At 37.1% G+C, this 72089-nt stretch overlaps 1 long non-coding RNA gene and 1 pseudogene across 1 annotated transcript; both read left to right on the top strand.

Annotated features, from left to right (window-relative positions):
• Positions 1–22061: 22061 nt before the first annotated feature.
• Positions 22062–55470, top strand: LOC109249407 (uncharacterized). Its single transcript, XR_002072551.2, has 3 exons — positions 22062–22259; positions 23463–23596; positions 55361–55470. It is a non-coding gene; the product is annotated as an uncharacterized LOC109249407 (long non-coding RNA).
• On the top strand, positions 42732–44087 carry LOC128777830 (elongation factor 1-alpha 1-like; annotated as a pseudogene).
• Positions 55471–72089: the final 16619 nt, after the last annotated feature.

The raw sequence follows: 72089 nt of genomic DNA, 5'->3' as shown, positions 1-72089 counted from the left end.
CAGGCTCTAAAAACTTCATCTTAGGTAGGCAATGCAGCCACAGATATACAGTTAAGTTTTGGAAACTAAAAGAAAAAAATGTTCATGATTCTTCTGAAAATGTCATCAAATTTTAATTTGATTTCAACTGGACCTTGTGCAATACAACCTGACTAATCTTTATTTCTCTATAACTGGCCATTTATCCTGTTCTGGCGTTTTTGGTTTGTGACTCTGTTAATCAATGTAAACTGAATTGCATTAATGTTCTGATTTGTCAAAATGTTCTTTCAAAGGAGATTCTATTAAAATTCTATAGTTGTTGAAAGAAAATAATTTGCTTTTAAGATAACTCGTTGGTTATTTTTTTGGCAATTCATTGGTTATTAAAATCACTTTGTTGAATTCCTGTTTAACAGCATTTGAATGAAAGTATCTGTGGAATTTAGTCAAAATTGCAATACAAATGGAGATCTTTGAAATGTGTTTATTACCTTGTTTAGATCTCTATTTTAGAGATTTTGTCATTAATTCAGCCCACTCTGTGTAAGGGTGTTAAACTCTGAGACCAAATCACTACAAAATTCGAAACATTCTATGATGGAAATAATAACTAAAAATCCTAAAATTATCATATATCTTTTAACTCATGTGAACATGATAGTTGAGTTAATGCATCTCAGGGCTTACCTTACAATGATCAAAAAATCAAAAACTCAGATGAGAAAAATTATTTCCTTTCCTGATTAAAAAAAAAAGAGAGAGAGAGAAACATGTACAGTGTAATAAAAAGAGCATAGAGACTACCAGAAAACTTCCAATTATAATTTTCTCTTAGATCTCGTCCTAATAAGTTTTTAGTTTGTTTTCTAAGCAAATCGGGTGATAATTAAATGTGCCTGGAGGCCTCCTAGAAACATCCAATTACTCCCCTCGTGGAAATCTTCTCCTCAGTTACAGGATGATAGACAACCGCTGGGGCATGGAGTTATGTTGGCCACATTAAAGGGAAAAAAAAATATTTTGTAAAGAGCAATGAATGAGAAGGGACAAAAGTTTTAAACAGGTTCCTCATGTCTTGTTACTTCTCAGATACATACCTTATGTTGAATAGCCAGATCATTTTATTATTGCAAATGCCACGGTTGTAATCTTTTATTGCTTGCAGTAGAGGCCTACAGCATTAAGTTAGTATAAAATTACATATAGTTTAATATATCTGTACAACACCTTTAAACAAGCTTCTCTAGGCAAGAAGGTTATCCGTCTTATAAATCTATTATTCCATTGTACATCTTGATAGCCTAGCATTGCTTCTAGCCATGTTTAAGCATTAAATAGTGCATTATTATTTCACATAAATCAACCAGAGATGTGTGAATTCATAAATTTTGCATTTGCACAGACAGTATTTTAAACGTTTTACTGCTTCGTGGGAACGCAGAGCACAAGCCTGTACACAAATCAGGACCTGAGAAATTTCAATAAAATTTAATATCACAATTACATCTTCTCACAGTCAAGGCATGCATATTTTAGAAGTATTTTAACTAAGTCCAAAAATAAAAGTAAAATTTGAAAGGTGGCTTTTTTTGTTGGAGTTAGTCAGCTATTGTCATAATAAGCTAATGAGCACTTTGGTTTTTTATTCTTTGTAGCAGAATGGTGTAAAGAGGATAAAGCCTTATAAAAATTTGAAATGAAAGAAGAAATACAATAAAACCAGAAATCGTGGTAATTGTCTGTAATTGGCAAAATAATGCAGATAGAAGGCAGTCCAGAATTGATAAGCTTGTATTATAATTAATATACAGCTTTATAGTTTGAGGCTGAAATAAATTTTAAAAAAGTCATAGCCTAGGCTGTAAGTCATGGAAGGGTAAGAATGAAGACTTTTCTAGGTGTTTTTAGGTGATTCTTTCTGATTTGGAAGAGGGATACTTTTTCTTATTTCTAGGCACTTTTTTTTTTTTTTTTGGTGTGCTGATATTTACTGTTTTTTCAATGTTTTCATTATTTTTCCCAGATAATGTTCCTTTTAAGGTTTTGTTTAGTAGGAAATGTCTATAAGATTTCATGTGCAGGAGTTTGGGGTCCTAGGAAGATTTCTGCTTTAGCATGTGTGCGGTGAAAATTACATTCCTGTTGAAATAATTCCTAATGCATATAATTAACTGAACAAATGCCACACTAATTTGAAAATGACATATTTATCACCTAGAAACAGGTAATGTAGAAAGATAAATTGCTGTGAACATAGAACTCGCTTCCAATCATCATCAAATTCTGGGCAGAAAGCTGATAGGAAAGAAAGGAAAAGAAAAGAAACATCCTCATGAATTTTTTGGACCGCTTAACTGAGACACTTCTTTGAGTTGCCGGTAGGTGATTCCTGGGGAAGTAAGTGACAAAAGGATAGATACAAATAATATCTTACCATGGACCTTTCCTTTTGTAGTGAGTGTTTTTTTATGATGAGGATTTATTACAACAGGAAACCAGTTTCTGCTTTCCTTTATAAACTTTAGATTTTTTCTCTGCCATTCTGAATCTGCTCTTTCTTTCTTGATGGGCTAAAAGTTCAAACCTAAGGTTAACAGGACCAGAAGATCATTGTTTGGAGATTAATCTCTTTAGGGCGATAAGCAAAAGACAGACACAGGGAGTCTTTAGAACCCTACAGCTACTCAGAGTAATGACAAGCATTACCATACCCAGGCAGGCTTTGGAATGTTAAAGAAAGCAGATCTAGTTACCATCCATAAAAAAACTAATGGAAACTTCTCTCTTACTCTGATGAATGTTGAAAATGGAGTGGCTTAAATAAAAAATCACTTCCCTTATTATGATGTTTGACTATTTAGCATTCATTGGTTTGGGGTCCATTTAGTTTTTGATGGTATTACTCCTTCTCGCTTCTTTTTACTGTGTGAAAGTTTCATCTTATTGTCTGGGTCTAGACTATCAAGGATATAAGGGAAAAAAATGATTCATTATAGAAATTACATTTTCTGAGCTAAGCCAGAAGGCACTGTCTTTACTTTAGCTCTTGTATAAGCAAGACTTAGTGTTATGTATATATTTTATGTGTATATAATGTTTACTTAGCAATATATATATTTATACCACACAAGTGGCCCATGCTACCATTACGCAAATCCCTCTATTTTTCAAAGGCTATATGGAAACAATTGATGGCTGAGGAAGGAGCATGTATAAACAAACATGTTTAAAAATTCTCACTGTGTGTCAACACCATTTAAATAAATATATGTGCTTTTTTTTTTCATAACACTACCATTAACTGGTTAGAGGGGAAATTAGAAGGAAGGGATGGACAGTGAATATGTTGAATTCTAAAGCAGAATGAATTTGCTTCATCTCTCTCTCTCTCTCTCTCTCTCTTTAAAAATCTGGTTGCAAACATGGTTGTCTCTATTTGAAACACAAATGGATTCTTTTGTTTACCTGACTCATGGATTCAATTTCCGTTGGAGACACCACAATTAAATTTTGACAAATAAACTTTAGCACATCATCAACAGCACGGTCTCTGTGTTATATTGTTCTATCTTCTGTTTGTATGTTTATTAATTTGCCTCAAATAAAATGTTCAGGTTTAAGGAGAAATGAAGACAGTGGGCCACAAACAGATCAAGAATTGATCGGTCTTAATTTTCATAAATTTTTGCCTCTCCCTATCTATTTTGTTAGACATGTTCATTAAAGATGTATTGTAAGCTGTTATATTGAAAAGTGCGATGTCTTTTACACTATTCATCTCCTCAAATGAGCTCTATATTAATAATCCTTAGATTTTTATTAGAATCTGTGCAGCTAGGTAATAGGAATATGATATTGCCTTTTATTAAGAACAAAGCACCGTATTTTCTAAATAAAACTGACCACCACAGGAAGGTAGGCAACATGATTTTGTTTTGTTCTGTTTTCTCTTTGTGATCAGTTGTTATGAGCTATTTATATCTGCTGAGAGGCAATGCAGTGTAGTAGAGAGGGCACAGCTTTAGTATCGCAGTACCTTGGTTAAAGGACTGAGTCTATCATTTAATGAACATTTCCTGGTAGACGTGAATAACTGTCCACCAAGCTTTCATACTGTAGAGGGATGGCTGGCAAGGATATACCCTGCCAGAGCACATGTCATAGTGTCACCCCACCCCTTGCATATAAGTGCAAATGTACATTTGGGATTCAAACCTGGTTCAGCTTGACTACAATGACATGGAACATACCACCGTGTCTCCACCTACAAAAGTGATAAATGTAGTTTGCCCCTTGAATACAAAGGGATGGACACATCAAAGACCCTGTCTTAGCCCACGTTCTTCAGAAAACAGAGTGTGAGACAAGGGTTATGGTGCAGGTGCCTGATTTGAAAGATACAAACTCAGAGCAAAAAAAAAAAAAAAAAAAGACGAATGTGGGAGTAAGGGTTGGGGAGAGAAACAAAGCAAAGTGATGTGGCATGTCCTTGCACTGGCTTTTGCTTGGACAGAGCTCAGAGCTCAGAGCAAGCCACAAAAACGCCCTGTATGTTGCTTGGCAGGTGTGTTTGCCTAGCACAAAGGATTTCTCTACAACTTGCAGGCAATCCATATCGCTGAGTAGTTGTGGGAGTAAGGAAGAACAGGAATGTAGCTGCCTGCACACTCCCTCCCACTCTTATTGTGTATTGTTCCAAGTTCCTCACTAGAGATGAGTTAACTTCTCTGACCTTTGGGATTGCATCATTTGGCCCATTGGATGGACCCTCAGGATGCCAGATCACACGGTGTGTGCGATGCAGTGTTCCATCTAAGTCTGGAAGTGACTTCTAGGCATGGCTGTCCAGTGGAAACTAAAGGATAGGGCCCAGCATCCCCAGGGCTGATGGTTGGAAGACCCAAGCATAGAATTGCAGGGCTTGACTGGACAAAGATGATGAGGGTTTAGAAGGCAGACAACAGAAAGGAAATAAGAAAAAACACAAGAGATCTATATCTGAAACAGAGCCTTCAATTGATTCATTCAGCTACTGTTTATCAAATGCCAGCTGTGAGGGGCATCTGGCTAGCTCAGTCAGTAGAGCATGTATGTGACTCTTGATCTTAGTGTCATGAATTCAAGCCCCACATTGGGTGTAGAACTTACTTGGGTACCAGCCACTGATAAAGAAACAGCAATAGAAGGAAAAAAAGTTAAAAATTTTCTGCCTTTATGAAAATGCATTCCAGGAAAGGACAAAGAAAAAAGTGAGATAAAGGAGTATAATAAATGACATCTTGGAAGAAGACCAAGATGGAAATGTGGGTATAAAGTGTTTGTAAGCAGGCGTAGTCAAGAGACTCCTGAGAGGATGACTTTTGAATAAAGACCTAAAAGAAGTGTGGAGCAACCATGACAATATCTGAGCGTGAGTAAATACAAAGGTTCTGATCTGGGAAAGTGTTGCTATATTCATACAAGAGTGAGGAGGTCAACGGGGCTGGAGAGAAGTGAGAAATCAGAGTAATATGAGATAAAGTCTAGATCATGTTGAGTCATAGAGGTCATTGTAAGGAGTCCATCTTACTTATCATTCAAACATTTTAACCTGTTGTCTCACTTGTTCATCACAACAGCACTGACAGATAGGCAGTCTTATCCCCATTTTATGGAGGAGCAAACTGAGCCTCACAATGGTCGGGTGAATTGTACAAGGTCATAGTTAGTAAAAGCTCACACTGGGATTGCTGGGATCTTCATTAGTAGGAGAAATAAACACACCTGAGCAAACAAAAGCCATATCAGCTCTACTTAGCTTTCAGAACCAAAATACTGAAGTGTTATCAAGCATTGTGAATAATGACAGGCCGTAGTCTTTATGAGAAGCTATCCTCATTTATTCCTCAAATAACCCTCTGAGGTAGGCACTATTTTTTTTTTTTTTTCGTTTTGCAGATGAGGAAATCAGATAATCTTAGTCACTTACCCAAAGTGACACAATTGGAAAGTGATAAATCAGGAGTTGAACATATTCATTGTTTTGTTTTAGAACCTGTGCTGTTAATTAGGATGACACATTCCCTCTACAAATACTTTAGTTATTATTGTTATGTGTCATATTTTCTTTCTCAGAGTCCTTGTCTTTCTTCCTCTTCAATGTTGAAATATAACCATATTATCCTTTGTCCCTTTCAGATAATTCATTTGTGGTCTATACTTTTCTATTTTGAAGACAATGAAATAATAATAATTAACAACTTCTTTTGCTTCCTGGACTATTTTTCATTGCTATCTCTAGAGTTGTGCCAAAATATTTTCATCTCAGTGTTCTTTTTTCCTAATTTTTATCAACATTGTTGTTCTTTGCTCTTTATTTCTTACTGAATTACATCTTTTGTAAATGTTTCAGCATGTATCAGTCAGCGAATAGAAAACACTCAAAGTTTATCTTCATGTGAATTCATATTTATTTTGCTTTTGTTTTTGAGTTATAATTTAGGCAGGTGTAGACTTTTACATTTACAGCTCTTCCTCCCTTGTTTTCTGTCATCTATTTTTACTAATGAGAATATTACTCATCATTCAATTTTTCTTTTTTGTATTCATGCTCTCTGGATTTTCTTTCAGGTTTTTTTTTTTTTTGAACTCCACAGTTTCATTACAATGTTTTGATATAGATTTAAAAAAAAAACTAATCTGCTCAAATTTTTGTTTCCTTCTTCAGTATAAAGGTTTATTACTTGCTTTTTTTCTAGAAAGTTCACAGTCATTACTTCTTTGGATATTACCTTTGTCTTCCCTCTATTCCTGTGGAACTATTACTAAATATACATTATTGGATATTCTTTTACTATTTTCTAAGTCTCTTAGCTTTCTTTTTATATTGTCCATATTTTATCTTTCTGATCTTTCATCAATTCCCTCATCATTTGTGCCTAATCTGCTATTTAACTGAGCTACTGAATTTTATTTTATTTTATTTTATTTTATTTTATTTTATTTTATTTTATTTTATTTTTATTTTATTTATTTTTATTTGAGAGAGAAGGAGAGGGTGAGTGGGGGAAAGGGGCAGAGGGAGAGAGAGAGAATCCTAAGTGGGCTCCATCCTTAGCACTGAGCCCGACGTGGGGCTCAATCCCACAACCTTGAGAACATGACCTGAACTGAAATCAAAAGTTGACACTCAACTGACTGAGCCACCCAGGCGCCCCACCCATATACTGAAATTTTTTAAGTCAAATTTATTGAGGTAAAATTTACATACCACAAAATTCATAGATTTTAAGTATAAATCTTGATGAGTTTTGAGAAATGTATACACCCGTGTAGCCATCTCTCCACTAGTCAAGATGTAGAATATTTTCATCATTCCAGTAAGTCCCCTGTGTTCCTTTGCAGTGATTTCCTTCTGTGGCTTGTTCCAGGCAACAACTTATTTATATCACAAAATTGACTTTGCCTGTTGTGAAACTTCATAAAAATAATCACGTATAGGATTTATATACTTGCATATAGTTACTTTCAACTCAAAATGATGTTTTTGAGTTTCATCTGTATTGCATTTATCAAAAACTCCTTCTATTTTTGTGCTTTGTGGATATTCTATTTTATGAATATGCTACAGTTTGAATGGTGGATGCCTAATTTTATTCCTCTTCATACACCCCTCCCCCAGGAAACCCTATAACAAACTAGATTTGCAAATTCAACTATACATGACTCACATTTTCAGCATTATGGAATAGAAAAACATCAACTTTCAAATTATTTTAAGTAGAATAATAAACCAAATTCTCGAATGTTCTTGCTGTCTGAGCTGAGAATATACAGAGAGGGAGGAAGGTTCATAAGTCTCCACAAAGAAAAGTGTAGGTCAAACACATAAATCACTCCCAGAAGAAAAAAAAGTCACAGGGGAGGAGACAAAATACTGAACAGAGAGATGGAATTTGGTAGTCTGCTCTACTGTCTAGAGGAAAGGGCCTTCAAAGTGAGTGGGACCAGAAATAACATCCTTGAGGAATCATTGTTTTCAGGATAAATCAGATATATACAGAAGGAATGGTATCCTTTGGAGATGTGACAATGAGGCAAAGAAGAACTAAGAGAAAAGAAATTAAGAATTCCGAAACAAATTGTGAAAAATTGGTAATGCCTTACCCACTCACTATTATCCATCAGAGTGTCTGTATTTTATTAAAATAACAGAAGAGGGCACTCTTGAACTAGTAACCCCATCCACGAATGGAATAAAAATAGAAAAAAAAAAGCAGATTGTAATCTGCTACTTTACATAAAAGTACTGCAAAATGATAACAGAAAATCTAAATCAGACAATTTCAACTGTTGAATATTCTCCCCACCCAAAAAACCACAAGCAGAAAAGTGTAACATGATTCCTCAAACTGAAATAAATACTCTCCAAGCATTTGGAAATATTAAAAAAAAATCCTTAAATCAAAAGTTCTAAATCTAATAATATAAATGTATAAAAAATCAGTATAAAATTAAATAAGAGTCGAATTAGATAGAATTAAAAAGAAGAAAATTATATCAGAAAGGGAGACTACATTACAAGGTATCCAAGGGACAATAAATTCAAATAAATATTTAAAATTAAAAGTATTGCTTCCATCCTAACAATGACAGAAAACCAGAGACTCTATAAAAGTTTTCAGGCTTATTCTGTGAGGGCAGCTAAGACTGGAAGTGGTGACAGGAAGAGAACAAATATATACAGTAGCTGAGTTGACTGAAAGATAGGAGCAAAAAAACACTTATTCGTGGAGGGGGTGAGTGGGAGATAGGAAAATTCTTTGACCAGGGTTTTATACCATTTTTATACCTATACTGATACCATTAAAGACCTGCTATTTCTAAAGGAGGGGAAATTCCTGCCTGAGATACAAGTCAGAGTTTTGCTGTGACAAAGAGTGAGTGGAAACCCCACCTCTGAGACCCTGGCATCCAGAGAACTCTTTCCATTTCCCAAGAAGGGCATGGAGAATAAACGAAAGCAATATGCCACTAGAGGAAGCACAAGAGGGTGGAAAAAGGGCAACTATATGGTGGAGCGTACAGCGAGATGACTGAAAGCTGAGTTGGAGCAGCAGTACTAAGGAAAACTTCTGGAACCCAAGCCCAAAGTACAAGAGAATGTACCCCACCACTAGAAGAACTGAAGCATATGATATAAGAAAGGTAACTGTAGCAGTAGTGACATCAAAACCCAAATCCTGCTCAACCCATGGCTAGTTTTTCTCAAATCCTGACCCTAATGCCTATGACAAAAGAATAAATATCATAAATGATACTTATTTCATTATGTACTCTTCTACACATAATGTTCTACATACTACGTTACTATGGTTCTGTACATAGTGTTCAATAAAAAGGTAGAAGGTACACAGAAAGCAAGAAAAAACAATGATTTGTCAACAGATACAGCAATAAATAGTATCCCATTCAGAGATGATCATGATATTGGAACTATCTGAGATGTAAAAATAACGATGGTTCACATGTTAAAAGATTTAGTGGAAAAAGTGGATCACATGTATTAACATATGAAAATTTTTCATAGAGAGTCGGAAACTATAGTAATGCAATGAAAAAGAAATGCTAGAATCATATCCACATCCGCATGGCACAGACACCATCGCGCATAAAAAATGCCTTTGGACAGTTCAGAAAATAACCTGATACAGCTGAAGAAGGCATCAGTGAGAAAAATATCAGGAATGTATCATTCCTAAAATGATCAAAACTGACATATATAGAGAAAAAAAAGTGAGATAAAAGGAACAGAGCATCCAGGAGCTGTACAACAATATTAAATGGTCTAACATATCTTTAATTGGATCCTAGAAAGAAAAGACTGAAAGATAGAAAATAGGTAGAAGAACTATTTGAAAATATAATGGATGAGAATATTCCAAAAAGAATGAAAGATATCAAACCACAGATCCAAGTAACTTTAAGAAGCCTAAACAGGACACACGCATGTGCGCGCGCACACACACACACACACACACACACACACACACACATGTCAAATCATTCTAAACAGCTTTTAACCAAAGATAAAATAAAATATTAAAGGAAGCAAGAGAGAAAAAATATCAATTACATAAAAGGAACAAACTGTTTTATAAATGTCAGAAACTATGCAATAATATAGAAACTGGCAAATAAATTCTAAAATATTTATAAAAATGCAAATGATATGGAATAGTCAAAACATTTTTTTGAAAGTGTCAGTGTTGGTGTACTCTCACAACCCAATTTTAAGACTGAATGGGTAGAGAAATAGATTAATAGAATGAATAGAAAGAAAACAGACTTACATATATACGATCGATTGAATTTTGATTAGATAATTAGTGGTAAAAGGATATTATTTTTTAAATATGATACTGGAAAAATTGGATATTTGTATATAAAAAAAGAAACAAGCCTACACAAAACAGAAATCCTCGACCTATTCTTCATACCAAATACAAAAATGAATTTGAAATGGAAAATATACCTAATGTAAAACTCAGAACTATAAAACTCCATAAGACTCTAAGCCTGAAACCATAAACTAGATCCATGTGACCTTGGATTAAGGAAAGATTTCTTAGGCAGAATACAGAAAGCTGAAATCATAAAATCTACAAGGAAAGAAATTACAAAATACATAATAAAAAAGCCCAGTTTTCTCCGGAATATTTAAAGAATTTTTACAACTCAATCATTAGAAAATAAAGAACCTACTTTTAAAAGTACGCATAAGATTTAAGCAAATACGGATTGTAAGTAACTACTGTGGAAATACGGATTGCAAGTAACAATATGAAAAGATGCTCAATAATATATCACATTAGAGTAATGCAAATTAGACCTACAATAACATATCAGAACACATCTATTAAGACAGCTAAAATTAAAACAAAACAAACATCTATTAAGACAGCTAAAATTAAAACAAAACAAACTAGCTGAAAATACTAGAACCTGCAATGGATAAGACAAACTATAACTCTCAACACATTGCTGGTGTCAATGAAAATGGTATAGCCACTTTGAAAAACTGTTTGATGGTTTCATATAAACTTAAGTTATACTTAGCAACAACCCAATAGTCCTAGACCTAGGTACTTACAAAAGATGGAAGAACACACACACACACACACACACACACACACACACACACACACACCCCTATATCTGAATGCTTATGGTAGCTTATTCACAATTCCTCAAAATCGGAAACCACACAAATGTTCATAACCTGGTTAACGTGTATAAAGAATCTTCTGTTCTCTTCCTACTTCTTTTCATCAATGTATCAACTAAATAGCAAAAGTAATAGCAGCAACTGTTTTTTGACATATTTTTTCCTTTTCCCTTTTATACTCTAACAGCATAAAAAGGATAAAAAAGAAATTTTGTCACAAAGTATGGTCCTCAATTTTCCATTTCACTGTTTGTGTAGATTTAACTATACGTATGTATATATATATATATATATATATATATATATATATATATATATTTGACCCTTGAACAACACAGGTTCACAGGCATGAACTGCATGGGTTCATTCTAATGTGGAGTTTTTCAATAATTACAACACAGTATTGTAAATCTATTTTTCTCTTCCTTACATTTTTCTTAATAACATTTTTTCCAGCTTACTTTATTGTAAGAATACACTTCATAATACACATAACATACAACATATGTGTTAATCAACTTGCCCTTGCTCTTACTGACAAAGCTTCTGGTCATCAGTAAGCTATTATTAATAGTTAAATTTTTGAGGAGTCAAAACTTATACGTGGATTTTTCAACTGTGTGGGGGGTCAGTGCCCCAAATCTTGTGTTGTTCAAGTGCCAATTGTATTTGCAGAACTTGTTAAGAACCTGGAAATCTCTCATAATAAAATCCAAGAAGCTAAATCACATCAATTATAACATGAAAATGACTGAAATTTTGCTATCAGTTAAAAAAACTGATTACAGAAAGTTGAGACTTTTATGCTGAATTCTGAGTATTGCATTTCTGTGTATTTTTTAAATCATCAAAAGCATGTTACAAATCATGTCAAAAAATACAAATACTCCAGCCCTTTGCGATGGCAAATGGCACAGAGGGTGTCTCTGTATCCCCGAGAGTGGTCTAGTGCACGTGAGAAGGAGTGGCCGGTCACCCAGCCCCTTGTGCCCCACTTCCCGGAGTGGAACCAGGATGAAGTTTGCCCCTGACCCGCTGCACTCAAGTTTCTGCCCAGGGGCTGAGTTTGCCGCTGAACACCTACAGTTCCTGCTTGCATTTCTATGACTATTCCTTTCAGCTACTCCCAGTAAGCACATACTGGCTCGTGAACAGTCATGGACAATGATGTAGGTGGAAAAGTGGAGGCAGGAGAGGGTTGGCAGAATCTCCCTAGTTCATGGAAACTGACCCTTGGGCTAGACTTCGTAGCAGGACCTTTATGATAGAAATTTTTTATGTCAGATACTGTTCCCCGATCCCAATATTTTCTAACATTTCCTTTAAAATTTGCACAAATTACAGGTTACAACGAATCAGAAAAACAATTATGCTTCCAAGTTATTCCTACTTTTATTTACTTATTTTTTTAATGTCTTTTTTGAGAGAGAGACACAGAGAGACAGAGCACAAGCGGGAGAGGGGGGAGAGAGAGAGAGAGAGAGAGAGAGAGAGAGAGATGCAGAATCCAAAGACTCCAGGCTCTGAGCTGTCAGCACAGAGCCTGATGCAGGGCTCAAACCCTCAAACCCTGAGATCATGACCTGAGCCAAAGTTGGATGCTCAACAAATGAGCCACCCAGGAGCCCCCATTTCTACTTTTAAATTAGAGTACACTTCAGTATTTTAAACTTCCTTAAAATTACATCCATGTGTTAGTATGACTTCATTTCAAATACCTAGCTGGGATCAGCTGTGCTGGGTTGGATGCTTGAGGGCAGGGGTTGGTAAATTGGAGATCAGGGCAGGCCTGGATAGGTGGTTATTTTGAGAATATCTGACCAGCAGGAAGGAGATACTGAATGTCTGTTCTATAGATGAAGCTTTGGGATATTGAGAAAGTCATTTGATTTTTCCCTCCTTTCTCCTTTATTAATATTTCCGGCTTCTTACCAATGCCTCCAGAACACTGAATTCAAATCAGCCTATTAAATAACAAGAGACAGAGAAGTGAAACAAACATCAGTTGAGCCCCTAGATTCCATAAAAAAGAATGACTATATTAGACTATATACTCAAAATCTGATTATGTGCTTTTTATCATCTTACATAATCTTCACAAAAACTCCCACACACAAGAAATATGAGGTTTACTGGTATTGTGAGCTAAATAGGCTTGGCATGGTAACCTAACAATGGTAAATGTTATACTGTTTCTTTTCTGGGAATATGCTTTTTGGATTCTGAATAACAAACCTTTGGAAAAAGAACTATTTGAGACGGCCTGGAGTTGCATTTTATGTTATATGCAAAATTTAAACAAGCACCTTGTGTAATAATTTTCTTAGAAGAACCACTGTGTTCCAGGGAACAATAGTAAAAACTACCTTTGGGACCATATGTCCAACACTTGCTTTTCCATAGTCTCCTTACTCTTTAAATATCCTCAAGTTAAAGCATGCAAATAAATAGAAAACAGCCCCTCTCATTTATAATCTCCAAATATCATCCATAGATTGCATATAACTTTTTGAAATGCTAATCATCAACTATACCTGTGCATAATATCTGCTGAGGTTCACATCTATTTATTTCACCAACCAGTTAATAAGACATCTTGGATGTAAAGTCATTTAGAATTGCGATACATGGAATCATACGGAAGCTGCCTTATAAAACAAAAGTATACTTCCTAATTTCTTGACAGACTGCTCAGGGAACCTCAGAAAACTGAAAACTTCCATAAGAATAACACTTGTTTCAAGATAAAAGTCTTTTACTGGGATAAATGTTTAGTTATAAACCTTGTATAATTGCAAAAATGCGGTACCCTTACGTGTTAATAAGAGGTAAATAGATAACTCATTTTTCAATATTTTTTATGAAAAAAAAATTCAGATTAGAAGCTAGGATATAATTTCCCATACTTTCATATTGAAAATTATAGCACATGACTACATTTTGAAAACGTAAGTAGTTTGGGAGTCATATCTCTACCCATATTTAACAGGAGAGGGGAAAATGTACTTAGTGCTTTAACAGATAGTGAGATATTATCGTTTTTCATTCAAAATGTTTCAAAAACAGTTTTAATTCTCCTAATCTTAATAACATCCAGGAGTTTGAGTGTATTTCATAAGGATTTTGAAATGTAGCTAATTTGGTGTTTAGTTAATTGAATATCTTAAAGTAATGAGTTCAAAGACAGAATGGAGGCTCATCTGTTTTCAATATGTGAGGATTACAAGTGAAGATACATTCTCCACCCTCCCAAGTATGTTCACATGGACAGAACCAGCAGGGTGTATTTCTGTGGATGTGGTTGGTTAAACTCCAGAAATAAACAGGAAGCATGAACAGAATGAGGAGAACTGAGAAGATATCAGTTCAGGCTACAAAGTCTGAGGAGTCAAGGCCAGCCACTGCAGAGGCCAGAATCTTGGAAAGCTCATAGAAAACACTATTTTTCTGAAGGGCTGTAGGTAGATTATTCCCTTCACTGTCACCCTTCTGCCTACACCCTCTCTCAAACTGTATCTGTGTAACTATGGGCCCATTTAATTGGCCTTTTGCTCATTTCAGGGCTGTGATTTTTTGATCTGCTCCTTTCAGCTGGTCAGACCTTCATATCAGAACTTGGACTTTCTACCAGCCTTTGGCGATCAAATTTTCCTAACTCTCTACTCTTCAGCCAGCTTTCCTGTTAAAGGACCCAGCAACTCTGCCTTAAATACCTTTCTCTTCCTTTTCTGGTAAATTCCTATCAGGTTCAGGATCCATATCAAATGTAAGTTGTCTAAAGAGACTTGCCCTATCCCGTGGATTGGTCTTCTGATGTGACAGTTATGTTCATATCTATGCCCCACTCTACTCAGCCCTGCACCACTTTGTAGCACTTACCACAACTAATGGATTAATTACCTGTGCAATTATTTACCGTCTGCTTCCCTTGTTAGGACTTAAGCTCCCATGGTCAGTAACTGTGTTTCTCCCCTCATTCCTATGCCTGGTTAAGCTGCCACAGTGACTTGCCATTGTAGGCGCTCAATAAATGTTCATTGAATGGGTGAATAAAGGGACATTTCTCTTTCAGAAAGATCACCCTCATTTATACCAGCTGGTAGAGCTATCACTAGTTTGAAGGAGAAATTTTTCTTGGGTCCTGTGCTGTGTAGACTTACTCATTCTTAGCATCTCCATCTATTAGCTTTGTTTAACTTTTGAAATACAAACCTGAACAAAGACCAAGGCTCTAACGTGTACTTGCCGTCCTGTTTCTGTAAGTTACAATTTACATTTATTACATTAATCTGAGATCATTCTGACTGAAGTAGGATTATTCAATCTATATTTACTGTGATACAAGGTATATAGCCTATGTTTGGTAACTCCTAGGCATTTAAAGATAGTTTGCAATGTTTAATAAAATATGCTATCTAGAATTCTCACTTATAAATTCAGATTTACATGCCATATTAAATATATAATTAAGATATTCATTACTGAAATGTTTTATTTCTTATAACCTCGATATTTGAAATATGAAATATTTTCTTTAAAGTGTATTTATGTATTTATGCATTTACTTATTTATGTATGTATGTATTTATTTATTTATTTCTGAGAGAGAGAGAGAGAGAGAGAGCACAGAGGAGGGTTAGAGAGAGACAGAGAGAGAGAGAGAGAGAGAGAGAGAGAAAGAGAGAATCCCAAGCAGGCTTCCCACTGTCAGTGCAGAACTCAACGTAAGGCTTGATCTCATGAACCATGAGATCATGACCTGAATCAAAACCGAGAGTTGGACGCTTAGCTGACTGAGCCACCCAGGTGCCTCAATATGAAATATGGTCTAAAAACTTTTCTGGAAGGTGTTTCTGTTCAATGCTGTGGTTCAAACGTCTTTACAATCCTTAGTTTTCAGTTGGTATTGATTGTGTTTTGGTATTAAATAATTTACAGATCCATTTGACAATTTACATCTAACAATATTAGAAAAAGCAACTGCATTTATTTTTGGTAAAAATATGAATGTTTCGGGTGCCTTGGTGGCTCAGTTGGTTAAGCATCTGACTTCAGCTCAGGTCAAGATCTCACGGTTCATGGTTTGAGCCGCATGTCGGGCTCTGTGCTGACAGCTCAGAGCCTGGAGCCTGCTTAAGAGTCTGTGGTTCCCTCTCTCTCTGCCTCTCCACACTCACAGTCTGCCTCTCTCTGCCTCTCAAAAAATAAATAAACGTTAAAAAAATTTTTTTTTAACATGCATGTTTCCTAGTGAGAAAAAGACCACTTGACTGGGATTCAGGAGGCTGGGATTTCAGTGGGAGTTTTGCTAATAAATGACTGGGTGGCCATGGGTGAGATAGAAAGACCTCTTGAGCCTCAGTTTCCTGGTCTATAAAATGTGACATATTTTAGTGTTTCCTAAACTGCATTGCTCTGGATACCAGTTCTGCAAGATATTAGTCAGTATTCCATGCTAAAACTGTGATAAAATAAACTTGGGAAAATTTGAGATAAATGAAGTTAGTAGGATTTTTTTCCTCTGAGATTTCTTAGTATTTTTTCTATACGATCTCCAGAATTAGGAAGTTTATGTATGATCTCCAAAGTGATTTGGCCATGGAACTCTTTTTAAAGAATTATCTATTGACAAAATTATTGGTAGTCATTACACTTTTTAAAACCCTTAAAGTTCTAGTAGAAATTTAATTCATGGCTATAAAAGTACTTTTTAAGTTAAAACAACAAAAAAAGGAAAGATCAGTAATGATGAGGAGAAGATGAGATTCAGATATTAAAGAAAATTTTATTGAGTACTTTTGTTCCTATTTTTAATTTTTAGATTAATTTGAGATGGAGGTTTATATGTCTTATGGATTAAATCCATCAGATACAATATTTTTATTTTTTTATTTTATTTAAGATATTTTTATGGTTTACTTATTTTTGAGAGAGAGAGAGAAAGAGGGAGAGAGAAAGACAGAGTGCAAGTGGGGGAGGGGCAGAGAGAGAGAGGGAGACACAGAATTCGAAGCAGGCTCCAGGTTCTGAGCTGTCAGCACAGAGCCTGACACAGGGCTTGAACTCATGAACCATGAGGTTATGACCTGAGCCAAAGTCAGACACTTAACTGACTGAGCCACCCAGGTGCCCCAGATACAATATTTTTAAATTATTTCTCTCTTTATAAATTTTAGAAGCGTAGAGAATGATAAAGAAAATGTGAGAACAGACAATTATAAGGGAAAAGAACCCAGAAGAGTAGAAACGTTCTTGAGAGTAGTAGAAAAGTTCTTGTCCCTTCTTGACAACATAAGGTAGAGTTGTACTGGCAAACACTGGCATATATATCTCCTCTGGGTGCATAGGAATGTCTCTATGGTCTGCCCAAATCCTTTTAATCTGGATCCAACCTGTTTCATCCTAAGACTCCCAACACTTAGTGTTAACTCATGAGAAATCATCAGCCCGACATCAAGTAGATGACAATAACAATCACAAATCCCATGTATCATATACATGCTACTGAAGGAATTTAATTACAGAAGAAAATCTTTTCAATTGGCAAAGTGAAATAATGATATAAAAATGGAATTTGGAGGTTGATCAAAGAGATACAACCTTGTGCTTTATGATAGACTTGAGGACAAAGAATTTAGTTGCTTTCAGTGGAGGCACATTTCGTGACTACTGACTCTATTGCTTGGTCTGCTGGTGTCAGCTCTGACCATTACAAGGATCCTGCCACGAACTTGAGTGCCCTCAGTTATGGCCACCATTTGTCAGTGGTGATGCGTATAAGGCCCAAAGAATGTGTTTAGAGTGGAGAAAGATCTGACTAGTGTGTTAGGCCCCTCTACTGGAGAAAGTGAAAGGCAGGGATAAAATAAGTCTCTGAAATAAACACACACACCATGACCGTATTTTGTTTTGAAACTTTTGTCTAGACTTTTCTTTCATTTCCTTCCAGGTATAGCTTGGCTTACCTTCGTAGTCCTAAATTAGGTAATTAATTCACTTGAATTAACACCAAAATGAGGCATTCTGGATAATATCCAACTTGGCTCTTAGGTTTTACTATCTATTACTGGTTAAAATTGACACTTATATCCTATGAAAATATTGTAATGTTTTGTTAAAAATTATGTATTTCATTTTTTGGATATGGAAGGTACAAAGTAAGTCCAGGGGGCATACAAAGCTATCTTCAAATTTAGGAATATTTTTTCAGGTAATGAGTAGATGATTTTGGTTTATCCCAGCATGCAGCATTTAATTTCTAGGTGATTCCAATATAATGAAAGATTCCATTCTGGACAATTATTTAATTCTTTTTGATAAAAGTTATTAATTCACTAACCTATACTAAAGGAAGTAATTTGATCCATGGATTGTTTATTAAAGTATGATGAGTGGTTATACCAGAAAAATAAAAGTCACCCAAACCTATTTCTTAATAGAAAAAGAAAGGAGAAACAAAAACAATTCATGAGAGGCCAAGTTCCAAAAATTCCCTTTCCCTCAAATATTTTAGTAATAAGAATATATTTTGAGTATTTCCATTAAGAAGAAACACTACGTGAAACCTGACCTAATAGTCATGAGACTCATTTCATGTAATACCTATCAAAATCAGGGGTGCCTGGGTGGCTCAATAGGTTAAGCATCGAACTCTTGATCTCAGCTTAGGTCTTGACCTCAGGGTCATGAGCTCAAGCCTTGCATTGGGCTCTGCACTGAGCATGAAGCCTACTTAAAAAAAAACAAAAAGAAAAAACAAAAAGAAAAACAAAAAACCAACAAAAAAAAACCCTCCACCACACTGAACATGGAGCCTGCTTAAGATTCTCTCCCTGTCTCTCTCCCTCTGCTCCTCCCTCACTTGAGCTCACTCACTCACACTCTTTCTCTCTCCCTCTCAAAAAATAAAATAAATAAAATAAATCATAGTAATCCTCTTGGATACAGACAACATGTGCCATGTTCCTTTGACTCTTTTCACCTTGTTTTTCTAGGATAACTCTCAGGAAAAATTAATGACATCGCCTTTATGAAGACACTGTTCTGTGAATATACTGTGTCCTAAACACATCTACCTTCCTTTTTCTTTAATGATGGTGCCATTCGTAGTTCTGTTCGTGTAATCTGCAGTTCATATTTGTAATCTGGAATAAAATTTAAGCCTCTTAATAATTTTAATTTTTTTTTAACATTTATTCATTTTTGAAAGGCAGAGAGAGACAGAGTGCGAATGGGGAGGGGCAGAGACAGAGGGAGACCCAGGAACAGAAGCAGGCTCAGAGCTGTCAGCACAGAGCCCTACGCGCGGCTGGAACCTAGGACCGCGAGATCTTGACATAAACCGAAATTGGCCGCTTAACTGGCTGAGCCACACAAGCGCCCCAAGCCTCTGAATAATTTTAAACAAAGCATCTTGGGGGGAAATTTTTAAAAAGAACTTGGCACACCAGCTCATGTTGCTTTTGTTAGCAGTGGAGTAGGCAGCTATTCAACTTTCATTTTGGCATTTATTATGACTTTATAAAGTCACTTACCAGATTATCATTTAGTAGGATGAGGAAGCCAATTCTACATAGTCCAGGTTATATTATCTTTGGAATAAATTATTCAGATGATCAGTCTGATTCTTTATGTAGGCTTGGCCAAGAAGTTACTTCCTTAAATGAAATTCAAGCAACACGAAAAAAGAAAGTTAACTATACAGAGGAAGCGCCTTTTTGTTTATTTCTGTTGAAAAATAAACTTCGTGGCTCTTGTTACTTGAAATTCAGTCTAACTTTCAAAGAAAACTTCGTTTTGTGTCAGAAAAACATCTCCCTATAGGCTAATTGCATATATTGCAAAGGAACTTAATCTTTTTCCATTCTTTAAATTACAACTCATTTATTTAAAGGAATACTTGTCAAAAGAAAGCTTTAAGTAGTGAGTTAAAAAAGCAGTGTTAAATAATTGAATTGACTGTGATAAAATTGCCTTAGTTTAAATAGACTAGTCTGTTTAATGAATTGTGCTTTTATAGGGTGAGATAAATCTAATGTGAACTCAAGTGGCTACACCAGAAACACTGAATTTGGATAGATTGTAAGAAAGCCAAGATGAGGCATTTATAATATTGCAGTTACATGTGATTTTAGTAAAATTGTCGTTGACTACAGAACAGTATTTTTGTCAAGGTTAATAATAATGAACTTAAAAATATTATCAAGAATCTTACATACATATTGAACAATTCAGATCACCTGAAGAGGAGGGACTATATTTGTTATTACTTTTTCTCCTGTAAAAATAATAACTTGAGTCTTAATTAGGAACATAGCACTCAACTTTCAATTTTTAGGAAGAGATTTAGCTTACAAACTTTCAGCATTGCAAGAAATCATTTTGGCAATGAGATGGTGGCAGGAAATTAATTTTGCATTTTAAAGTAAATTTGGCAGGTTTACTTTCCTGTTTAATGTTGAAAAGGGTTTTTATAACGTACCATTAAGCTACCGTGTAGTCAGCCTGTGTAGCAATGCTTGGTTATCACTTCAAAAGAGAACCTTCGCTGGAACATTTTGTAGCCCTTGATTATACTTCTTGTGTTGTTAAGTGTTGAAATACATTTTATGTGCTTAAAAACAGAGAAGCAACTTAAGGAGAAAAAAAACTAGCCTAAAACAAGTACAAACATACGGATCTGTTCTCATCAAAAAAGAATCATGAACTAAGACTGGATCATGTACTAGGTTGGCAATTCATGTTCAAATTGGCGGAATGGTGGAGACCAAATTCTTTGTTGCATAGGTCAAGGCTAAAAGGAAAGAGTAGGGCAAGATATTATCAGTTCACACATACCATTGAACCATTCCGCAATTTAAGAGCTATCTCTTCTTTTTATCTGACCCATGAAATTCCTATTTTAGTACTTATTATCTGAGAAGTAGCTTGTTAACTTAAGGCAAAATTCCTTTCACCATCCACACAGAGACTTCCTGCTTGGTATGTAGATTCTTACTCTGAGGAGTTTCTAATGATTGCCGTGAAAAAAATTTGAGAAACTCAACAGATGAACATGGGGGAAGGGAAGGAAAAATAAGATAAAAACAGAGAGGGAGGCAAACCATACAAGACTTAAATACCGAGAACAAACTGAGGGTTGCTGGAAGGGAGGTGGCTAGGGGGATGGGCTAAACTGGTGACAGGCATTAAGAAGGGCATTTTTGGGGGGATGTGTGCTGGGGTCTTATGTAGGAGATGAATCACTGGGTTGTATTCCTGAAGCCAAGACTACATTGTATGTTAACTAACTTGAAAATAAATTAATAAAACAAAACAAAACAAAAAATAAATCCTTTCAACAAGCAACAATAAAAAATATGAAGTCAAATTCAAGGTTTAAAATGTGTGACGAGGTTTCAACATGTAAAACCCTGATTTCAAAGTCACGGTCTAGTTTATATTAGCAAGCAAATTGGGGTGTTGATATAACCTGAATAATTCGAGTACATTCCCAAACTTAATTTTCTTTAATTTTAGAATATTTCATATCAACTTTTTTTATAATTAGATTTTTTGTTTTTTTTTTACAGAAATTATGCACGCTTGCTACAAAAACTTATAATGACAAGAGAGGAAAATAAATAATACCCATAATTTTATCCATTTATCCTATGCTCTGTAACAATTTGAGTACCTAATACGTACAATACATATTTTGTGCCTTTATGGAGTTTATAGAATATCAGAGATAACAGATATTAAACAGAGAGTCACAAAAGGACTCTATGATTGCAACAGACTCCAATGCTATGAAAACAGAGTCCAAGGTTCTCTTAGGATGCATGACATGGGGACCTATTGTAGACTAGGGGAAGGGGTGAATATTGTGACAATGTGTTTCAGTCTGAAGTTTGAGCAGAGCCTGGTAAGAGGGTAGGAGTGGTGAATGGGAGAAGAACATTCTAGATGGAAGGAACTGTGAGTGGCCAGGCCCTGAGGACGGAAGGCCATTGGCAAGTTCCCAGAGGCCCAAATGCCTGGGGAGCGGTGAGCAGAAAGGAAGGTGGCAGAGACAAAGCTGGAACAGCAGGTCAGAACCAGATCATGTGGCACCTTTGAAGGAACTCAACTTTTCTAAAAACAGTGAGAGAGAAAAAATATTAATAGTTTGAGCCAACTTGTTCTTTCTCTTTCATTAATTCTTAGAGGATCAGACATTATACGCTGTTTGTAACTTGCATCTGTATTCATTAAATGTTCTTCCACAACAATTTTGTTTCTGCTAATTAGTTTCATTATACGGATTTTTCATAGTTTACTTCACCACACTCCTATTTTATACCTTTGAATTTTTGGTTGTTTTAGCTATTATTAACACTGATGCAATGAATATCATTGTGGAGACATATTTGTACACATTCGTAACTGTTTCTTTGGGAAAAATTCACAAACAGCACAACAGGATTTCTCTGTCAAAGGATAAGGACATTTGCAAGCTTTTAATATGAACTGCCAAATTGCCTTCCAGAAAGATTGGAACAATTATTTCCATGGTAGTGTAAAAGACCATCTGTGACAAATCTACTTTTTGAGCCTAAGTTATAGAGATGACTGGGGGAAATTTTCAGGTTCTATGAGATAGTCTTAAATAGCTATTTGCAAAACTGGAATTTACTTGGAGATTCTTAGTTGATAATTAAATCTGAGCCATGTGCCTGGAAATCTATAAAATTCCTGTCTTCCAATCTGATAGGTTTCAGTTAAGAATGAATCGCGTGCGCTGATTACTAAAATATGTTGTCAGCTTCAACGTCTGTAGGTGACATGTCATTTTTTTACATTTGTACAGGTAGTGAAAAACTTTAACTTATACATAGGACACATAGAAACTCTGCATTTCAAAAATTTGAATTTGGGGCAAATTATTGAAATTCATGATTAACCCATGAGGCTGGGTCCCCCCAAATACAAACACATTCAAAAACAGATTTCGAAAGTGTCAAGAAATATTAGAAAAGTATCCTTTACTCAGTATGATTAAGTCTACCTCAGATGCTCCAAGCTATTTTTAAGCAATTGCTTGAAATTTTCAACACCAGAGCTGATACGCTATCACTGGGTTTCTCACTAATTCCAGCTCTCACTCTTGGCAATACACCCCAGCTTTGATCTGCCTCCGGCTCTTTGGCTTCCACATTCAGATTTTGTTCTCTCTGGCTTTTACTCATTGCTTTCCTTAATGGATTTTGGCTTCTCCTAACGTTCTGGGTTTTCTTACTCTGTACAACCTCAGATGGGCAGACCTTCGTTACCCTCATGCCCGGCTCACCTCACTATGGCTGTCTGGAACACACGCCCCTGTAAACTGTCAATGAGACCCCCCTGGCCTTGTCATCTTTGAGTTGGGGCAGATATTTGAACAAAAAGGTATGTATTTTCTTAACTGTTCAAATAATTGTGTAAACGTCCCAATAAGCCATAAGGTATTTATGAAAAGTTTCTTTCATGTAATTTTGGCAAAAATATAAAAATAAATGACACATTTCCTATTTCCATGACAGTTACAGTTAATGCTTATAATGACATGTAACTTTGAACTAAGAAATTAATATTTTACTTGAATTAATAAGTGGGGATACAGTATTTTATAGCACCATCACCCTGAGAGTGCCACAGACTTGTGTGTTGCAGACATACATAATTAAGTGCTAACTTCAGTGGCTAATTCAGCAAAGGCTCTAGGACTTCAAGGAGGGAGAGGGGGCTCAGTCCCTGTTTGAGTAGTTAGGGAAAGTTTCTTGGATAAAGTGGGCCTTCGAGAGTAAATATTATTTAGGTAAGCAGAAAGGAGAAGACAGAGCACAGAGGAAGGGACTCATTTTGGCAAAATGAAGGAAATGCATGAAGCATGGTATGACTTGAAATGACAGAAACATTTCAATGACCTGTTCGAGTTTTGCCATACTTTGTGCTGTGATCATTGACAAAGCGGTTTTCTTCAGACATAAAATTAATGCACTTGACTGACCCACCTTTGTCGGGGTACGTACTTTTTTTGTTTTAATTTTTTTAATGTTTATTTTTGAGAGAGAAAGAGAGACAGAGCATGAGCAGGGAAGGGGCAGCGAGAGAGGGAGACACAGAATCTGAAGCAGGCTTCAGGCTCTGAGCTGTCAGCACAGAGCCCGACGCGGGGCTTGAACTCGCAAACCACGAGATCATGACCTGAGCCGAAGTCGGATGCTTAACCGACTGAGCCACCCAGGCACCCCTGTACTTTTTAACTGTATTTCCTAATAATGACATTGGCTCTATTCTGCCATTCATCCTGTTTTATTCTTACTCAAGAGCACGTGAAGCTCATAGAACAAGTACTTGGAAAATGATTTCTAAGCGAGGCAAATGGAATATAAGCAAATCGAATGGAGCAAATAGTTATTTAACGCTCCCATTTCTTCAGCCTCTCAGTTGTTCTTTTACCTTTTTTTTTTTTTTTTTGCATTCACATTCTTCAGTCTTCCCTTCAGCAACTTGTACAGGTGCCTCCGAATTCAAACATAGTATAGAATAATATTCCCTCAATTGGTGCCTCTGGTATCATTTCTCTCTACTCCACTTTCCAGACAGACTGGTAATTAGACTACTTAAAAAATACTGCTTTTATTTCAGGACATTTCCTGATCCAAACCCCTACACTGGTTTTCCATCATCACCTGAAAGGCAGAGTTCTCCACACCATCCAGCCTACTGCATCTCCTGCTAGTGCCCCAAAGGTCATTCCTCAAAAACTCGCTGGTTTTTGTTTCATTCCCCACTGTGGAATATTTCTACCTCTCCCTTCTGAATTCACCATGGCCGGTTTCAATGTTACACATGCCTTTGTTTCATTCCCCACTGTGGAATATTTCCACCTCTGCCTTCTGAATTCACCATGGCCGGTTTCAATGTTTACTTCCTTCTTCACTAAGCAAACGGGCCTGTATAGGTCCTACTGGCCCGCTGACTCCTTTTCTGATCAATCCTGTGTACAGAGCTTTCTTCCATTATGTCCAAAAATGAATTAAAACTTAGGTGGCACGTACAATTGATCAATCTTGTATTGTTATTTTATATTCTTCCATATTATATGGTTATTCCAAGTAACAGATAACCTCTTTGAAGATGGTGACAGACTTTCCATTACCCCACCCCCACAGAGTAGGCCTTACTTACGGCATTTATAAGTCCTGGATTACACTCTGTTTGTTTTTTAAGTAACCTTTAAAGGTATGTATCTCACTGGTAATAGGAAAAGAAAAACAGGAAGGAGTGAGGGAGATCTGCTTTTCATAGACAGGATGCTCAACTTTTCAGCATTTCTTTAGGAAGTTCATGCTGTTCAACTGTTGCATTCACCTTGGTCTCTTCCATAGCATTTCACAGGTTAATAAAACCTAACACTTATCCAGTAGTTCCTACATGCCAGGCATTATACCAAGTGTTTTACATGAATTCTCTCATTCAACATTCATGCTATTCCTATGAGATAGACATTATTGTACACATTTTGCTGAGAAGGAACTAGAAGCTTCCAGATCAGTATCAGAACAAGTAGATGGTAAGACCAAGATTTTCATTCAACTGGATTCAATGCTTTTTCTTTCTTCTCCACATTTCTCTTCTTAAAGAAGATTCCTCAGTGAACCAAAGTGGAAATCAAGAACTTTTGTAAAGCTGAAAGAGAAGTATAATGTGGATGATTGGGAAGAATATTTTTCTTTTTGTAGGGAAGCATGATTCCTTGATTACACAAGGTGACAGGAGGTAGATGAAAAGCTGGTCCTTAAATCAGTGTAAGCATTTGTCCTGGTCAGGTAGAATATTGAAAGGTGATTGGCTTTTATAGCTAGACATGACATTTGTTGGCACATTGATCTGTTACTTCCAAGAATAGTTGTTATTTCCCTGATCTTAGCCATAAGGTTATTGATTTCCATGGAAGATGTGGGAAGACACTGGATGTAGAATGCAGACGATTAGAAATGGATCTGAAAGGAAGAAACATTTTCGAAAACTGATGGAACAAAAAAGATTTTCATTATCCTACTTCTTCTTATTCTGTCACCATGAACTTTTCCCACTGTAAAGGAATCTATCTTCCCAAGTGGGGAAAAATGATTTTTAAAAAGATAAGCCTGAAAAAATTAATTTAAGCTTAGCCATATTAGGGTGGCATTAAGGCACTCCCGGGTATATTTTATTGGTCCATTAATATAGGCCCCGAGTGGTTGAATACACCTAAGGCATGTACTGTATTAATGAACCAATAAAACATGCCCTGGAGTGCCTTAATGATATATTACAACCATTTCTATTACATACATAAATGCACTATTTGCTGGCTGTCTTGCATAGTTTTAAAGAAAATCTTCAATTAACCAAAAATATTGCATCAAGAACTCTTACCCACAATAAAAAAAAAAGCAACAAAGAATCCTGTAATTAACTTACTGGGCTAGTTACCCATGAGGTGATTCTGGATTGATTTAATCTTTGGAGCTTTTTCACTCCACGACTTAGGAAGAACTAGTTCTTTGGATTTACAATTGGATACTTTTAGGAAAGGAAACAGATGAAAGCTGACAGAATTCATGTGTTCCTTTCTTCCTTCAAATATCCCACCCCGGCTTCTGGTTATAAAATTAAATAGATTTTAATGACTGGATCCAAATGTTAGCCTTCTGTGTTCATATTGAAAGAATATCTTTTAGGAATTTGGGGAAAATTTTTTTGCAGAGCAATAAAGAATGCTATACACTCATAGGCAAACATGACAGGATTGCAAACAGTACGTGGGATCTGGTAAAAATGTCTTCTCCTGACCAACGTGGTGTCCCACTTATTTAACTCAGTGTTAGCTCCGCTGTTTTTTCACTGGAGCCATCAACCCAGACACATTTCTATGAGTGGGAGTGGGTGAAAGAGGGAATGGAAAGAAGGAGATATAATGATGATGAGACTGGAGATGACTTCTTTAGAGATTATTAGACAAGAGACAATGTTTTAATTATTTTTAGATCTATTATCTGTGGAGCAACCTTATGAGGGGGCTACTGTTCAATTTGTTGCATCGATGGGATATCCAAAGTAAAACCAGAAACTCTTCTACAGGTAGGGCTTGGGTTTGATCCCGGCCATCTGAATCCAAAGCCCATACTCAAGTGGGTAAAGTTTGGTGTGGCCACTCTGAGAAAAACAGAGAACTATTAATTTAATGCTTTCTTTGGATTGCAAGCACCTTTAGAGTAGGAGTCATTTCTAAAGTCTATACATCAACATTACATTTTACATAACATTCTTTCTCTCTGCTCCCTCTTTCGAGGGGCACACTGGTAGTGGAGAGACAGCTGGTAGACATGAAGGAGCCTCTCAGCAGGGGCTTCAAGGATGCAAGGTGACTTGCATGGAGCAATGATCCAAGACCCGGTGGGAATGGGGAGATTGCAATACTAGATACCAATGGCGAGAAAGAAGATAAGGTGTGAATGTCTCAACATTTGACCATGGTGAGAAGGTGGTGGTTGAGAGCCAGACATCCTTCCATTCCCACTGATGCTGTGATACTAAGTAGATCCCTTGACACTGACATGCCACCCCTGGGATAATGAATGAGTACAGAAAACCTTCAGGTTAGTCATAGCTGGAGAAAACACTGCACTGACTGATGAATCCTGAATTTGACCATGAGACTGACTGGGGGTGCATGATAGTAATGAGTTGCTAAAGAAAATATAAAATGAGAAAACTTTGTATATGCATGTTTGAAGCCTGAGATTACTATCCTCAGTTGTTTTATTCATGGACATTTTAATTGCTACAGATTTGCAACCTAAGAGAACCTGACTATGAAATGTTGTAAAAAGTCACTGAAGTGACTGCAGTTATTGTTTGTGGTAGAGTCATAGGTTAGCCATCATGTAATCATAAAACTTGCCTTTTCAAGGAATTGCATTTGAGCTTAATTTCTTCTTTAAAAAGATCTGTAAAACACTAGGAATTTCATTATTTTTTTCAGCTTTTTCAGAGCCAGTTTCCCTAACTGGATTTTATAATCCTGGAAAACAGTTGCTTATGGGTCTTCTCTGACTCCTTTTGATTTTTACTCATAGTTTATATTTGCCTTGCATGTTTTGTACTCAAGTGATATAATTCTACTGGCTTCATTTACAGAAGGGCTTAATCCATGTGTTGAAAGACATACTGCAGTGTTGTTCACTCAACCATTAGGACGCAAGAAAGTTTGTAAAATAAGCCTTTACTGCATTAAAAAATTCCGAGAAATCTACCAAACAGGTTATGCAACAATATCTTTAAAAATCCCACATATATTGAGAAGTAATTGATACCTCTTTATTTAAAGATGTTACTGAAGATTACTTTTTAAAGACAATTAGGTTGGTGCTATTTATAATGAAATAGTAATTTAATACCAGACAGTAAATCTACCATACAATTTCACTAGATAAATCCCTGCATCATGCAAGGTCACTGAGTTTGTTAAGTGACTCATGTGTTGGTTTATGTTCAATTTGGGAACCAGGACACAAGCTTTTCTGCAAAGTTGGCTGGATGAGTGAGCTCAATGTAGTCAGTTTCTTATAATAAAGCAGCATCAACATGTAGAACGTAATAGTGATGGCTGGACATTTGCAGTGAGTAATTTAATGGATGAACAATCTCACTATTCTTACTTTTAAAAAATTTAACACTGGTTTTGCTGATGGAGGCATCTTTGCTTACTCTAATAACAGCAACCTAAGTGTATGCTGCTTTAAACATTTCTGAAGCGCTTTCTCAGGCAGTATATCTTGTTGGATACTTTCTATGCCCTGAGACATAGATGTGGACAATATCATCCTCATTTTCAGGTAAGGAAATTATTACTCAGAGAAAATAAGTGGTTTACTTAAGGTAATTCACCTGCTAAGTGGCAAAATGCATTAGAATCAGGTCTTCTTATGTGTACTCAAGTATCTTCGTCATTCTTTTCCCCACACCAACACTTGGATATCAGTAGGTCAAGGCAGTGGGTCCAGAGTCCAAGGTGGTAGGTTGGGCATGAATGCAAACAGAGGAGAGGAAACACTGTTGAAATAATGAGCCAAATCTATATTTGGGGCATACATATTGCCTTTTAACTTTCTATAACACCGTAAGATAAACTGAAAATGCTTTATAGACCAGAAATTCAATTGAATCTAAAATCAAAATGGAGCTATCATTTGAAGATCGGATGAGATTATTAGCTCGTAACTTATTCAGAAAACTTTAGATATCCTGGAATTCTCATTCAATAAATATTGATTCTACCTTATTGACATAAAATGCTTTATAGTGGAATATAGGTGATGACCCACACTAACCGAAGTAGGAGGGTGTCATGGGACAAAGTGGAGCACATCTGATATAGTGCTAGGTTTGAGTTTAACACCAAATTCTTCTGCCTCGCTTGGGCAAATCATTTAACTTCTTTGTGGCTTAATCTTTTCAGTTGAAAAATGGGAATAACAAAACCTATCTCATAGAAGTGTTGTGAGGATTAACTTATAAATTACAGGAGTTATTCACCATTGCATGGATTTTAGGAAATCAATGAACCTTCCATAATTGCGATGCAGTAGTATATGTATATAGGCCCATGGACAGAACTCTAGAGAGAGTGCTCATTATTGCCATTAGATGCTCAAAGGACTGTTAGATGAACCAGCATTGTATGTGAAAAGGATTTTAAATAGTGAAACACTATGTAAATAGTGGCATTCAAGGGTAAAGAAGCAATGCTCAGGAGGGAAAAACAAATGGTAATTTTCAGTAGGAGAAAAAAAAATGTCCATTTGTCTTTAACAAACTTGGACTAGAATTCTATAAGATGATTCGGTAAGTCTAATTTACATACAACATAAATTACCTGTAATGGCAAAATTACTTTCACTTATAATAATTTTAAATATAGGCTTGTTAAACAGTGTGTTTGAACATATTCCATAGATGATAATCTCTAATTTACTAGTTTCTGTTTCTTTTTGAAATTGTAATGCATATATTTGAGATCCTTTTATAATTTTCCTTAGGTGATGTTGTTGAACACTTAAGTGTGGGATAAAACAAGTCTTCCCTGGTTCCAAGTAGTTAAATAATCTGTTCAATTCTTACCTTGACTTAATGAATTGATTTATAACACTTGAAGCATGTCAGTCCTTACCTCCTACTAAGATCCAGTATTTGGAATTACTAATCAATTCTCAACAAATATGACTTTTATGAAAATTGTCCTTTCCACACGTAAAACAAAAACAGACTCAACCTGGGGTAGAGTTGAGGGAGTAACATGGGGAAGAAGAAATAATATCAAAGATCTTACATTAGAAACCTTCCCTAAAGTACTAAAGAATCAGTACTGCATTTAAAAAATAGGTTGGGGTTGGTCAATGGAGCAATAGATATGCAATTTGGATGGAACACTTGCTCTCTCAGATATAAAGACATCATTGTCTGTGGAAAGAGTTCTATTGCATAAATAATGTTGAGATGACAGTGGAATTTAGATCTCCCAGTCTCTTCCTTGATTTTGGCAAGGTTGAATGTAGTGGAAACCACAGTGGTTCAGGAAGAATGCCATCATGATGTGATGTTTTATTACAGAAAAACAAAACCAGATGGTATAGGTTAGAATAATGTATCAGTTGATGTCCCAGCAGGAAATAGATGATTCATTCCAAAGAATATTTCAAGGAGTATTTAATAAAGGGGCCATTTGTGAAAATGTAGGTGGGATATAGGAGAACCATCAAGGAGAAGTACCCCAACACTAGTCACTCAGAGCCAATTTCCACCTATAGATCTGAAGAGGTAAATTACCTGGAAGGAGAGTCTTGTGGAGGGACCACCTTGTGAAGAGCCATGATCTTTATGGGGAGGAACCAGCAACTCACAGTGACCCACAGAGAGGGAGTTAAGGGATTATGAATACTCTGTTCCCACTCTCTTCTCTCCCTCTAATCTCCTGCCAGGTCTCTAGTGGTTGAACTCACGCAGAAGCCAGAGGGCAAGACAGCTCGTTGGTATACACTTTACAGGCTGGCTTTCTGCAGCAGAGGAGGGTGGAGAATTTAACTGAAGGGGTAAATGGAAGATATCTGTTACAGTTAAGCTGCAGGGGCAAGAACTCCCCCAACTTGGTGGCTTGCAATCCCAAAGTCTTCTCACTCAGGCTGAATGTTCAATGTTTGCTCTATTCACTATGGGATTTGACAGGGAAAGAACACACAGAGTAAGTTAGAAGCAGCTAAGCTTAAAGTATCTGAAACTACTTTCCTATCAGCATTCCTGGTGGTATTCAGAAAATATTATCAGTTAGCCTTCTATCTAGGACTTATTCCCAGAAGACTTTGCCTTTCACGATTCAGATAAAATGAAGAATAGTTTCTTTCTACCAAAATATTAGCAAAGTAGCATCATGCTGTATATCCAAAATAGACTCAATATCCAGCTTCCAAAACAACTCATAACATAATAACTTTTCCTTAGTATAGATGAGATTACCATCACCTTGCCCCTCACCAGTTATGTATTAATTTGGTTTGACTTCCAGTTGCTGGCAACTGTTTCCCTTTGCCTGAGGGCGTTCTCTGGCCCATGGAGTCTGCTCTGCCTGGGCATGCAACAGCCTCAGAGTACTGGGAAGATGCTGCCATGAAGGAGCGTCCTCAGTGAGACCCAGAGGAATTCTCTCATCCATGGATGGGACGGCAGTGAGGTGCACATTCCAGAGGATCTCTTACAGTTTCCTAAGGCCATAAGACTGTAGCCATTCAAGGGCAAATTACTTCATAAAGCACCTTTTATCATCTTCCTTCCCTTCCTTTTCTCACTTCCCCTTTCTCTCATAGTATCTCCTGGGTTCACCTTCCAAATAAACTCTGAGGACTCAAATCTTTATCTCAGGGTCTGCTTGGAGGGGGTAAGGGGGTAGAGGCAGGGGCAGGGGCTGACATAAACTAACACAGTGGACTATTTCTTCAGCTACAGGCTTCCTTTTATTTATACTGAATTGTGGGACCTGGAAGGACATTAGGAAGTCTTTGGACAAATATCATTGGTAGGTAAAGAGGTTATAGGCAGAGACAAAGAAAGTAGCCTAAAGTCGTTTAATGAAGACCTTGATTATAAAGCCTTTCACTAAGGAGGATGTGAAAATATTATAGATCTTAAGACTTGGAAATTCCTGAATTAGATATCGTTTAGACATTAACTATATATATATATATATATATATATATATATATATATATATATATTTCATGTTTTGCTTGAATCATTTAATCTACAAAGATTGCGAATGATTTATTAGATGGCTAAATTAGTTGCAAGGTTCTGTCTCCTCCACTTTAGCCAATGTGCACGGTGGAATAGAGACAGGATGACTGTAATAAATAGCCCATTCAGAAAACAGAAAATTGCATTATACGTAGTAATTGCCGTCCACAGTAATGATGAAATCTTTTTGGACAGCTGTTATGAAGTCCTGGCTGTGAGTGACATTCCTTGCTTAGAACTCAATTTTGCTTTCGGAGAGGAACTTCCTTGTCCTCTGTGGTCTCTGGTGCTGCCATCTGGGGCTTCTCGCTGGTCCATGACGTGACATGGCCACATTTGTAGTGGGAGTTGAGGGCTCCAGAGTTTTTTGCTGCATACTTCCTGTCTGTATGAGTTGGGTGGCTTAAGAGTTGTTTTAATTCTCTGCCAAGGGCTTTAAAAAGAAAGTATATTTTCTGTTTTTGCTATTTCATCAGACATAATCATTCAGAGAAGGAAAGGATCCTATGTCTAGGCTTAAACTCCAAACGTCACTAAGAGAAGAAAACAAATCCAATAATAATAATAACATTCCCATCATGAATATTTTTATGTCTAGCAATGTTTCTGCTTTTCAGGTGGGGGCAAAGGAAAAAAGATTTAAAGATACAAATTCACAAATAGACATCATTTATATGGATTTACAGTAAAAAATATGTGATACATATTTACATATTTTGGCCAATAGGAAATTCAAAATCATTTACATCAAGAATTTGTCATATAGGTGATATGTCTAAATAAACATTAACTCTTAAATTTCAAAGGATTTCAGGGTATTTTTTCAAAAAACCACATCAATAAACTAATAAACAAATGAATAGAAAACTAATCAGCCAAAGACTTTTAAGTTTTAACTCACAGCTGTTTTGGCAATATAACTTCCTTTAAAGTTACTAAGACTTTCCTCTCTTTGCTTGTAGTTAGTTCAATATGCTGGTACTCACAGCTACAATTCTTTGTTAGACATAATTCTTAAATCCAATTAATTTATTTTCTTTTTCATCACAATTTTTTTTTCTCTAGTCAATGACATTTACCTTAGGGACATCAGCCTTGGGTTGAGGGCCCGGCTCAATCTAAACTTTATCACATAATTATATTATTAGATCCTTAATGATTCAATTAAAAAAAATCTTATTCTCTAATCTTTGGAATCTAATCTTTGAGATAAGCATGCCCAAATTTTCAAAGATTTAAATTTTTGGAGGCTTCCTTTCTACTCTCTCTCTCTCTATATATACATACATACACACACACTCATACTATATACATATATATATATTTATAAAATATTTCTCTATATAGTTTTATATATTTATAGATTTATATATATTTGTAAAATATTTAATGCTTTTCTTTAATCTCTTGTTTATTTTTATTTATTTTTAAGTCAACTCTATGCCCAACGTGGGACTTGAACTCTGAACCCTAAGGATGATCTACTAACTGAGTCAGCCAGGCACTCCTACTTTAATCTTTTAATATGCAAAGACTGCCAATTCTTTATTAGATGGCCAAATTAGTTGCAAGTGTTTTCTGTGGTCATTTCTTCTTCTAATAGCTTGCCACATAAAGTTACTAAATCTAATGCATGCTAATGTAATTCTGTTTTCCAATCTCTTCTGCTGGAGCCACAGGCTAGGAAGGTGTGTGGTTTGCCTCTCCAAATATCATCAGCATCATTGTAACTGAATATTTTCCCACTGCCTAACTTGATAATTCACTTGCCTAGCTTCTGATATTAGTTTCCTAGTTTTCTTCTGCCAGTAACACAGATTTTATATTTTTTGTTACTACCCACTCTGACTGAAATTTCTGTGTAAGATAACACTAATTATAGTAGCAGGTAAACCTTGAAATATAAATGACTTAATCCAACAAGATGTTTGGTTTTGGCTCATGTAAAATCCAATAGTTGGAGGGGCTGTGGGTTCTGCTTTATAAATTCATCTAGCAGTCCAAAGTAGCAATACTCTGTTGTTTTAAATATATACTTTTCAAGGCACTGACACTTAGCCAGCAGATATGGAAGGGAGAATGCAGATTTGTTTATGGGAGGTTTAATTGTTTTATTTTTTTCTCCCTCATTATCTTTATTGATACTAAGAATCAAAAACAAGCAAAGTTTGGGGTGCCTGGGTGGCTTAGTCGGTTAAGCATCTGACTTCGGCTCAGGTCATGATCTCACAGTTGGTGGGTTTGAGCCTGGAGCCTGCTTCAGATTCTGTGTCTCCCTCTCTCTCTGCCCCTCCCCAGCTTGCACTCTCTCTCACAAAAATTAATAAAACATTAAAAAAAAAAACAAGCAAAGTTTGGTCTCATCTGCTCCTAGAACGTTTTCTTCCTTCTTAGAGTGCAGCTTATGGGAGGTTTTTATAGCCCAGCTTGGAAGCAGTACAGATCATTTCTGTCACGTTGCATTGGCTCAAAATCAGGCACTTGGCCATACTTAACTATAAGGTAGCTGTGGGCCCAGAAAGCTGTGACAACATGTAGATTTTGATAAACCCATAACATTATAGTATTATTTACTACACTGACTATTATTATTTTTAAAATTATCTTTTGATTCAGAGGGCTCTATTATTTATACATAATGGTTGTGAAGATCATATTCCAAAAAGAATTATGATTTTTTAATTTCCCACACTATGATATTTACTTTTAAATAAAACGAATAACTAATTTTATGCATGATCCTAGTAGCACAAAACATGACCTGAAAATTAAAAGACTAAACTTTTTATTTGAAGCCTGGTACGGTCTGGCTGTTTTATCTTGGGCAAATTACTTATCTTTAAATTTCATTTCCTTGTTTATGCACTGAAAGAAAAGCACAAGATGAGTGGCTTTCAACATTTTCTATGACAAAACTTTGGTTATCTTCCCTCCCACCCCCATCATTAATTACCATCACTTACAATGTTAAGTGATTATTTATTGGATAGCAATTTTAATTAATCAAAGATACAGGTAACTACCAACACAGATCTTCAAATCAGCATGATTTTCCATCATTATCACAATGACAGTTGTGGCTATTTTGGCAGGATAGATGATGAGAGGTAATTACCTATTCAAGAGGTATTACCTATGGGTTTAGGTTCAAATAGACAAGCTATTTTCTGGAATTTTGAGAAATTTAAAATTAAATAGTGTACGTGTTATCATCTATGGTTACCATAATTAAGTAATCTTTCCAAATTCGATAAAAATATCTAGCTTCTTATTGTGTATTAAGATATAATTATCCTGCATCAATTTCCAGGCACATATTGTACATTTCAATATATGGATTCAAATTTCTTATGAAGAAGAAAGTTTTCTTGGATTGTAATTTTAGTATTTGTTAATTCCATGGTTTTGATTTTCTTCAACAGGACCTCCAATTATACTCATGCTAGGTCTTCTTTGTCCTATGTCTATCTCAAATTATTTTTAATCTCTTTTACTTTTTTTAGTTCTATTTTTTCTTTTTTCTTTCTCTTTTCCTAACATTGCTTCTTGAGTTGTCTCTCTACTTTTATATTAGTTTCCATTGAGTCTTCATTTCTAAACCTATTACTTTTATTTCTAATTCTTTTATGTGGTTTTTCTGTTCTCATCTTTCACTATATATGTATTTATTTCTTTAAGGTTATTTAGTCTACACATTTATTTAATATTAAATTAATATTTAATATTAAATTAAATAATATTTAATTTAATATTAAATTAAATAATATTTAATTCTTTTCTGTTGTTCATATTGGAGTGAGCTGGGTACCTCTATACTTCAAAGAAGAGATTCCTGTGTCGGGGATAGAAGTGGGTCAAGCTAGATTTTTTTCTAGAATTTGGTTCTTCTTTTGTTCTCCTCTCCGATTTTGTATCCTGTTGTTCATGCAGAGTATTAAAAAATATGGTCTCTCCATATAGCCAAGCATCCAGTATTTTCTGATATCTGTCTGGTGCCCTCCACCAATTGTATCTGAATTTTCTCTTCTTCTTTACTCACTTAGTTTCTGACCTAATAAATTTATGTTTATTCCAAGAAGTTTTACTTCAGTCCAGGGTTCTATTTTGTTTTTTTACTGGGTATTTCTAATACCCCTGAGAAGAGTCTTTTAAAACAAAGACCATAACAAAAGACAAAGAAGCACATTGCATAAGATAAAGGAGTCAATCCAACAAGAGGATATCACTTTTGCAAACACTTATGCACCCAAAATAAGAGCATTTAGACATAAAAATCCAATATTAATAGAAATAAAGGGAGAATTAGATAGCAATGACAGTAGGAAACTTTAATGTCCCACTTACATCAATGGATACATCATCAAAATATAAAATAAATGAGCAAACAGTGACCTTAACCAACATATTAGACCAGATGGACTTAATATATACAGAGAATTCCACCCCAAAACAGCAGAATACACATTTAAAAAAATACACATGGAATATTCTCCAGAGTAGATCACATGTCAGGCCACAAAACAAGTCTCAAGAAATTCAAGAAAATTGAAACCATATCAAATATCTTTTCCAACCACAATGGCATAAAACCAAAAATCAATTACTAGAAAAAAACTGGAAGAAAACCCCCACAAACAAGTGTAGAGAAGAACATATTACTAAACAATCAATGGGTCGATAAAAGAATCAAAGAAGAAATAAAAAAAATATTTTCAGACAAATGAAGATGGAAACACAACATTCCAAAATCTTTGGGACACAGCAGAAGAATTCTTAACAGGGAAGTTCATACAATACAGGTCTACCTCAAGAAACAAGAAAAATCTCAAATAAATAATTTACCCTTATACCTGAGGAAACTAGAAAAAGAACAAAGTCCAAAATAAGAAAGTAGGAAATGATAAAGATCAGGGTGGAAATAAATAAAATACAGACTGGAAAAAAAAAAAAAACTAAAACAAAGATCAATGAAGCTAAGAACTGATTCTTCGATTGTCTTTGAAAATTCAACAAGTTTCTAGCCAGAATCATTAAGAAAAAAAGAGAGATGGCCCAAATAAATAAAATAAAAAAACAGAAGAAGAGAAATTACAGCCAATACCACAGCAATATAAAGGATCACAAGAATGCTGTAAAAAATTACATGCCAACAAATTAGACAACCTAGAAGAAATGGATAATTTTCTAAAAGCATATAATCTTTCAAGACTGAAATCATGAAGAATTAGAAAATCTCCACAAATCAATTAGCTGTAATGGAACTGAATCAGTAATCAAAAAAGTCACAATAAACAAAGTCCACTTCAGAGGTTAATTCTACTACACTTTTAAAGAAGAGTTAATATCTACCCTCCTCAAATTATCTCCAAAAATTGAAAATGGAAGAACACTTCTGAATTTATTTTATAGGGTCAGGGTTACCCTGATACCAAGACCAGACAAAGATATTATAAAATAAAAGAAAAAAAAGAAAAAAGAAAATTGCAGGCCAGGGTTACTAATGAACACAGATGCAAAAATCCTCAACAAAATATTAGCAAACAAAATTTAACAATAAATTAAAAGGATCATATACCATGACCAAGTGGACCCATTCCAGGGATTCAAGGATGATTTGACATCACAAATCAATCAACATGACATACCCCATAAAAAAACAAAAGATAAAATTCTTACGATCGTCTCAATAGAGGCAGAAAATGCATTTGACAAAATTCAACTTCCATTTATGATAAAAACTCTCAAAAGAGTGAATAGAGGAATACACCTCGACAAGGTAAAGGCCATATATGACAAACCCACAGCTAATGTCATACTCAAAGGTAAAAAGCTGAAAGCTTTTTCCTCTAAGATTAGGAACAAGACAAGGATGCTCACTATTGCCACTTTTATTTAACATAGAATTGGAAGTTCATATAGTAAAGAATGAAATCTTGTATTCATGACAACATGGATGGACCTAAGGTGTATTATGCTAAATGAAATAAGTCAGAGAAAGATAAATACCATGTGATTTACTTACATGTGGAATTTAAAATAAAAACAAAAAAATTTTTTAAAAAGCACAAAAAAACAGAAACAGACTCACAGATACAGAAAATAATCTAGTGGTTGCCAAAGGGGAGCTAGGTGTGGATGGGTAAAATAGGTGAAGGAAATTAAAAGATATAAATTTCCAGTTATAAAATAAATAAGTCACAGAGATATAATATACAGCATAGGGAATAAAGTCAATATTTGCATAATTTTGTGTAGTGACAGAACTATTGAGGTGATTCTTTCATAATGTAAAAAATGTTAAATCACTATGCTGTATACATGAAACTGTTGTAATATTGCATGTTAATTTAATTCAATAAAATGTAAGTTATAAATGTATGACACTCTCTACTCAAATTTATTTACTTCCATTTTATACATTGGTTAGCAACAGAGCAAAAATTTGTGCTCACCTCCACTCCTATATATTATTCATTGATTATTCAAACAATTTCTGAGCTCATGGTCTACACCAATCATTGGTCCGGTGCTGGGTATATAGAGACAAAAACATTTGTTTTTATTTTTTAGGGCCTTGTAGTCTTTGAAAAGACAGCCATCACACATGAAACTTCCAATGGAATCAACTTTAACAGTTACAAAGAAAATGGAACTGAAGTTAAAAGGATAAATAACCACATGAAATGTTTCAAGTCTGCTTGGAAGAGACAACATTTGAATTGAGTCTTAAAAGATGAGGGGTATTTGTAAGAATAGGTGAATATAAGAAAGGACCTTCCAGAAGAGATAGTATGCTTATTATTATGGTAGGTCTATTGTGCTTAGCAAATGGTGATGACTTTAGTAAAATGACTTTAGAGGCATGTTAATGGCTTGGAGGAAGTGGACAAGAGTTTACATGGAGTTGGCAAAGGAACACTAGGCCAGGACTGTGGTAGAAGGGACTTCAGAGCTAAAATAAGAAATTTGACTCTAATTCTATAAGCAATAGGAGCCAAGAGAGGTTTTTAAGCAAGTGAATGACATGATTAGACTTAATTATTAGGAAAATAGCTAGAGTCACTCAACATTACCAGCTTGGTCAAGGGGTTCTGAGCCAAAAAGCTGTTCTAAGAACCTAGGCAAAAGACTATAAAGTTCAGAATTAGTCAAAAAAGATGGAGCAGAGGACTGGATTTAAGGGTATTTCTGCTACAGATCCCACAATAAAAAGAGTGTTTAGACTTTAAAATGCTTTTAGAAGGAAGCAAAGTAAAATAATAATATGTGAATTTCATACGAAGATCTTTCAATTGAATTTTAGCTTTTACCAAAGAAGCATATATTAGAAGCATATATTAAATAGTCTCAATTTTTGGTCTGCCAGGTTATTTTTACATGATAAGAGTTTTCAAGAAAGAAGAATCTTTTCTTTCCAAAGAGTGATAATGTCCACTTTGACACCTCCCTAAATATCTCCAACATGAGCCAGTTGGTATAGACAAATCCAGGTCTTCAACAGCCATTGGAGCTTTTGATGCAAGACAAAAACAGTCCAATATGGAAGTGTCTGTTCCCATAGTGCTCGCCAAAGTCAAGGCTCAGCACAAGCTGCAGTTATTTTCCTGGGTTTTATGTGTTCAAGGGTATGATAATAAAAAAGAAAAACAAGTTCTCTGGTAAACCACATTTATAGGCTCCTGGACTGCAAAGTTCACAGCAAGGGTCTTTCTCTTTTGAAGTCAGCATATTTCTTGAGAAACAGAAGAGTACAAGGTCTGTGGAAGACAGGAAGGAGGGTAAGAGAGCATGTGAAGTGTTCTGCACCTGGGGCTCATGGCTCTGTGGAGTACATGGAACTTCAAGCCCAGAGACAGGCTACAGAAGGCCTTCTCTCTGAAATTATGGAACAACCATGGTGGATGTAAGGATTTTTCTGGGGAAAGTGTTCATTGCTTTCATCAGATTCTCCAGCTTTAAAGAGCTGACCTTTGAAGATAAGACTGGACACGAACTATGACAATATAGGTCAGTTTATGATAAGAACCAAAAGAGTGATTTACATCATAAGCCTTTGCTACTTCAGAAGATGTGATTAGTTTGTCTCAATGGACTTAGAGTCATCTCTTTAGTTATGTATATTTATAAAGTTTGTTTAAACAGCCACACAACTTTGGGCACGTTTGCCCCTCTGAGCCACAGTTTTTTCCATTACTACCTCCTAGGTTTGTTGTGATAATTTATATAGAACAGTTTGCACAATCCTTGGGAACGTTTTAATTACATATTTATGACAAATGCGGATATGACATTTGTTATGCATGTGTATGCATAGTAGCTATAAATACAAAACTGAAGCTTAGTGAATTGTTGAGGATTAGTCATATTTTATTTATGATCATCTCTTGGAAGCTGAAGAAAGAAGATCAAGTAGCAAGAATGTTTATGTTTTGCAAGTACTGATTTTAAGAAGGCAAACGTTAGGTTCTGATGTTAACCACCTGTTGCCAAGCCATGAATGAAGAAGAACTTGAGTAAATGACAATCCCTAGTTGAGTAAATGACAATCTTTAGAGAGAGTGAGTCAAAGTGACAATTTTTAGGAGAATGTACAACCAATAAGGATCAGACCCCACTTCTGATGGCAAGGATTATAAAAACATTCCATAAAAAAATTGAATCCTGGTCAAACCCAGGCTGCTGTTTTTCATATTCTGCTTGCTGACTGATCCTGGAAACTTAATCTGATTCTTCAATTTCTCCCAACATAAGTAATTGAATTGTGGGTCAGGTGGGGCCCTGTGTCAGCAAGCTATAATCAGGGGGTTTGGTCACTCCATGGATTCCTTAACCAGCACACCAATCTGATTAAGGAGCCCAGTCTACAAAAGGGCCTTGCTTTAGGACACAGGCAACTTCTTTGTCCACTGACCTCCAATGATTAGGTCTCTGACTCAAGAGCTTGAGTTTTGAAGACTTAATGTAATTGGACGACCACAATGGGTTCCCTATCTTTCTCCCAGTCTACCTCATCCCTCCATTATTTCCGTGGCTAGCTTACAGGTTACCTAGAACACTTAATAATCCTTTTGATTCCTTTGTACTGATGTATGTATATTTTCTCAGACAGCCTTTCCCTCTGACAGAAAAATATTTTGGTAAACCAAAACAAAGCAACTCACCCACCAGACAAAGTGATTACTAAGTTGGAGATCTCATTGGAAGATATTAGCCAGCCGTGAAGCAGAAACATATTTTTCTCCACGCTTTTTCATAATAGTGTTCATAAAGTCATATGTAAGTTGGATGGTGTGTGGTTAGAGCAGTGAGGAAGGAGAGAAAATGTCCTGGAAGGGAAAGAGCACCGGGCTGTGCTGTCAACAGACCGGGGCTGAGAGCTGGGCCATGGGTTACTTACTTGCTGTTATCATGGCGGACAATTTACTTCCTAGAAATGTCCTCTCTGTGAAATGTGGATGATGATGCCTGACAGGGCAATTCTAAGGGTTAAAGGTAAAGTGGGTAAAGTGCTTGGCACCAGTGAACACAAGCACATTAAACGTGTTTTATTGTTTTGCTCATGTTCAATTCGTGTTCTACCTTAATGAAACTCCATATCAAATACGTTATTTTTATGTAGGCAGCACATTTACGTTAATCATTTGGTATGTGCCTAGTGGTAGGTGCTGGGACACAAGGGAATAAAGCAGAACCCTTACGTTCAAAGGCATAACAGTCTAATTGTTTGGGGGGTGTTTGTGTACATGTTTAAACAGTAGAGCATAATGAGTCCTTGCCTTGTTGAAAATATTATCTAAATGAAATGAAATCAGTGAGGTGGTATTTTCACTGTGCCTGGAGGACACAAAAATACATAGATAGCTCATAGTTAGGAATGGGGGTTATGGGAATTCTAAGAGGTGAATATTGAACTCTGAAATATACCAAGGGCACAAAAGTGATGAGCTGTGTTTGTGTGGTTAGTTTCCTCGTGGTATTCTCCTTCACTTTTTCAGCAATAACTTAAAATTTGTCACGTTGGATTCTTCCTGAAGTCAATCTGACTTGAATTTTAGACCCAGGATCTCCCTTTTCACTTATTTCTTTTCAAAATACCAAGTTCCCCAAAAGATTGACAAGTTTTTAAAAAGATATAATCAGATTTTTTGCAACAGGTTTGCTGCCAGAATACAGGTGTCATGAAAACCCCTGCTTAACCTAACCCAAAATGGGAAAGGAAAAGACTCATATCAATATCATCATCACGGACACACAGATTTGGACAAGTCTGCCACTTCTGGTCATCTGATCTACAAATGTGGTTGACAAAAGAACTATCGAAAAATTTGAGAAGGAGGCTGCTGAGATGGGAAAGGGTCCTCTCAGGGAGGCCTGGGTCCTGGATAAACTGAAAGCTGAACATGGACACAATATCACTGTTGACATTTCCCTGTGGAAATTCGAGGCCAGCAAGTGTTATGTGACCACCGTCGTTGCCTCAGGACACAGAGGCTTCATCAAGAACATTATTACTGCACATCTCAAGCTGAGTGTGCTGTCCTGATTGTTGCTGCTCGTGTTGGTGAATTTGAAGCAAGCATCTCCAAGAATGGGAAGACCCGTGAACATGTCCTTCTGGCTTACACTGGGTGTGAAAACAACTCATTGTTGGTGTTCACAAAGTGAATTCCACTGAGCCACCCTCCAGCCAGAAGAGAGATGAGGAAATTGTTAGGGAAGTCAGCACCTACCTTAAAAAAATTTGGCTACAATCCCAACATAGCGGCATTTGTGCCGATTTCTGGTTGAAACAGTGACAATATGCTGGAGCTAAGTGCTAACACGCCTTGGTTCAGAGGATGGAAAGTCACCTATAAAGATGGCAATGCCAGTGGAACCATGCTCCTTGAAAGTCTGTATTGTATCCTGCCACCAACTCGTCCAAATGATAAGCCCTTGCGTCTCTCCCTCTAGAACATCTACAAATTTGGGGGCATTGGTACCGTCCTTATGGGCGAAATGGAGAGTGGTGTTCTTAAATCCAGCATGGTGGTCCCCTTTGCTCGAGTCCATGTTATAACCGCAGTAAAGTCTGTGGAAATGTACCGTGAAGCTTTGCATGAGGCTGTTCCTGGGGACAGCGTGGGCTTCAATGTCAAGAACACATCTGTCAAAGATCTTATCATGCAATGTGGCTGGTGACAGCAAGCAGCTGGCTTCACAGCTCAGGTGATTATCCTGAACCATCCAGCCAAATCAGGGCTGGACATGCACGTGTGCTGCATCGTCACCCAGCTCACGTTGCTCGGAAGCTGGCTGAGCTGAAAGAGAATATTGACCGTAGTTCTAGAAAAAGTCTGGAAGATGGCCCCAAGTTCATGAAATCCGGTGACGCTGCCATTGTTGATATTGTGCTTGGCAAGCCTGTGCACGTTGAGAGCTCCTCTGACTATCCTCTGGGCTAATTTGCTGTTTGTGACACGAGACAGATGGTTTCTGGGGGTGTCATCAAAGAGTGGACAAGAAGGCAGCTGAAGCTGGCAAGGTCACCAAGCCTGCCTAGAAAGCTCGGAAGGCTAAATGAATATCATTGCCACCACCTGCCACCCCAGTCTTAATCAGCGGTGGAAGAACGGTCTCAGAACTCTTTGTGCCAATTGGCCATTTAAGTTTAGTAGTAAAAGACTAGTTAGTGATAGCAATGCATCGTAAAACCTTCAGAAGGAAAGGAGGATGTTTTGGGGACCCATTAAGTTTGTGTGTGTGTGGCAGTTTTAAGTTATTAATTTCTCGAATCAGTACTTTTTAATGGAAACAAGTTGACCAAAAGCTTGTCACAGAATTTTGAGACCCATTAAAACAAAAGTTTAATGAGAGAAAAAATTTAAAAAATAAAAGATATAATCAAATTTTTCTCTGCATCCCTCTTTTGCCTGCCCCCCCTCCCCCCCCCCCCCAATCTCCAGGAAACTTTTTGACATCCACTTTATAAAATAAGCAAGTAATTATCTGTTTGGGGGATGGAAAACAGAGGAGGTGGGAAGTGAAATGACTGGCCTACACTCCTGTTATTTAGGCATGGAAATTATTTGTTTAGTGATTTTGTCACAATCATAAAACAGCTTTTGCATTGTCTTGGCCTCTTTGTGTGTTTTGAAAGAGAAGAGTGCACTTAAAACATTCTTTTAATTCTTGGGAATTAAGTGTATATTTGGGGAGGGTGTGAAAGAGGCATTCTTGAAAGAAAAATGTTTCAAGCACAACTGGGAAGACATGTTAACACAGAAAAAGGAAAATGAATAAAAAATTTTACTTTAGAACTGAAAGAGATTTTAGAGCTTATCTTGTTTAACTTCCATGTGTACAGATGAATGGCCTGGGTTTAAGTGTCTTGCTCATAGAAGGTCACACAAACTGAGATGTCCTGACTTCTAGAATAGGGCTTTGCTCCCCTCCGTTATTATGAGATGACATGGCAGGATGGTCTAATAAATATTGTCGTGTTGCTGTGACTGCTTGTGAGGGCAGGTTGTTTGTACAAACAAAGTTTACATAATACCTGATACAGAAATCCTAGTGCCCTGATGTAACTTTAATGATGATGCCTTTGCTCTCTTTAGACCAGTGAAATGAACACACATTTCTAGTTTCATTTATTTTTTTATTTTTTTTAAGTTTATTTATTTATTTTGAGACAGAGAGAGAGAACCTGCATGAGCACAGGGTGGAAAGCAGAGAGAGAGAGAGAGAGAGAGAGAGAGAGAGAGAGAGAGAGAATCCCAAGTAGGCTCCATGCTGGCAGCACAGATGCTGATGTGGGAATACATCCCACAAACCGTGAGATCATGATCTGAGCCAAAGTCAAGAGTTAGACGCTTAACTGACTGAGCCACGCTGGTGCCCCTGTAGCTCCATTTCATAAAAGGTCTCCTTGAGGGCACTAAATCCTGCTCTTCTGGAAGAGCTCATCCACCTCCCATGGGTAAACAATTCGCTTCTTTACAAATTTTGTTTACTCACAATCTATAAACAGAATAAATCCTGTTTTGTGTGATTGCTGTTACCACAAAATTAGACAGACTTCACTTGAATGAACAGTGGTAGACTGTTGCTAACATGGGCATCAGTTCTGCATAGTCTCATAGAAAGGAAAAAAAGTTTGACCAAACATATTGGATTTACAGTTAAGTGACTATAATTATTTAATTGTGGTTACTCTGGATACTTCTGCAGTGATGGAAAGCTAGTGGTCACTATGGTTGGTTTAAAAATCAAGTAACCCATTCCATAGTTTATAGGTGAATGTTTCTGAGTTTTAAAAAAGCTTATCAGATAGAACAATTCGCATTGGTTTTACCATTATATTCACCAAAGCCATATTCTCTCTATCTATACTTCGATACCTTCCTCAGCATTTGATCTTTAACTTCTCCAGAGACTGAATTTAAAGGTAAATTATACAAAAGTAAGTTTTGAAAGAAGCCAGTCAAGACCTAGATTTTGCTGTTTCTCAAACAAACTTTTCTTATTACTGTAGTTGAGGCTGGTGAGATTACTGACTCTACTTTTAAAATATTTTTATAATTCAAGTTGTTTGGACTTATTCTTTTTTTGGAGGGTTTTTTTTCTTTTCCTTCCTTCCTTCCTTCCTTCCTTCCTTCCTTCCTTCCTTCCTTCCTTCCTTTTTTTCCAAACACAATATATGTGAAGAAGAAATAGTAATTGATGATCATTTATACCCACTTGCTTCACTCTGGACAATTCTCTCACCTCCTCATCCATGCCCTTACCAAAAGCGGCAGATGAAAGGAAATTTCCAACCGTATGTAAAATTTTGGGAATATTGCAACATACTGATGGATCTTCTATAAGTTTGAAGCGTCAGCTCTTTATTAAGACCAATTTATTAATATTTTTCTCTTAAGTCATATTTATGAGAACAGATCTGCTTTTAATGATATTACCAATATATACAAGGTACAGCTATATCACATCATCACATTGCACATCAGAAACACACACAAACTCATTTTCACAACTCAAAACACAAAACACAAAACACACAACTCATTTTCATCTTCTCCAGGCCTCAGTTTCCTCATTTGTAAAGGAATGTGAGAAGGTGGAATGATTTTTTTTAAGTTTATTTATTTTGAGAGAGAGAGAGAGAGAGAGAGAGAGAGAGGATGTGCACATGATCAGGGGAGGGGCAGAGAGAGAGGGAGAGAATCCCAACCAGGCTCCATGCCACCAGCACAGATCCCCATGCAGGACTTGAACTCACAAATTGTGAGATCATGACCTGAGCCGAAATCAAGAGTCAGGCGCCTAACCCACTAAGCCACCCAGGTGTCCTAGGGTGGAATGATTTCTAAGGTGATTTCCTGCACAAACTTTTTATGAACGTATTCTTAACACATGAACTTCCTAGCAATCCTGACAGCAAAGAACACTCTTACCAGATTATTCCCAAGTGTAACACTTTTTTTGTGGTTTATAATTTAAATCTAAAAATGTGGATGATGTACATTCAGAAAGATTTAGGTTAACTTAGAAAATTATGGATGGATCTGCCATTTCCTATTTTAAATCCTTAACACAGGCAATCCACTGTGTGTTGTTTATTTCACGAAATGCCTTAATCCTTAAAGATCATAAGAGAATCAGAATATTCTTGTAATATTACTCTTCACAATTTAAAAACTTTGATTATGACTAGCTTTGTTCTTGTCTTAAGATTAAAGGGTCACAGATTTTTTTTTATAATGTTTGCTTATTTTTGAGAGAGAGAGAGACAGAGTGCAAGCAGGGGAGGGGAAGAGAGAGAAAGAGAGAGACACAGTATCTGAAGCAGACTTCGGGCTGTCTGCACAGAGCCCAACACGGGGGTCTAACTCACAAACCGTGAGATCATGACCTGAACCGAAGTTGGACACCTAACCGACTGAGCCACCCAGGCGCCCCTGAAGGGTTGTATTTTTTTTAAATGCCCTCACTATGCTGCACTCTTGCTGTCATGTGAGTACGATCTGGGGTGTTTCCATGGCCCTCCTCCAGCTTCATAATGGCCTCTTTTACAGATACGCAAGAAATTATTAGATTAATTTCCAGGCCTGGAGATGGTTCTGTATATTTTGAATTTTATGACCATAAGATGTTTGATGGACCTCCTATTCTATTTTCGTTGGCAACAGATGCAGTACATTGGGGTGCTGGAGAACTTAGAAGAAAAGCATCACATAGAAATATGCACTGAAACTAAAGCAGCGGCAATTTTAAAACAAATAGAACTCAATCCCTCTGTAGTTACTGTTTTAGAACTGATAAAACCTTTTATTTTGAAAATGAAGAGGAAAGTGAGGACATAAAGTATCTGATGTGTACAAAATAAGTGAAATTTCCTTACTGCTAATCAGATAACTTGGAGTTTCTCCGACACCACGCCTTCCTTGTCAATTACCCCCTGACATTGATCAGCCTCTGTTTTTACATCTCCATGTTAAATAGGAAGTTTCCAGCCTCTACTTTTTTTTTTTTTTTCTTATCGGTGAGAATTCGAAGCAGACGTTGTCACAGTTGTTTGGATGCTTATTTATCTAAGCTCTTCTAAAACCCATGAAGGCAGAATTTGTTTCTTTCTTTCTGCTTTCTTCTTTGTATTCTTAATCCTAGCAAAGTGTTTGGCATGCAGCAGGAACTCAGGGCGGATCTAGTAAATATTTGCAGCAAGAAGTACTGTGCGCCCTGAACACTAACCGCCACTGACGTCTTTAATGTCAGGTTTGCTGGAAGGAAAGCTCACGTGCTAAGAATTAGGTTCATAAAAAGTTTGCGCAGGAAATAATCTTAGGAACTATTCCATCCTCTCACGCTATTTTACAGACGAGGAAACTGAGGCCTGGGAGAAGATGACAACGAGTTGTCTTTTTTGTGTTTCTGATCTACACATTTAAAATTTAAAAAAAATGAACGTTTACTTATTTTTGAGAGAGAGAGAGAGAGAGAGAGAGAGAGAGAGAGCGGGGGAAGGGCAGAGAGAGAGGGAGACACAGAATCTGAAGCAGGCTCCAGGCTCCGAGCTGTCAGCACAGAGCCTGACGCGGGGCTCGAATTCACCAACGGTGAGATCACGACCTGAGCCTAAGTCAGACGCTCAACAGACTGAGCCACCGAGGTGCTCCTGATCTGTACATTTTAACAGAGCATAAACAGTAATATTAACATATAACAAATTATATTCACAACAGAGCCGGATGATATAATTTCTCACATTTTCCCCAGCTTTCATGAGGCATAATTCACAAATAAAACTCTTATATACATAAGGTGTACAATTTGATGATTTGATATAGCTGTACATTGTGAAATGATGCCCACCATCAAGCTAATTAACACATCCATCATCTCATATCGTTGAGCACGAACTGTATGGCTACTTACAAATCAGAACATTCTGCCTTTTAATAGCTTTGTTGTGATATCTGTTGGGTTGTCTCTGAGTGCTCAGGGTTGGGCTGGCTCGCAGATGGGAGTTATAATACAGCAGCCGCCGGGGGCTGTGGTGGTGGAGATGGAAGGGCTCAAGAGCCTTGAGCAACATGGCCAGTGGGAGCAGAGGTCCTTGTCTTCAGGGTCCTGCAAAATGAGGTGGATCTGAGGGGAGAACTAACCTGGAGACGGCAAACAGGTGGATCCTTGCAGGCTTGCGGCATGGAGACAGTTTCTACTTTTCTCTTCTGATCTGATATTTGCAAAGAAGATGGAAACCAAAATATACTGGAATATCTAAGAAACCCAGCCAGACACAGGCCTGTTGTTTGTTCTGTCTGCAGAACAACACAGGTTGTTTGTTCTGTCTGCGAGAGTCTCATTTGTGTATATATATATATATATATATATATATATATATATGCAGGAAAATTACATTGGGCTGGTTTGTGAATATTCTTTCTATTCTTACTGTTAGGATTAGAGATAGAAATGTGAAGGTGAAGACAAATTGAATTAAAATTTCCAGATTCTCTGGGAGAAGTGAATGTGTACCATGTTGAAAACAGATATTCAAATAAGATTCTAAAATATCTTCCCCAGAGCTAAGAAAACAAAAACAAAATGAAAAACCCCCCAAACCCCCCAGTCTTATTCCTAAAAGACTCTTTTGAAGCAGGTGTTTTTGTCAAATAGTAAATCTATAACTAAATATTTCAAGGGTATGAAGATTCAGAAAACATAGATATACTCTAAGAACTTTTTTTTACTTGATTGGGTTCTGTCACAGCTCAGTTTTTGTTTTTGGCTACCATTTTATTCAGCAAATATATTCCAGAGTAACGTAAAATATGTCCATTTAGTTCATGAGTTTCTTGAAACAGTTGGTGTCTAAATAACTTTATTCTTGGCAGAAGCAACTTCCTGTTTTAAAAGAAAATAAGTTAAAAGGTCTTATAAGGAAGGCTCATACGTCTTCTTGGAAATCAAATGTTTCTTACAAAACATTTTGATGTGTTTAGTACAGAGGAATTAGGAACATATGGGTCACATTTTCCTTAAAATGCACATGGTTTTTAAAAATTAAAGGGTAATGTTCTTGGTAAAATAGGTTTTGCCAAACCCAAACTGCTTAAAAAATTGTTCAAGATGTGTAGCAAGGCCAAAGGGCCCCAGGCTTCCACAGTCCTAATAATAGAATCAATCAGGAAAACCAGAATGAAGTCACTAAACTCATTTTAACAATCTTTTGAAAAAAACCAACAAAAATAAATCTCAATGTAGTAACAATCACAAGCAATTAGAATATAATAACTTTTATGCTCATACCGAATAAAACCCCAAGCTGGTAGTTAAAATCGTGCTAGGAATTCTGGAAAGTTGGCAGTGTACTTTGCTTGACTGAAATAATTGATTACATCTATAAAAATGGCGAAGAGACTAGAAGGGATTGCACAGATAAAGTACTTACCAGAAACGATTTAAGAATTTTACTGTGGTTGCTTAAGGAATAGAGGTTTATGTGATTGTTTAAAACCCGCACATTCTTTAGTAGAAAGATGTATGAAGAGGCAATGACCACAAAAATTTCATTAACCTGGTATTGAGTACTACTTGTCTTGTCTGGAACAGAGTCTATTAAATCGCCTAGTGATGTTCCCAGGGATGATGGGATAAAACGACTCCAAGACGTCAGACCTGAGGCTGTATATGTATATGGCCAGAATCAATTTGGTGTCCCATCAACTGTCAGCAAACAAATCTAAAATGAATCCAAGTCTCTGAGCGTCAATATTTGCTTCTCTTAACTACTTATTTTGATGTGATATCTTGGTCTCGCACATAGTAGGGATCTGTTAGAAATGTGCCGATTGGATTTGGTTTCTTTGTATGAGAATACCTCGCATCCTTTGTCAAGGTCTTCATTTTCCCTGCATGATCTGCCTCTGGGTATTATGAGTAAACCCTCAGGGTTTTCCTCTGCTGGTTGACTCGTTGGTGTTTTAAGAAAAAAAAAAATACTGCAAGGCCTTAGAATAATAATAAAAAAAATCTTATTCTTCTCCAACTCAGACTGAATATAATCACCTCCAGCAAACGACAGAAACATTATGTTTACCAGTTGGGCAAGTTGAGCCAATAGTGCAAAGGTTCTGGAATCCTTCCAGTTTCCTCTTCTCTGCTCAAGATGCATGGCATTGTCTCCTGCTGAGAAGAATTCTAATTACTAGACAACGTGGGAACAGGGCAGACCGTATCAGCAGACTTTTGCATGGAACGTAGAGTTTGCAAAGACACAAAGTGCTCATAGAAATAACGCCAGTGTTCCTCTTTTTTTGTTTTACCAGTTCTCTAGGAAACTATATGTTTTGAAAGGGAACAGGACCGATGCATTTTAAGTCACAGGGATGGATTTGGAAGGGTGTCTAGGTTGAGCCATAGGGGTAATGGTTGTGAGTATTATTGTGTGTATGCAGAGTGGAGGGTGTTACACTGACTTTCATCTAGATCTAAGTGGCTAAGGAATTGTGTAAATGTGTCAGTGTGTGTGTGTGTGTGTCGGAAGGGGACTTTGGCTTTATCAGAATTACTGGGTGATGTCAGGGAAAAGGTTATCTCAAAGGGCACTAAAAAGATACATATCAAGGCTATGGATTCATTACTAAAAAAGTGATTTAAGAGGAGTGATCTAGTTCAGTTGATTAAGATTTCTAAGGGGAATGAACCTTCAGATGTCAAAGAAAAAATATTTTAATTAGAATATTTCCAAGAAGTCCCTCTCAGTGACATTGACACAAGTGTTTCATTTACTCTCCCACCCTTCCTGCTCTATTGCATCTGACTCTAGCCTCCTTTATCTTATTCAGTTTAAATCTTGGTCATAGCTCCTGAAAAAGATTTCATTCTTACCAATGTGTCTTCATCCACTGTTTGCAAAACATTTCTCTGTGAAGTTTTCCTTGATAATTCCAGCCCACTGGTGCCTCCCTCAGTTGTCTAAACTCATAATACTTTTATCATTTATATGGTTTATTTGATGCATGCCAATATATTACATTTAATTTGTCTCCTTGTCCTCAATTGGGTAAGAGAATGCATGTTGTATATTTCTCTGCATTTCTTATAATGTCTAGCACCTTCTGCATTAGAAGTACTCAATGAATATTTGTTGAGTGGATTAATCAGGTTCATGCGTAAAAATGTGCACATATAACTCTTGTAGGAAGGGACAAAAAAATAACAGAAGGCTTTAAAACTTATGAACCGGTTTTTTGTTCTGTTGCCTTAGCAACATTTTATTGAAATTCTTCATATTGAGTCTAGTCATATTGTTTCTTGATTTCTTAGGGAAATCCTGTCTTTCCAGTGAGTATGAATCCTTATCAACAGCTACCAACAGTGCACGAGAAACACAATAGTCCTTCTATTCCACAAATGATTTTGATTTCATTTTGAGGGCCAGTCTCAACACGGCAACAGAGTTCATTGCAGTTAGTTTGGGATTTCCCTACATTCATTTTTCCCTGGAGTCGTATATGACTCTGAAGACGTTAAATCGTTCTATGGGTGTGAGCAGAAATGGCCCTTGGCCATTAATTTGGGGGTGTCACGGCTGAGATATCTTTGTCTACCCTGTCTCATTGGGTCTTGGGCTCTTTCTCTTAAGTCTGTGCTGTTTTTAGGGTCAAAGGTTTACTCTGCTGTTTCTTCTCATGCTAGGTCACAGAACTCTCTAAGAGACTGATCCAATCTCATCACTCTATATTTGTTAGGGTTTCCATCTCTGGGGTTTTGCCTTCCTAAGGAAAGGATCCTGGGATTCTTTCTGGAATGTCTTCTTTAACAATTCCCCTGAGAACTGTCTCCCTTTCTCTCATGTATGTAGAGACATATAAACCAATTTTATTATTTGTGAATATGGGATCAGAGCAGAATCTATTTTATTAAGTTTAGTTTATTTATTTTTGAAAAAGAGAGAGAGTGTATGTACACACAAGCTAGGGAGGGGCAGAGAGAGAGAGAGGGAGACATAGAATCTCAAGCAGGCTCTGGATGTAAGTGCAGAGCTCAAATGCATGAACCATGAAATCATGATCGGAACTGAGATCAAGAGTTAGATGTTTAACTGACTGAGCCACCCAGGCACCCCTCAGAGTAGAATCTTATTCTACTCAAATCTTTTGCTGTGATTATAACATTTCTTCCTGGATTTCATAGCATTGGTCTCAGGAGTTTTTGTTTTTGTTTTTTAAAAAGTTCAGAGGCAGGAAATAACATATACTTAATGGTCTAAATTCTTGAAGAGGAGTAAGAATAAGAGTGGGTTAGACTTGCAAACTATTATGAGAATATATTGATTAGTATCTCAAAAGTGTGAATCCATTAAGTTTAATGGAATCCATTAAATTTAGGAAAGGGAAATAAGAGGTTTACTCAAGCTGTTTCTACCCATGCAAAATCATGGAGCCAGAATCAATGGTCTCTCCTAGGGCACTTAAAGAAACTGAAGGAATCGTTGGCTTGAAAGAGACGTCTATACTAAAGGTATTGCCATGACCCAGGTAGCAGAGTAGAGTAGAGTAATCTGATGACTGACAGCAGATTAAGTGTGGTTAATGAGGCTATGTCTATTAGGACAACCAAGGTTAAGTAAGATGTGACCCTGACTTCCTTGGCCTCTTAGAGAATGGAAAGGATGCTTCTATAGCCAGTATATTTATAAAGGTTTTATAAAGAAAAAGAGGTTCAGTTATAAGCAAGCAAGTTGACATATAAGAATATTGAGGCTGTAACTGAGACCTTGTGTTTGGCAACTCATGACCACATTTTACCTGATCCTGGTGAGAAAGGTTTGGTATTCATTAAGAATTGTATCTGTGTTGGGGTGCCTGAGTGGCTCAGTCAGTTGAACACCCGACTCTTGATTTGGGCTCAGGCCATGATCCCAAGGTAGTGGCATGGAGCTCGTGTCAGGCTCCACACTAAGCATGGAGCCTGCTTGGGATTCTCTCTCTCTCTCTCTCTCTCTGCCCCTCTCCCTGGCTCACATATGAACTCCCTCTCTCTCTAAAGAATAAACAAAATAATAAATAATTGTATCTGTGTTATACATAGCTTAACTGGTTTCATAATAGTGTATGTGTAACATATAGATCCATACATTTGCTAGGTCTTACTGATTGAACTGGATAGAATTGTTCATGCACTGAAAACCAGTTCATGAACAATGTTTATATGCATGATAAACTTGTGGTATTGGAGAAGAACCATGACAGGCAACATTTTTGTAGCCTTCATGGAACTAACATTTCAGAGCTAGTCTCTACAGCATTCTTTTGGCTTTACTATATTAATTTCCTCCTTTTCAAGCCTCATTGGAAGATTTTAGTAGACATATCTGGACCCAAGTTTGGACACTCGTTCATGATATTGGTGATTAGTCAGGGAATACCCTGACCCAATACATAAATAGGAGATGCTTCTAATTGGGTGCTTTCTGGTATCCAGTTCAAAGGTATGAACCAACTGAAAACACCCAAATCTGATATTTACCAGCTGCCTGGTTTGAGCCTCTTCTTCCTATTTGATAGAGACCCTTCTCTTTGACTAAATCTCTTGGACCTATTTTGTAGGATCTCTGGGGTGGGGGTGGGGGGCAGATTGGGATCATTTCGAAACTAGAAAGAGCTACATAAATATAAGATACGGTTACATGTTAATATAATGTACTAATATCTTTCCATAAGCAATAATTGTTAACTAAAATTATTTAAAGCAAGATGACAGCTTCTTTTTAAAATCACTTTTGCTTTTTATGGCTTCTGATAGAATTAACCTCAGAATTATCTCAAACTTATGTGCTCGGAAATATTCAAAATATAAAAACATGGTAGGATGCCTGAGTCATGTCTGTTAAGTTTACTATGCGGTGTACTAATTTCTCCGTTCAAGCTGCTACACATAATAATATCAAATCACATTATGATAGGAGATCCCAGAGCGGTGACTCTGCAAATGGTGATGGGGAGGGGATAAGAAAAGCAAGAATGTCCTGAATACTAAAAAGTTTCCCATTACCAGGCATTTGAGATGATGTAGATGAAACTTGGTTGGATGCACAACTAGAATTAAAAATAACTATGTTTCTTCGATTAAAGACATTAAAACATTGTAGACTTGTTGAAATCATAAACTTAGAGGTTTCTGACTTCTTACCTTTCTCCAAATATACTTTTAGGAAAAAAATCCTAAAATATGATATGGTCAAAATACTCACATTTCCTGACATCAGCGCTGTAACAAGGTTCCTAAACCCTCCTATTTGACTGAATTACTGAAGCCTTTCACTTTTTTTTTTTTTTTTGTCAGCTTCACAGATACCTTGGATATGCCTGTCCTCTCCTGCTTGTGTTTGGGCTAACCAATCTGCTAACGGGAAGAAATCAGAAATATTGCTCAGCTTTTGTTGTGTATGTTTGTTTTTTTTTTTTTTTTTAATATATGAAATTTATTGTCAAATTGGTTTCCATGCAACACCCAGTGCTCATCCCAAAAGGTGCCCTCCTCAATACCCATCACCCACCCTCCCCTCCCTCCCACCCCCCATCAACCCTCAGTTTGTTCTCAGTTTTTAAGAGTTTACTCTTATGCTTTGGGTCTCTCCCACTCTAACTTTTTTTTTTTCCCTTCCCCTCCCCCATGGGTTTCTGTTAAGTTTCTCGGGATCCACATAAGAGTGAAACCATATGGTATCTGTCTTTCTCTGTGTGACTTATTTCGCTTAGCATCACACTCTCCAGTTCCATCCACGTTGCTACAAAAGGCCAGATTTCATTCTTTCTCATTGCCAAGTAGTATTCTATTGTGTATATAAACCACAACTTCTTTATCCATTCATCAGTTGATGGACATTTAGGCTCTTTCCATAATTTGGCTATTGTTGAGAGTGCTGCTATAAACATTGGGGTACAAGTGCCCCTATGCATCAGTACTCCTGTATCCCTTGGATAAATTCCTAGCAGTGCTATTGCTGGGTCATAGGGTAGGTCTATTTTTAATTTTCTGAGGAACCTCCACACTGCTTTCCAGAGCGGCTGCACCAATTTGCATTCCCACCAACAGTGCAAGAGGGTTCCCGTTTCTCCACATGCTCTCCAGCATCTATAGTCTCCTGATTTGTTCATTTTGGCCACTCTGACTGGCATGAGGTGATATCTGAGTGTGGTTTTGATTTGTATTTCCCTGATAAGGAGCGACGTTGAACATCTTTTCATGTGCCTGTTGGCCATCCAGATGTCTTCTTTAGAGAAGTGTCTATTCATGTTTTCTGCCCATTTCTTCACTGGGTTATTTGTTTTTCGGGTGTGGAGTTTGGTGAGCTCTTTATAGATTTTGGATACTAGCCCTTTGTCCGAGATGTCATTTGCAAATATCTTTTCCCATTCCGTTGGTTGCCTTTTAGTTTTGTTGGTTGTTTCCTTTGCTGTGCAGAAGCTTTTTATCTTCATAAGGTCCCAGTAATTCACTTTTGCTTTTAATTCCCTTGCCTTTGGGGATGTGTCGAGTAAGAGATTGCTACGGCTGAGGTCAGAGAGGTCTTTTCCTGCTTTCTCCTCTAAGGTTTTGATGGTTTCCTGTCTCACATTCAGGTCCTTTAGCCATTTTGAGTTTATTTTTGTGAATGGTGTGAGAAAGTGGTCTAGTTTCAACCTTCTGCATGTTGCTGTCCAGTTCTCCCAGCACCATTTGTTAAAGAGACTGTCTTTTTTCCATTGGATGTTCTTTCCTGCTTTGTCAAAGATGAGTTGGCCATACGTTTGTGGGTCTAGTTCTGGGGTTTCTATTCTATTCCATTGGTCTATGTGTCTGTTTTTGTGCCAATACCATGCTGTCTTGATGATGACAGCTTTGTAGTAGAGGCTAAAGTCTGGGATTGTGATGCCTCCTGCTTTGGTCTTCTTCTTCAAAATTACTTTGGCTATTCGGGGCCTTTTGTGGTTCCATATGAATTTTAGGATTGCTTGTTCTAGTTTCGAGAAGAATGCTGGTGCAATTTTGATTGGGATTGCATTGAATGTGTAGATAGCTTTGGGTAGTATTGACATTTTGACAATATTTATTCTTCCAATCCATGAGCAGGGAATGTCTTTCCATTTCTGTATATCTTCTTCAATTTCCTTCATAAGCTTTCTATAGTTTTCAGCACACAGATCTTTTACATCTTTGGTTAGATTTATTCCTAGGTATTTTATGCTTCTTGGTGCAATTGTGAATGGGATCAGTTTCTTTATTTGTCTTTCTGTTGCTTCATTGTTAGTGTATAAGAATGCAACTGATTTCTGTACATTGATTTTGTATCCTGCAACTTTGCTGAATTCATGTATCAGTTCTAGCAGACTTTTAGTGGAGTCTATCGGATTTTCCATGTATAATATCATGTCATCTGCAAAAAGCGAAAGCTTGACTTCATCTTTGCCAATTCTGATGCATTTGATTTCCTTTTGTTGTCTGATTGCTGATGCTAGAACTTCCAGCACTATGTTAAACAACAGCGGTGAGAGTGGACATCCCTGTCGTGTTCCTGATCTCAGGGAAAAAGCTCTCAGTTTTTCCCCGTTGAGGATGATGTTAGCTGTGGGCTTTTCATAAATGGCTTTTATGATCTTTAAGTATGTTCCTTCTATCCCGACTTTCTCAAGGGTTTTTATTTTTTATTTATTTAAAAAAAAATTTTTTTTTCAACGTTTTTTTTATTTATTTTTGGGACAGAGAGAGACAGAGCATGAACGGGGGAGGGGCAGAGAGAGAGAGGGAGACACAGAATCGGAAACAGGCTCCAGGCTCCGAGCCATCAGCCCAGAGCCTGACGCGGGGCTCGAACTCACGGACCGCGAGATCGTGACCTGGCTGAAGTCGGACGCTTAACCAACTGTGCCACCCAGGCGCCCCTCTCAAGGGTTTTTATTAAGAAAGGGTGCTGGATTTTGTCAAAGGCCTTTTCTGCATCGATTGACAGGATCATATGGTTCTTCTCTTTTTTTTTTTGTTATGTGATGTATCACGTTGATTGATTTGCGAATGTTGAACCAGCCCTGCATCCCAGGAATGAATCCCACTTGATCATGGTGAATAATTCTTTTTATATGCCATTGAATTCGATTTGCTAGTATCTTGTTGAGAATTTTTGCATCTATATTCATCAGGGATATTGGCCTGTAGTTCTCTGTTTTTACTGGGTCTCTGTCTGGTTTAGGAATCAAAGTAATACTGGCTTCATAGAATGAGTCTGGAAGTTTTCCTTCCCTTTCTATTTCTTGGAATAGCTTGAGAAGGATAGGTATTATCTCTGCTTTAAACGTCTGGTAGAACTCCCCTGGGAAGCCATCTGGTCCTGGACTCTTATTTGTTGGGAGATTTTTGATAACCGATTCAATTTCTTCGCTGGTTATGGGTCTGTTCAAGCTTTCTATTTCCTCCTGATTGAGTTTTGGAAGAGTGTGGGTGTTTAGGAATTTGTCCATTTCTTCCAGGTTGTCCAATTTGTTGGCATATAATTTTTCATAGTATTCCCTGATAATTGTTTGTATCTCTGAGGGATTGATTGTAATAATTCCATTTTCATTCATGATTTTATCTATTTGGGTCATCTCCCTTTTCTTTTTGAGAAGCCTGGCTAGAGGTTTGTCAGTTTTGTTTATTTTTTCAAAAAACCAACTCTTGGTTTCGTTGATCTGCTCTATAGTTTTTTTAGATTCTATATTGTTTATTTCTGCTCTGATCTTTATGATTTCTCTTCTTCTGCTGGGTTTAGGCTGCCTTTGCTGTTCTGCTTCTATTTCCTTTAGGCGTGCTGTTAGATTTTGTATTTGGGATTTTTCTTGTTTCTGGAGATAGGCCTGGATTGCAATGTATTTTCCTCTCAGGACTGCCTTCGCTGCGTCCCAAAGTGTTTGGATTGTTGTATTTTCATTTTCGTTTGTTTCCATATATTTTTTAATTTCTTCTCTAATTGCCTGGTTGACCCACTCATTCGTTAGTAGGGTGTTCTTTAACCTCCCATGCTTTTGGAGGTTTTCCAGACTTTTTCCTGTGGTTGATTTCAAGCTTCATAGCATTGTGGTCTGAAAGTATGCATGGTATAATTTCAATTCTTGTAAACTTATGAAGGGCTGTTTTGTGACCCAGTATATGATCTATCTTGGAGAATGTTCCATGTGCACTCGAGAAGAAAGTATATTCTGTTGCTTTGGGATGCAGAGTTCTAAATATATCTGTCAAGTCCATCTGATCCAATGTATGATTCAGGGCCCTTGTTTCTTTATTGACCGTGTGTCTAGATGATCTATCCATTTCTGTAAGTGGGGTGTTAAAGTCCCCTGCAATGACCACATTCTTATCAATAAGGTTGCTTATGTTTATGAGTAATTGTTTTATATATTTGGGGGCTCCGGTATTCGGCACATAGACATTTATAATTGTTAGCTCTTCCTGATGGATAGACCCTGTAATTATTATATAATGCCCTTCTTCATCTCTTGTTACAGCCTTTAATTTAAAGTCTAGTTTGTCTGATAGAAGTATGGCCACTCCAGCTTTCTTTTGGCTTCCAGTAGCATGATAAATAGTTCTCCATCCCCTCACTCTCAATCTAAAGGTGTCCTCAGATCTAAAATGAGTCTCTTGTAGACAGCAAATAGATGGGTCTTGTTTTTTTATCCATTCTGATACCCTATGTCTTTTGGTTGGCGCATTTAATCCATTTACATTCAGTGTTATTGTAGAAAGATATGGGTTTAGAGTCATTGTGATGTCTGTATGTTTTATGCTTGTAGTGATGTCTCTGGTACTTTGTCTCACAGGATCCCCCTTAGGATCTCTTGTAGGGCTGGTTTCGTGGTGACAAATTCCTTCAGTTTTTGTTTGTTTGGGAAGACCTTTATCTCTCCTTCTATTCTAAATGACAGACTTGCTGGATAAAGGATTCTCGGCTGCATATTTTTTCTGTTTAGCACACTGAAGATATCGTGCCAAGCCTTTCTGGCCTGCCAAGTTTCAAAAGAGAGATCAGTCACGAGTCTTATAGGTCTCCCTTTATATGTGAGGGCATGTTTATCCCTTGCCGCTTTCAGAATTTTCTCTTTATCCTTGTATTTTGCCAGTTTCACTATGATATGTCGTGCAGAAGATCGATTCAAGTTACGTCTGAAGGGAGTTCTCTGTGCCTCTTGGATTTCAATGCCTTTTTGCTTCCCCAGTTCAGGGAAGTTCTCAGCTATAATTTCTTCAACTACCCCTTCAGCACCTTTCCCTCTCTCTTCTTCCTCTGGGATACCAATTATGCGTATATTATTTCTTTTTAGTGTATCACTTAGTTCTCTAATTTTCCCCTCATACTCCTAGATTTTTTTATCTCTCTTTCTCTCAGCTTCCTCTTTTTCCATAACTTTATCTTCTAGTTCACCTATTCTCTCCTCTGCCTCTTCAATCCGAGCTGTCGTCGTTTCCATTTTGTTTTGCATTTCTTTTAAAGCGCTTTTCAGCTCCTCGTGACTGTTCCTTTGTCCCTTGATCTCTGTAGCAAGAGATTCTCTGCTGTCCTCTATACTGTTTTCAAGCCCAGCGATTAATTTTATGACTATTATTCTAAATTCACTTTCTGTTATATTATTTAAATCCTTTTTGATCAGTTCATTAGCTGTTGTTATTTCCTGGAGATTCTTCTGAAGAGAATTCTTCCCTTTGGTCATTTTGGATAGTCCCTGGAGTGGTGAGGACCCGCAGGGCACTTCCCCTGTGCTGTGGTGTATAACTGGAGTTGGTGGGCGGGGCCGCAGTCCGACCTGATGTCTGCCCCCCGCCCACCGCTGGGGCCACAGTCAGACTGGTGTGTGCCTTCTCTTCCCCTCTCCTAGGGGTGGGATTAACTGTGGGGTGGTGTGGCCCGTCTGGGCTACTTGCACACTGCCAGACTTGTGGTGCTGGGGATCTGGCGTATTAGCTGGGGTGGGTAGGCAAGGTGCACGGGGGCAGGAGGGGCAGGCTTAGCTCGCTTCTCCTTAGGTGATCCACTTCAGGAGGGGCCCTGTGGCAGCAGGAGGGAGTCCGATCCGCTGCTGGAGGTTTGGCTCTGCAGAAGCACAGTGTTGGGTGTTTGCGAGCAAGTTCCCTGGCAGGAACTGGTTCCCTTTGGGATTTTGGCTGGGGGATGGGCAGGGGAGATGGCGCTGGCGAGCGCCTTTGTTCCCCACCAAACTGAGCTCTGTCGTCCGGGGGCTCAGCAGCTCTCCCTCCCTTTGTCCTCCAGCCTTCCCGCTTTCTGAGCAGAGCTGTTAACTTATGACCTCCCAGATGATAAGTCGCGCTTGCTGTCGGAACACAGTCCTTCCGGCCCCTCCGCTTTTGCCAGCCAGACTCGGGGGCTCTGATTGGCCAGCGAGCCGCCCCTCCGCCCCGGCTCCCTCCCGCCAGTCCGTGGAGCGCGCACCGCCTCGCCGCCCTTCCTACCCTCTTCCGTGGGCCTCTCGTCTGCGCTTGGCTCCGGAGACTCCGTTCTGCTAATCCTCTGGCGGTTTTCTGGGTTATTTAGGCAGGTGTAGGTGGAATCTAAGTGATCAGCAGGATGCACGGTGAGCCCAGCGTCCTCCTACGCTGCCATCTTCCTTCTCTCTCTGTTGTGTATATTTGAAGGCTTTTCTGGGATGCTCAAGAGACAGAAATGCCATCCCAGAAAGTGGACCCTTGGAAAGCTGTGAGAAAAGGTGGGATTTAAGTTGAGAAAACTTTAAGAGTTCAGAACGTGAAGCCCCAGTTGCTTAAACCTATAATGTTTGCTGCCTCTATTTAAATGGATAATTAGATCAAGGGACAAAGTCAAAGATTCCTGCTATGTTCTAGTTCAATTCTCTGCTGTTTGATATTAGTTAAAAGTCTTTTAGCTGCAAGGGAATAAAACCTAACTCCTGCTGATTTAAGTTAAAACAAAGTAAAAGCAGGGTGTGGTGGTGGGGGGCGCTCGTTAGCACATGTCACCTCAACGCCAAGGCTAGTCTGTAGAAATGGTTGGATCCAAAGATGTGGGCAATATTAAAAGCATCAGTGGCTCTCTCCACTGAACTTTCTTGTGTGGTTTCATTTTTTTCCAACACGGTCTCCTTATAAAATGGCTACTCTCAACTCATACCCTTTAAGCTTAGTAAAGCCTAGCAGAAGAAGAAAATCTCTTTCATGATAGGTCCAGTGAAAGTTCTAGGGTTCAGTTTGGAATGAATTCATTCTATGCTTCTCTCCAAACCCCTGTGGACAAAGAGATAGACTCTAATGGTTGGATCTGGGTCATGTTTTCACCTAGCTGGTGGGAAAGAAAAGTAAGGATGGCGGTGGTGGGGGTTGGGAGGAGGGGGTTTAGATGCCCAGAACCGCATGAACTGAGAGAAAAATCTAGGTACTGATATCAGGAGGAAGGATGGCTGGATAGCCAAAGATAAGAAATGCCCCTTTGGGTGTGTTTGTAAATTACATGAAAAACCAACACTGTCCTCATGAATTGACCATCTTCACATTTCTATTAATAAAAAAAAAAAAAAATCACAAAGAGACAAAAGACCAGAATCCAAGGGCCAGTGCTATTACTTGAAAAGTTGCTACAAAACTGAAATCTGCTTTGAAAACCATAAAGTGCTATATTCGTTCAAGCTACAGACATAAAAGTGCTTTTAGTTGTTCCTCTGCTATTAATTTTTATATGTACTTATAATAAATTCAAGTAGTCATGAGATAATGCCTCTCTCATGATTATCTGATACTTTACAGAATTTTAAAGGAGACATATAATGAATCCTAGAGCACTGAATTACCTCATACCTTGCAATATCTTGCAAGGAAAAAAAGTCTTGCACTTCAAAATATCCTTTTGTCTTATTCTGTGACTGAGACTTATAGTCACCTGTGTAAATATGCCATTTGCTGCTTTAACAGTATGTGAAATACATGTATAAATACATAAATATAGCAAATGAACACAGAACAACATATTGTTGAATTTCAGCTATGTAGAGCATGTCACATTTCTGTCAAATCTGGAAAATAGAGCATTAGCTTTGGAAGAAAATATATATTTGCTTTACCAGTTTTTTATATAATGTATAAAAAAACTGATTGCGGCCCACTCTGTCGCTGGTTGGTTGTCACCTTGAATTTAGTCATTTAATATCCTTGGGCTTAGTTTCCTAATCTGGAAATTTAAGAAATTTAATTGGATGCTATGTAAGGCTGCCACTAGCCCTAACATTTTATAATTCATGCAATCTCTGAAAATGCGAAATAATAAAACACGTGCTTTGGAAGTGAACTAGTTAGATTGCCAAGGGCAGTGGCACATTTTTTTTTTTTTTAAACCTGGGTCCCTAGGGGTGCTTGGGTGTTTCAGTTGGTTTAAGTCACGTCATGATCTGGTTGGTGGGTTCCAACCCTGGGGGGCTCTGAAGCTGGCAGCAGGGAAGCCTGCTTGGGATTCTCTCTCTCTCTCTCTCTCTCTCTCCCTCTCTCTGCCCCCTCTCCTCTCAGGCTGTCTCTGTCTCTGTCTCCCTACAATAAATAAATAAACTTAAAAAAAAAAAAAAACTGGATCTCTGCAACTCATGTGGTTACTTGATTCTGTCCAAATGGTTGTGAGAAACCCAGGGTCATTGTGTGCATACTTCTGTTGAAAGGTTTCGAGTCTCAGATGGTCCAGGAGCACCCACGTGGTTTTTAGACCGGAAGTTTGATTCAGCTTTTCAGTCCAAGAGAAAGGCGGTCCCAGCCAGCTCAGGACAGGATTACAACGGGGAGCGCATTGTGATCTATTTGAAATGTTTCAAAAGCACAGGGTTGGTTTTCTGCAATTCCATTTTATTGAATTGGCTGCTCGTGGTACCCCAGATGTCAAAAGTTTTGCTCTCCTTTTCTGTTGCCACCTTCCTCTCCCTCCAAGGATAGGATTGCAAATCTGCCCGCTCCCTTCTCTTTTCTCACCACTTAATGGAATGGACTCTACATGCTGTTATCCAGGCACGGCCCTTTGAGAACATTTCCCAACCAGGGGAAACAAACAAACAAAATAACCAATAATAGGAATGGCTATAAGATATAATTAATTTTTCTGACTATTAACGCAGGAGGAAAATGTCTAATGGGTTGCAGATTTCTTCCTATTTGAATAGCGTGACCGTGACCAATTCAAAAGGAAACCCTCAGCCGAAGTTGCATTTCCGTAGATCCCCTGCATCAGGACAGAGCCTGGGTCTGGGTGATGCTTGCTTGCCTGGTGTCCTACGCATGGAAAGGGAAATGATGTACAAACCGGGAGGGGTCACAGTGATCGGAAGAGAGCAGAGTTCTCTAACCATGATTAAGAATAAGGCAGCAAGACTCCACTTGTCCTGCTAACCGTTAAATATTTTTGGCTGTCTGCCAGCATCCTTCACTATTTCTTTGAAGCTTTCTTTTACTTACTACAGTAGAGTAATTAGAGAATACTTTTTCATCTTAACACACACACACACACACACACACACACACACACACACACACACCCTGGTACGTTTTGCTCCAACATGTGCTTGCTAGAATCATCCTTCCAGAAACCATCCATAGATGCTCTGCATCTAGGAAAGCTCTTAAGAGCAGGTGGCAGAGTATTGATTCCTTTGAGCCCCTCTGTTTCTGATTCTCTGTTTTTAAATGTTACCCTAATATATCTAAGATAGGTTCATCCATGATTGGGAGCTGATTACATTTTACAAAGAAACTTCCTCCCTGGAGGCAATTAAAAATGGAATAAAACTCTCCTTATCTGGTCAGATAGGCAATTGTTAATTTTTGGCATTTTTGCATTTACCTGATTATAAGATTTCTTTTTGGAAAGATAAAAATTAAACATTTTTAAAAAGTTAAGCACAAAGCAGTTAACTCCTCTGGACAAGTATATATATATATATATATATATATATATATATATATATATATATACTTCCCAGTATATATACTGAGAAAGACTCTCTTTCAAAATATGGCCATCACCATGATTATATTGATTATATTAATTTTATTTTTTTAGAAGCCCAACAAGGCCATTTATTTTATCTCCTTTTTTTTCTCTCCAAGCTACTAAAATGATTGCAACCATCACCGTGCCTATCACCACAATAAGAAAATCCTGAGAAACAAAAGCATCCTCTCTTCTAGAATATTGTGGCTTCTGCATTAATATTCACTACATTGTTACTTTATTATGTTTGGATTTAATTCAATCAATAGTTTTTTGGGGGAAGTAAAAAAAGAGTAAAATAAGAAAGTGATTGAAGATAAAGCAATAATGTGTAGAGGAGAATATGTTTTTTTTCTTATACAATTCTAAGTAAGCCATAGAACGTTTCGTATACTTGACTATTTATGATGTATAATAGGTTCATGTTGATCCCTAAACACATCATGTGATAATGGTGACAAGTCTGACTTTTGTCATTAGACAAGACAGGTCCACATTATTAATTGCTACACTTGTTCCAAGAGGAAACCTAAGTTCAGCACATCTCAGGGAGGGACAAAGAGTGCCCTTAAGGACCTTACCCCTCTGAAGGAGAAACTCCAGCTTTCTCTCCACCCCATGTGTATTCAGGTGCCTGAGAGATGGTCTGGCATTCTTACATGAATAAGTAAGTAAAGTGCAAGGTCATCTCTGGTGGAAGGAAGCTAGGCTACAGGAAAAGTTCAGGGGAAATTCCGGGCTGTAGCTCTCAGACTACCTAGGAAACAACTGCCAGCTTTCTTCAGGGTCCCTAGGTATGGGGGTTAACATGGCAACATTTTAACAGAACAAATTATACCTGTTGAAATTTGCTTGGAAAGGCACGCTACGGCACATTTGGTCTGGTAATTGTTAGTAGTCCATTTTCCACTAGCAGGTGGAGGGACACTATTGCAGGGGTTGGCTACAGGCATAGTGCCAAGATGCCTACTGTTGGCAGCTGGCTGGGAATCAACCTGCTTTTATTGATATGTTCTTTAATGGTGATTTTCTCTGGCACTCAAGCCACTAAATTTGTGGCTTTCAAATTTCCAACATGGTTGATTATGATCACTATGGTGTCTTCCAGGGTGGTAACATGGACTCCGGTGATGAGATGAGGAAGGTGGCTGCATTTTGGGGGTCCGGGTTGGAAGGACAACGGCTCTATGTCCTACTTGCCTTCCTCAGGTTACGAGAGCAGGACTTCCATGAAAATTCAGGCAGGTGGGAGCAGACACAATACATCCCTGAATGATGTAACTTTTGGATGGATGTAGTGCCTACAGTTTATGAGTTAGTACACTGTGTGTGGTTCGGACCCTCCACCAGAAGGCCAGGAGAGCTCACAATAGGAAAAGTCAAGAAATGAGCACTGTTTTCATGTTTAACCACCAAGACAAAACCACCAAGAAATCATGTTTTTTAGCTGTAAAACAAAACAAACAAAACTAAAAAATAGTATTCAGTTGCCAACCTTGAGATGTGTTTATACTTAAAAATATATATATTTTGGTGATATTTACCTGAAGTCAACAAAACCATTACAGCATTAGCATTTTTCAGGGCAGATAAATAGCTTCAAAGGTGACATTTTCTCAGTTAAAACCTTTCAATTAAAGTTTTAATTTTCATCATATTGGGTAAATTAAGAACTGTTTTGGTTGTAGCTATGTTGACACTGTCTACTGAAATCATGTTAACAAAATAAACACCAGAAACACTAAATACCAAGGGAACTTACCTAATAGATAGAGAGTGCAGGACACAAACTCAGCTCTCTCTGATTTTTTTAAATTTTATTTTTTAAATATGAAATTTATTGTCAAATTGGTTTCCATACAACACCCAGTGCTCATCCCAACAGGTGCCCTCCTCGATGCCCATCGCTCATCCACCCCTCCCTCCCACCCCCCATCAACCCTCAGTTTGTTCTCAGGTTTTAAGAGTCTCTTATGTTTTGGCTCCCTCCCTCTCTGATTTTAAAATTGATCTTCTCCTCATCATACTATACACATGTGTGTAGGTGTGTGTAGTCCATATTGCATGCTGCTGAAGTTGATTGGCTAAAACTTCATTTTGAATTTTTCCATTTCTGCTTGTGTATGATGTTGATTTATTACCTTCTTCTCTTGTGTTATCCTTCTGATTTGGTATCACATTTGTACTAGGCAGCTAACAGTTTTGTGGATGATTTCCTGCTTATTGGTTTTCTGTTACATTCATTTTGACTTACACAGTATGTATTATTTTATTCTTAGGTTTTTCAGTTTTACATTAGTATGCTTTTTTTAGCTTTTGAATTGAAAAATGCTTTCCTCTTTTTCCTCAGTCTTCATTCTTATTTTTTTTTTCCTTTTTAAGTAAGTATTTTTGAAGTATTAATTTATTACTAGGTATTACTTTAGCTGCATTTCACAGTTGTTTAAATAAGTACTTCTATTGTTTGGTTTCATTTATTTCAAGTTGGAAATATTTTATAATTTCCATTGTTATTTTCTTTTTAAACTAAGGAGTTATTTAAATGTGCTTGTTTAAATTTCCAAGTATAGAAACCTTTGTTTTCTCAGTGCTGAATTCCATTTTATGTTTCTTTGTCAGAGAATATGATCTCTGTGATATTGTTTTTCTAAATTTATATCTTAATTTATGACCAACTGAATGAGTCATATGTTCTGTAAATGCTCCATGTGACTTTGATAATAATGTATATTTTTATGATTAGTTCAGAATTTATTTAAGTTTAATGTATATATATACATTTTTATTACAGATAAATTATATAGTATAAATATTTATAATTTTATTCTTAATTTATTTATAATTCCATCCTCTATATTCTTAATTTTTTTTCTCTGCTTCTGACAGAAATATACTAAAATATCCCACTCTGATTTTGTTGTTATATTTTTCCCCTCATAATTTTGTTAACTTTTGCTTTATATTTTTCAAAGTCACGTTGTTAAATGCATAAAACATGTAGTATTATTTATTTTAGATTAATGTTTTCTTAACAATGAATTATACTTCAATGATTTTATAATCTGGTGATAAGAGGTATTAGAATTACTAGTTATAGGGGCATCTGTGTGGCTCACTTGGTTGGCCATTCAACTCATGATCTTGCAGTTTGTGGGTTCAAGCCCAGGGTCAGGTTTTGCACTGACAGCATGAAGCCTGCTTGGGATTCTCTCTCTCCCTCTCTCTCCCCCTCTCCCACTTGTGTTCTCTCTCTCTCAGAATAAATAAACTTAAAAAAAGAATTAGTAGTTATAGTTAATTAGAATTAATTAGGATTTACCTGATAGATCTTTTTCTAGTCCTATATTTTTTAAAGTCTTTTTGATTTTAAGTTGAGTTTTAAATATTTAATCTGATCTAATAGTAAATGAATTGTCTTTGTTTACCTTAATCCTAATTATTGCTGTGTTTGAATTTCTTTCATTTTATATTCTTTGCCTATTCTCCTCTCCTTTTTCTGACTCATGTTAGTTTGATAAAGTTTTTATGTTTTCTTTTGTCCTCATCCTGTAATAATTGAAAGCTATTAGTTGCATCTGTATTTTTTTTTACTATTTTTATTGTTTAAGTTTATTAATTATCTTCAATTTTTAACACATGCACTTAGCCATGAAATCTTTTAACAAATTCCAAACTTACTCAATAGTTTTAATTATTTCTCAAACCCAAAAAAGGACCTTAGAGTATTTTGGTGATCTGTTAAGCAAACTTCTCCCATTTTCTACTGCTTTTAAGAGTCTTTTTTTTTTTTTAATTTAAAAGTATAAACAGATATCATGATTCTATATTAGAGTATATTATTTATCAAACTTTCCAGCTTTTTTTCTTTTTTTTGAGAGAGAGAAAGAGAGAGAGAGAGAGAGAGCTCATGCGCTTGTGCGTGAATTGGGGAGGGGTGGAGGGAGCCCCGTAGGAGAGAGAATCTTAAGCTCAACACCCAGCAGAGCTAGATTTCATGACCAGGAGATCATCACCTGAGCTGAAATCAAGAGTCTCAAGAGTCTGACGCTTAACAAACTGAGCCACGCAGGTGCTCCTTGCCAGCTTATTCTGTCAAAATTTGTCCTCATCTTTGTTCCTTACATACATTTCTTTATCTGTATTAACTTGGCTTTGGAGTATCCATTAGTACTGAAGGTCTATGGGTGGTAGATTTCTTTTTATATGTCTAAAATGACTTATTTGAGGCTCATTTTGGAAGGCAGCTATGGTCACCACTATACCACCAATGCTGCACAGGGGGCTCATTTTGAGTAAGACTCATCTATTAAACATATCCTGACAATTATTTTCCAGCAGCATTTGAGGATACTATCCTATTGTTTCCTGGCATTTGTTGTTGATACAAAGCCAACTTGCTATTTCTTTGTAGTGTATCTTCTCTCTGATAGCATATGGGATTTTGCTTTTTCTCTTATTTTCTGTAGGTTCACTACAGTATTTCTAGTGGATTTATATTTATCTTCCTGACTCTCTAAGTGCACTTCTTTTTTTTAATTTTTAATTTTCAAAATTTTTTAGGGGGGAAGGGGCAGAGAGAGAGGAAGAGAGAGAATCCCAAGCAGGCTCCACACTACTAGTGTGGGGCCTGATGCAGGGCTGGAACTCACAAACCGTGAGATCATGAACTGAGCAGATATCAAGATTTGGACGCTTAACCATCCAATTCAGCCAGTCAGTTGCCCCTAAATGCACTTCTGATCCCAGGTCTAACGTATTTTTTTTAAATTTTTATTCCATATGGGGGCGCCTGGGTGGCTCAGTCAGTTGGGCGTCCAGCTTCAGCTCAGGTCATGATGTCATAGTTTGTGGGTTCAAGCCCTGCGTTGGGCTCTGTGCTGACACCTCAGAGCCTGGAGCCTGCTTCAGATTCTGTGTCTCCCTCTCTCTGCCCTTCCCCTGCTCACATTCTGTCTCTCTCTCTCAAGGATAAATAAACATAAAAAAAATTTAAATTATTATTCCATAAAATTATCGTTTAATATCTCTTAAAAATTCTTCAAAATTTGTTGTTTCTGGTGTTTTTTGGGGGGAGGGGCATACTCTAGCCAAATGCTTTAGTGCCATTTATCAACTCATACATTCTTTCTTCAGGTGTGTCCAGTTCGGTCCAGTTATTTTGCCATTTGAAATCTTTAATTTTGAAATGTTTAATTTTGAAATCTTTGTTGTCCAAACTGTCTTTATTTTTCATTTTCAAATCATCTGTTTCTCAATCACCTATTTCTCCCTATATTTTATTATTGCCACCGTTTCTTCTTTTAAATGGATGTTGACACTCCATTCATTGTCCTAATCTAATTAAAGTCTTTGTTGGACTATGAAGACCGAAGTTTTTCACATGCATTCATGTTTTGATGCTATTGATTAACTTGGTTGACTTTCTCAGTATTAGAATTCCTCATCGTGTGTTTTGATATTTTAGTCACAGATTTATTTTGAATGGAAGGTGATTTGGTTATTTGTGTCACTTCTCCTCCCACCCTTCCCTCTCAATCTCTTTTTCTTTCCTAATTCTTCTTTGTGTGGTGGGATGCTCTGACTAGTGGGATGCTTCTTTCCAGCTTTTCCAGCATTCCAGTCTCCAAGTCCAGAACTTGGCCTTACGGTGTCACTCTGGAGCTCTTCCCCGTGGTGGGTAGAGATATCACTGATCCAGTCACCAAAGCAGCGTTGGTTTAGCACCAGCTCTGCTTGAGGAGGTGATCTTGTCCTCCGCCACCAAAGACACAGTCTAGACCAGTGGTCAGCAGCTAATTTTTGATTCAGCTTCCTTTTCGTAGCAAGGGATATTCTATCCCAGGATTTCGCCTCGAGCCATAAGGTGAGCTCTGTTCCTCAATCCATAGTGGCCCCATCGTGTTTCTCAATTTTGTGCAGGCACCCATCTGTTGGCCCCCTTGCTTTTCTTTATGCTGAAGCTGAGTGGCTTCAGTCCTGCTCTCCACTGGGCTGCCTTCTAGCTTTACTCTACAGAGATGATTTTGAGCCATTATGTGCCTTTTTGTGTTTTTGTTTTTGTTTGTTTTTATATTTTATCTATCATTGACATGGGCTTAGAAGAGAGGATGTTGGTCAATATTTATTATTTTCTTCATACATTATATCATATCTAATAATTTATATTAGGAGCTTAGGCCTTTACCAACTTCACATCTGATTGTCAAAAATCTTCCAGGGGCACCTGGGTGGCTCAGTCGGTTAAGTGGCAGACTTCGGCTCAGGTCATGATCTCGCAGACCATGAGTTCAAGCCCCGTGTCGGGCTCTGTGCTGACAGCTCAGAGCCTGGAGCCTGTTTCAGATTCTGTGTCTCCCTCTCTCTCTGCCCCTCCCCCGTTCATGCTCTGTCTCTCTCTGTCTCAAAAATAAATAGATGTTAAAAAAAATTAAAAAAAAAATCTTCCAGATTTGGAAAATAACCTTTTCAGCAAACAAGATGATAGCCCTTATGAAGGTATCCATTCCTCCAAATTCTAATATTTATAGATTGGCACAGGGTAAAATAAACAAGTTTTTTGAATTTAAAATCCTTCTTTCTTGACATAGTTCTGGACCTGGTAGGCTCTTCCCCATCATACAAATTATCATATATTTGGTATCTAGTACTTAGAAGTTTCATTGCTATGGTATTTATTCAGGAGGAGGGGAGAAGTCAATGTCCCTGTGATTGTATCACGTTAACTACTTTTGATGACAAAGTGAATGGGCTTATTAAAATTATAGGGAAAAGAGTGAGACAACTGAAAAAGCAGAGAGAATACATATTTGTATTGAGCAGTTGGCACTTAACGTCTTGAGGCTCAACTTATTCACGACATTAGCTCCGTTTCTAAAAACTTCAAGCTGCCAAGACTAATACAGGCCACCCCAGAATAGTGGTACCAGAATTATGACGGTCCTCATTCCAAAGGTAATATACAATTTAAAAGTTAAAATCTTTCACATTATTTATTTATTTTTCCAGTATTTAACTTGCAGATTTATGGCCACATTATATCAATGAGAAAGCCCTTCCTCTGTTTATTTATAA

The sequence above is a fragment of the Panthera pardus genome, unplaced genomic scaffold (assembly GCF_024362965.1).
Source record: "Panthera pardus isolate Hobbes unplaced genomic scaffold, ASM2436296v1 HiC_scaffold_17, whole genome shotgun sequence".
In the NCBI taxonomy this organism is placed as follows: Eukaryota; Metazoa; Chordata; class Mammalia; order Carnivora; family Felidae; genus Panthera; species Panthera pardus.
This window is presented reverse-complemented; position numbering and strand designations above follow the sequence as displayed.